The sequence below is a fragment of the Bos mutus genome, chromosome X, assembly GCF_027580195.1.
Source record: "Bos mutus isolate GX-2022 chromosome X, NWIPB_WYAK_1.1, whole genome shotgun sequence".
In the NCBI taxonomy this organism is placed as follows: Eukaryota; Metazoa; Chordata; class Mammalia; order Artiodactyla; family Bovidae; genus Bos; species Bos mutus.
Window position 1 is genome coordinate 105,931,215 of NC_091646.1, and position 72,089 is coordinate 106,003,303.

A 72,089-nucleotide genomic window follows, 5' to 3' on the forward strand; every position below is an offset into this window, starting at 1 on the left:
TGTACAGGAATTCATGAATCACTGGTCCCCCATCTGACATTTTCTGGGCTGGCAAAAAGATTTAATCATCTCTTCTCCCGATACCCCAGTTACAGCGGTACTCTTTTGGACAGTGGTGCCACAGGTTTTGTTACTGCCGACAGTTCTGTTCCTGTATCCACCATGAAGTGCCTGTTTTGGTCCCCATTTTCACTGGGGTTACCATGGGCCAGCCTGGGGACCTGATATCTCTGAGCCCCAGCAGCCCTATTTAATTTCCAAGTCAGCAAGCCCCATGCTCTTCGGGAGCTTCCTCTTCTTTCTTGCCTTAGGGCCTCCATTCTTCCAGTGGCCAAAGCTTGGCACTGGGCACACTGCCCATCTGGCTGTAATGGGGCCCAGGGCCTCGTTGGGACCAGTTGAAGGACCGTCCTGTCCCTGGGGCAGAGGGTTTTCAGGAGGGCCCAGATAGAGGAATTCCCAGAGCAGCAGCTAGCATTCAAATCTCTTGTCTGTTCTCTTTCATTCCCTCAGCTCTCTTCACAGTTTCTGCTTAATTCCAACGTCTCCCTCCCATTCTTGTCAGTACTGACCAGGAGAGACAGGTATAGCAGGCAGTTTGGCTGGAGCTGGATCCTGGAAGTGTTGGTCAGAGGCTTCTGTCACCCAGGATCTGGGCCTGCTGATCTCTGGTGGCAGCCCTACGACCCGGGAGAGCTGATGGAGAAGCAGCGGCTGCTGCAGGACTTCACCTGGCCTGGATTGGGCATTAAGGCGGCCTCCGGTCCTGGTGGAGCACTGGGAGGCAGGCTCATCATTATCCAGTATGGGGAGGGTCAGGTCGTTGGGACCCGTCCAAATCCTGTAGAATTTCCTTTTATCATCAGAGGTTTTTGTGCCATTAATATTTTCCCTCCCTTCTGGATACAGAACCTTGTCCAAGTAGGAGGGTCTTGAGCTAACCCTAGCCATGAGTCAATATATGGATATTGATCCAGGTGTCCTGGCTCTCCAGTGACTACTGAATAGACTGCTTCCACTATTTTTGAGTTCATGGAACTCAAGGGTGGCCATCCTGCTCCCCGTAGAGGGCCATTTGACCTCAGAGTATGTGGAGGAGGTTAGAGCTTCATCTTCACCCCATAGTCTCCTCATCTTTTCCCTTCTCAAAATTTTTAATAGTTGAACTCCAAACAGTTGCCTTAGATTCACTTCCCCCATCTTGCTTACCGAGGTGGACTTTCTTCTACTTTTCCTTTTTTGTTCTGAGGAGCAGCGGCTTCTGCAGGTACCCCTGGCCCTGGATCAGATATTTCCACTCAATCCTGGTGGAAACTGGGCCATTCTGCCTCGTTCCAGTATCGGGAAGGGGCAGGTCATCCTTGTCCAAATCCTGCCAGATCCCAGAGGGAGAAGGGGGATCGGCGTGTCTTCACCTGCCGGTCAGCAAGGCCGAACCAGAACACCACATGGTCCAAGGCTGTTTCTCCCTTAAAGTCCATTCTGCCTTGGTGGATTTGATCAGGTGCAGATGAAAACATAGATGGGTTAAATATCCCATGTCCCAGGCCGTCTCCGGAAAAGCCAGTTCATACTCACTTATGTATCCCCCTTCTTCTAGCCTGACAATTCTGAGGGGGTCAAGCATTTCACAGCAGACGGGACACCTCCTGGGGGAGGGCAGAATATGAACATACAAGAACCCATTTCCTATCCTAAAAATGCCCTGGCGATCGCTGGTAATAATTTTCCCTGAGACGGCGTGGACACACCTCCTTAAGGACCTTGGCAAATTCCCTTCCTAAGCCCTCACACGCTCGTTGACCTGTGTACCAAGGAATCGCCGCCTGCCTATTCCAGGTCCTGTGGGTCCCCGCTAGTCCCTCCCAGGGAGGTGATCAGGCCCCCTCTTCCACCTGGGTTCCTCCTCACCTGAGCGCTCAGTTTCCCTGCTACTGTCCACTACCTGCTAACATGAAAGGTCCAGGCGTTGAGATGCAGAATCCTTCCAGAAGGGCAAGGCATCTGCCCCCCTCTAGAAGATTCAAGCTGCAAAGCCTCGGAGTAGTCCCAAATGGGACTTGTCTCCTCAAAGTGAGGAGTTACCGGCCCCTGCACCAAATGTTGTAGCCCCGCATTCCGGGAAACAAACTCACTCAGAAGGACAGTGCAGATAGTGGAGTGCAGTTTATTACACCAGTGGGCCCAACGCAGAGTCTCCTCTTAGCCAAGGACCCTGACCAGTTTTTGTGAAAATCTTTTTATACCTCATGTGTACATGTCTGAACCCACCACTCCAAATTCCTTGAGACTTTACATAAACCAAGAAAATACAATCTCAATAACCACATCATTCACGTTCTGTGCTCATGTGCTCAAACAGTCAAACAGTTAGTTAATAATCAATAAACCCGAGGTTACACTCTGATAGATACAGAAAAACTTATGGCCTGTCTGGAGGAAGGGGTGATTAGTGTATGTTTCTCTGAGGCGATGAGTAACCTAGATATGATCTTCAAGGTTCCCTGGTCTGGAGGGGGTCTTATCCTTCTGTTGTTGTTTTCATAGGCACTAAACACAGAGTTCAGAGTCCATTGGAAAGGTGGCTGAGCATGATCAGCATGAACAGGCCTAAGACGGAGTCCAGGTACTATGAATTCCTTCTTCATTCCCCCCTCCTGATGCTCTTAACTCATATTATGAGCATCATTCGTAGGGATATATTGCACCCTGGCTCTCTGACCACCAATTTGGGAGAATGACATCAACCTTTGGGTTACAAAGTTCATAATACATTGTAAAATTCAGGGTCCACAGAGCAGAACTATCAAGGCAACTATAACAGTGGTAAATATAGTTTTCCACCAATCGCCCTTTACCCAAGATAGGACCAAAGTCCAGAAAGGAATGTTCATTTGACATTGTTTTTACCTGTTTTTTCATGTCATCTCAAGCAGTCGATACATTGCCAGATAAGTCAGGAATGTATACACAACATTCAACCTTAATTATAGCACAGGTCCCTCCTTGAGCAGCTGTGAGTATGTCCAAAGTCATTCTATTATGAATTACCCTTTTCTCATTTGGATTTGCTCTTCATTTTAACCTCTTTTTGTTCTATCTAGGAGGGCCTGTTTTGTGAAATTAGTCAAGGCCTCTACTTTAATCATGATATCTGTTGTCCCTATAGAGGATCTGAATAAGGCAGCAATATACACATATCATTGAAACATGGATCTTGTCCACCTAGCATGTAAATAAGGTAGATTTACCAGGGCTATAGGGTAGATTTACAAAAGTAGGTTAGGCTTTTTGTTACACTGGCATTTATATCAAATGTAACCACATGACCCGAGTCTATTGAATATAGGTCTTCCACCAAGACAGCAAGGAGAGGTTATGATTGACAAAGAGAGGAAAGTCATTTTGTCATTCCAGAAAGAGCAGAGTGGTTTAAAATCCTTGGCAGAGTGGTGACACTGACCAGGAAGTCCATCCATCACTGACAGAGGCATAGGGCACACCCAGCAGTTGGAAGTGTTATGAAGTCTGCATAGGAATGTCCCCATCTGAAAAATATTGTCCTGAGTTGAAACGGAAGTTAGATTCAAAATCACGTTGATGAGGCCAAGCAGCAGGAGTTGATTGTGTGGCTTCATCCTGAAGGGGGCTTGTCCAGGATCTTCTTTTCTTCTTTTAAGGATGGTCTTAGTCTCTCAGGGGTCAGCGGGTTTCCTCTGTGCAGTCCACTCAGCGTTTTTTGGGTCTGTGTGGTATGTTCTCTTCAGCCTCGTATGATGGATCCAAGGACAACACCTTCAACTTTAACTGCAGTAGGGTAGTTAGAATAACATAAGGGCCCTTTCACCAAGGGGCGAGAAAATCATGTTTCCAATCTTTGACCCATACTTGGTCCCCAGAACAAACTCATGAATCTGTTCCCCAAGGGGGAATGGCACCCTTTCTTGTACAAACTTAGTTACCTGATTTATTACCTTACCCAGTTTCATCTGCTGTGAAATCTCATCTCCCCTTATCTGAGGCAAATTTGTTGACACTGTTTTATTATGGGAGGGGCCTCCCACACACAATTTTGTATGCAGAATAGCCTTGGGACTGTGGGTCATCCTGAGTCTGAGCAGAGCCGTCAGAAGCAAGTCCACCCAGACAGTCAGTCTCTATGATCCACTTGAGAGAGTCTCTTTAACGTCTGGTTGGTTCTTTCCACCATCTCAGAACTCTGGGCCTATATGCAGTGTGCAGTTTCCATTTGATGTTTAAAGTTTTGATTATTTGTTGTACTAAATCAGCTACAAAAGCCGGGTCATTGTCCGAACCAATGCTGGTAGGAAGTCCAAATCTGGGAACTATTTCCAAGCAGGCACTGGGCTACTTCTGATGCTCTTTCAGTCCAGGTAGGAAAAGCTTCTACCCATCCCGAGAACGCATCTACACCGTGACCAGCAGGTAACAGTAGTGTCGGTGAGGTTTCATTTTAGTGAAGTCCACTCCCAGGTGTTCAAAGGGCAGCGTGCCTTTCAGCTAAATACCCGGAGGTTTTGTCTGAATGGGGAAGAGAGGCAGCATTAACTTAGCTGTGAGCAGGCAGCATGGCCTAGGTGGGTCGCTTGGTGTGTTTGGCTTACCAGATTGTGTGCCAGCTCCTCCAGTACCAATAATTTGCCACTTGGCAATTCCCACCATCCTTTTCAGTCTTGATGGCCCCTTCTACTTTGGCTAACCTGACAGCCATTGTATTTTGTTTTATCAGGCTAGTGTATCAGTATACAGGACCCAACTAGGGTCTGGAACCTTGTGTCCTTGTTTAAAACAAACCCCAGATACCTTACCTCCTCCTTGCAGATCTGGGCCTTCTTCTTCGACATCTGGGAACCTGCTGTTTCCATCAGCAGTTGGAGCAGTGCTTTTGTCTTAATTTCAGCATTTTTCCTTGGTCTCGCTTGCCAGCAGCTGGTCATCCTACAGAGCCCTGTAGTGAGCCAACATCCATACTCTTCGGATGGAATGAGTTCAGGTCAGAAGCCAAGGCTTCCCCAAAGATGGCTGGGGAGTTCTTAAACCCTTGTGGGGGAGTCCAGATGAGCTGTTGCTTGGTGCCCCCGACTGGATCTTCCCATTCAAAGGCAGAGATGGGCTGTGATGCTGGGGCGAGGCATATGCAGAAGAGGGCATCCTCGAGATCTAGGCAAGTATAAACTTTAGTCCTCAGCGGGAGGAGGCTAAGTAAGGTATAGGGGTTTGGATCAGTGGGGTATAAAGTCACAGTAGCCTGGTTGACTAGCTTGAGATCCTGTACAGGCCTATAGTCCTGTCCTTCCTTTTTGACTGGCAGGTTCTGTGTATTCCAAGCCGACTGGCACTCTACCAGAATGCCCACTTGTTTCAATCTATTGATGTGGGGCAGTATGCCAGCCTAGGCCTCTATCGGTAGTGGGTACTGGAGCTTTCTAACCGGGATGGTGTCTGGTTTGAGTTCTATTATCACTGGGGCTTAATGTTTAGCCAGCCTGGAGGGAGGGGGGTTGTCTTCTGCCCAGACCTCAGGGAATAATTGAGTTAGCTTGCTCTCATGCTCTTCCGGCCCACCCCGTTCTTCCTTCGGAGGCTCATGCAACCTCCACTCATCTTGGGATGGTATTGAGAGAGAAAGCAAATAAGTCATAGTGTCCATCCAGAAGGTGGGCCTCTCCTCAGGGGAGAAAGTCACTTGTGCTCCTAGTTTGGAGAGCAAGTCTCTTCCCAACAGGGGTACTGGGAACTCAGGAATGTAGAGGAATTCATGAATGACTTGGTGCCCCCCCATCTGACATTTTCTGGGCTGGCAAAAAGATTTAATCATCTCTTTTCCCGATACCCCAGTTACAGCGGTACTCTTTTTGGACAGTGGTGCCACAGGTTTTGTTACTGCCGACAGTTCTGCTCCTGTATCCACCACGAAGTCACTGTTTTGGTCCCCCACTTTTAAGGTTACCATGGGCTCTCGGGGACCTGATATCTCTGAGCCCCAGCAGCCCTATTTACTTTCCAAGTCAGCAAGCCCCACCACTGCGGGAGCTTCCTCTTCCTTCCTCACCTTAGGGCATTCATTCTTCCAGTGGCCAAAAGCTTGGCACTGGGCACACTGGTTTGGCTGTAATGGGGCTCGGGGCCTCCGTTGGGACCAGTTGAAGGACCGTCCTGTCCCCGGGGCAGAGGAGTTTTTCAGGAGGGCCCAAGATAGACTCCCAGAGCAGCAGCTAGCATTGCAAATCTCTTGTCTGTTCTCTTTCATTCCCTCCAGCTCTCTGGCAGAGCACAGTTTCTGCTTAATTCCAACGTCTCCCTCCCATTCTTGTCAGTACTGACCGGGAGAGGCGGGTATAGCTTGGGCAGTTTGGCTGGAGCTGGATCCTGGAAGTGTTGGTCAGAGGCTTCTGTCACCAGGATCTGAGCCTGCTGAGGTAGCGGCTCTACGACCCGGGGGAGAGCTGATGGAGGAGCAGCGGCTGCTGCAGGACTTCACCTGGCCCTGGATTGGGCATTAAGGCGGCCTCCCGTCCTGGTGGAGCACTGGGAGGCAGGCTCATCATTATCCAGTATGGGGGAGGGGTCAGGTCGTCCCCGTCCAAATCCTGTAGAGGTTCCTTTTTTATCATCAGTCATTTTTTGTGCCATTAATATTTTTCCCTTTCCCTTCTGGATACAGAACCTTGTCCAAGTAGGAGGGTCTTGAGCTAACCCTAGCCATGAGTCAATATATGGATATTGATCCAGGTGTCCTGGCTCTCCTGTGACTACTGTATAGACTGCTTCCACTATTTGTAAGTTCATGGTGTCCTCTGGTGGCCATCCTACTCCCATAGGGGGCCATTTGACCTCACAGAGTATGTGGAGGAGGTTAGGCTTCATCTTCACCCCATAGTCTCCTCCTAATCCCTTCTCAAAATTTTTAATCATGCACTCCAATACAGTTGCCTTAGATTCACTTCCCCCCATCTTGCTTACCTTCTCGGACTTTCTTCTACTTTTCCTTTTTGTTCTGTCTACGAAGTTCTCAGTACCCTATGCACTTCTGATATTTCCACTCAATGACACAAACTGCCATTCTGCCTCGTTCCTAATTGGGGTGAGAAGAGCCTTACCCGCCAGATCCCAGAGGGAGAAGGGGGATCGGCATGTCTTCACCTGCCTGCCAGCACAGCTGAACCAGAACACCATGTGGTCCAAGACTGTTTCTCCCTTAGAGTCCGTCCTGCCTTGGTGGGCTTGATCAGGTGCGGATGAAAACACAAATGGGTTAAATATACCACGTCCCAGGCCATCTCTGGAAAAGCCAATTCATACTCACTTATGTATCCCCTTCCTTCTAGCCTAACAATTCCGAGGGGGTCAAAAATTTCACAGCAGATGGGACACCTCCTGGGGGAGGGCAGAATTCGAGCATACAAGGACTAGTTTCCTATCCTCAAAATTCCCTGGCGATCGTTGGTAATAATTTTCCCTGAGATGGTGTGGACACACCTCCTAAATGACCTTCACAAATTTCCTTCCTAAACCGTAGCACGCTCGTCGACCTGTGTACCAAGCAGTCGCTGCTGCCTGCCTATTCCAGGCCCCTGTGGGTCCGTGCCCCTCCTAGTCCCTCCAAGGGGGGTGATCAGGCCCCCTCTTCCACCCTGCCGGGTGGGTTCCTCCTCAACTGAGCGCTCAGTTCCCTTGCTGCCCTTCACTACCTGCCAAAGCGAAGAAACCAGGTGTTGAAAGGCTGAATTCTTCCAGAGGGGCGAGGCGCCTTCCCCCTCTAGGAGATTCAAGCCACAAAGCCTCTGGGTGGCCTCAAATGAGACCTGTCTCCTCAAAGTGAGGACTTTCCCGGCCCATGCACCAAATATTGTAGCCATGTGTTCCAGGAAACAAACTCACTCAGAAGGACAATGCAGATAGCGGAGTGCAGTTTATTACACCGGCGGGCCCAAGGCAGAGTCTCCTCTTAGCCAAGGACCCCGACCAGCATTTGTGAAAATCTTTTATACCTCATGTGTACATGTCTGAACCCACCACTCCAAATTCCTTGAGACGTACACAAACCAAGGAAAATACAATCTCAATAACCACATCATTCATGTTCTGTGCTCATGTGCTCAAACAGTCAAATAATTAGCCAATAATCAATAAGCCCGAGGTTACACTCTGATAGATACAGAAAAATGTATGGCCTGTCTGGAGGAAGGGGTGATTAGTGTATGTTTCTCTGAGGCGATGAGTAACCTAGATACAATCTTCAAGGTTCCCTGGTCTGGAGGGGGTCTTATCCTTCTGTTGTTGTTTTCATAGGCACTAAACACAGAGTTCAGAGTCCATTGGAAAGGTGGCTGAGCATGATCAGCATGAACAGGCCTAAGATGGAGTCCAGGCACTATGAATTCCTTCTTCAGAGGGACACAAAAGTAAAGAAAGATTTAGTAAGACATACTGTATGCTCAAAATGATATCTTTCCACATATATAAATATAAACAACTCTTTTCAGCTTTTCATTCCTAAGGGTGAGTCATTAGCCAGAAAGAAAAGTACCTTCCAGGGCCAAAGCAATACTGGTTAGTGATCTCAATACTGTCATATGAAACAGGAAGGTTCACAAAGAATATGTTTGAAACACTGGTTAAAATTAAAGGGAGAAAGTTTTATGTGATTCCTTTCAAGTTTTTGATAATGAAGTTAAAACCTAGTTTATCATATTATGAAATATTTATTCCCTTTACATTTAATTTTTAAAGCACTTATTTCACAAGATGAAATAACATTAACAAAAAATAAAAAATAAAATGTTATCTGTCAGATAGTAAATAACAAGGATAATTTCTATTATATTCTATCTTACGAAGTAGTTTCTATAAAATCTTATTTTTTTAAAATTATAAAAACATATAATGCATGTAGATTGTTTTGACCAATTATATACTAACCATCATTGTAAGAAAAGTAGATCTATAAGACATATTTTAGCTTTAAAATCTTTGTGCCTGTAGGCATAAAGCACATGTTAAAATTTCAATTTTTGCAGCAATGGAGAAATAGACATAGAGAACAGACTTATGGGCATGGGGAGAGGGAAGGAGAGGGTGAGATGTATGGAAAGAGTAACCTGGAAACTTATATTACCATATGTAAAGTAGATAGCCAATGGGAATTTGCTGTATAGCTCAGGAAACTCAAACAGGGGCTCTGTATCAACCTAGAGGGGTGGGATAGAGAGGGAGATGGGAGGGAGGTTCAAAAGGGAGGGAATATATGTATACCTATGGCTGATTCATGTTGATATTTGACAGAAAACAACAAAATTCTGTAAAGAAATTATCCTTCAATTAAAAATAAATTAATTAAAAATAAAAAAATATTCCAATCTATATACAGCCAGTGTTTTTGTTTTCTTACTTAGGGTAAGATGTTATACAAAAATAACTTTCAAAAGTTACAGTTATAAAGTGAACACATGTCAAATATTTATTTGACTCAATAATGAGGGAAATAACGAGGAAAACAACATGTGGGAAAGGTGGTTCAAAGGAGATTTCAAACAGTGGTTATGCTGTCAGTTTAAGAGAAGCAAGCTGAAATACATTTGCTAAGTTTGAGTCAAAGGTATTTAATGTCTTACTGGAAAAATAAGTTATTATGACTAGAATTATTTTCTCTGAGAAAAATAATGCATCCACTCCAGTATTCTTGCCTGGGAAATCCCTTGGGCAGAGGAGCCTGGTTGGCCACAGTCTGTGGGTTGCAAATAGTTGGACACGACTTGGCGACTAAACAACAACAACAGAATAACATCAGTATAAGTTAACATATAACTTCATCAAGCCTAGACTCTGCTGCTACTGCTGCTAAGTCGCTTCAGTCGTGTCCGACTCTGTGCGGCCCCACAGATGGCAACCCACCAGGCTCCCCTGTCCCTGGGATTCTCCAGGCAAGGATACTGGAGTGGGTTGCCATTTCTTTCTCCAATGCATGCATGCATGCTAAGTCGCTTCAGCCATGTCCAACTCTGTGTGACCTTATGGACAGCAGCCCACCAGGCTCCCCTGTCCACGGGATTCTCCAGGCAAGAATACTGAAGTGGGTTGCCATTTCCTTCTCCTAGCCTAGACTCTAGTAGATAGTAAATAGTACACTAAACTGGAAAAGGAAATGGCAACCCATTCCGGTATTCTTGCCTGGAAAACCCCATGGTCAGAGGAGCCCAGAAGGCTCCAGTTCATGGGGTCTCAAAAAGTCGGACATGAGTTAGCGACTAAATAGCAGCAGCAGTACACTAAACAAAGATACAATTTCCCAAAGAATCAAATAATCCAAAGTGAACCTTTAGGTAATGCTTCAGTATGAAAAAGGGAAGCATGCTCTTGTTCCTAACTTCAACTTGAAGTCCTTTGCAGTGTCAAGTGTCCTATTTCTAAGCTTTTTGTAATTTTCCACTAACTGCTACTGCTGTTTAGTTGCTAAGTCGTGTCCGACTCTTTGTGAGTCCATGGATTGTAATCTGCCAGGGTCCTCTGTCCATGGGGTTTCCCAGGCAAGAATACCAGAGTGGGTTGCCATTTCCTTCTCCAGGAGCTCTTCCCAACCCAGGGATCAAATCATGTCCCCTGATTGGCAGGTAGGTTCTTTACCACTGAGTCACCTGGGAAGCTAATTTTTTTTTTATATTAACAGCAATCAACAAATTATGTTCAAACATGAAGTAGTTAAGGACAATTTTGGAAAATAAGAAAATCTAGAATCTTTAAATGTAAAAATCTAGTTCATAAATTTTTTTCAATGGGTAAAAATTCATAACTATAATTGTTTCATTGGTTACAGTTTTTACAAAAATGTCATGGGTTTTTTAAGTTACAATTTTTACAGTATATCAGAAATTCCACCTCTCATAATGATTTCAAATTAGGCTGAAAAATATAGGTGCCACTTAAAATATATGGAGGATGCATAATTTTTCAGAGTTCTTCTAGGGAGGATGTGCACAGATACGTTTGATGGTCTATCTTTAGGAAATATTTTTCTCTGCTGAAATTTCTCCATCATTATGACTCTACTACATTCAATATTCCTGCAGTACCTCAAATTATCTAACACACCCAGTTCTTTGTTCTTTAGCACTATAGCAAATAGCCACTGAGAAGAGAAGAGTGAGTGAAAAAAGCCTAGGCATCTATCCTCATCGAGATTGCATTCTAGGAAGGGAAACTGAGATTAACCAAATGATTCCTCACCTAAAGATAAATGTGTATCTGCAGCCTGTGTGGTGAAATATGACTATACAGAGCCTTGAGAATGAGAGATGAGGGAAATAAACCTGAAAGAGTGAGCTGAGATCAGAAGAAAGAGTTAACTAAGTGAGGACTAGAGATTCAGTCTTTGAGAGAGCGTTTTTTTTTTTGTCATTTCAAAAGCCTTTTGGATGAGAGGGAAGATATATATGCTTGATTTGACTCCATTTTACATTTTGTTTAGAATTTTATTGTATATTTTTGTCTGACACTTCTTCAACAACTTTAGAGTCACACTTCTGACCAATGTGGAATAACAGGGACTGGTTCGTCCTCTCACCTGCAACAGCCCCAAAGAGCCAAAAGATGAAAGATACCAAACATTAGCAATAAAGGACACTGATTTCTTTTTTGTTAATGGAAGTATAGTTGCTGTGGGCTTATAGTGGTACCCAGGTGGCAACAGTGGTAAAGAATCTGCCTGCCAATGCAGGAGACAAAAGAAACAGGGGTTCAATCCCTGAGTCAGGAAGATCCCCTGGAGAAGGGAATGGCTACCCATTCGAGTATTCTTACAAGGAGAATCTCATGGATAGAGGAACCTGGCAGGCTACAGTCGAGAGGGTCACAAAGAGTCGGACATGACTGAACAGACTTATCATGCACGCATAATTGCTGTATGATATTATGTAAGTTCCAGATGTATAAGAAGTTCCCTGGTGGTCCAGTGGTTAGGACTCAGTTCTCTCACTGCTGTGGCTGAGGTTCAATCAACCCCTGGTTGGGGAGCTAAGATCCCACAAGCCACACAGTGCACCACCTCCCACACAGAAAAGTTACAGGTGTATAATGTAGTGATTCACAACTTTAAAGGTTTATATTCCACTTATAATTATTATAAAATATTGGCAATATTTCCTATATTGTACAATATATTCCTGTAGCCTATTTTGTAATAAATAGTTTTCAAAGATGGGACATAAATGAAGTGAGGCCTAGAACTGCCTGAGCTTAGTCCTGAGAGAGAGTTTCTTGGCCTTAGAGTTTCCAGGCAGGGCCCTGGAGGGTCCCCGGGTTGGAGCTTACAGTCCAGAGAGACCAGGGTGGCTACTGGATGAGAAAGCCCTACAAAGAGAGTATCCTGGAGTTCTGTAGGGGGTGGCCCTAAAGTATTCAGCAGATTCCTGAGCAGCAGATTCACGTGCACACACACTACTCAAGGCTGGGGAAGGGACCACTAAGAAGGATTAGCAGGAACAGCTCTTAGTATTCAATCCATGTAAGGTTTGGATAAACTGCATTTTTATTGGCTAGCCTCTTAAAGCAGAAGCAGTAAAGACGGTGCTATGAAAACAGAGCAAGGGACAATCTTGTAGCAGCAAAAGGTAGAATCTGTTGCCTCTTTTCATCTTGTCATCAGCTTCATAGCAGCCAGCCTCCGTCATCATTGTTGTCTTCCTTATGGAAATCTTCAGAGACATGCATTTTCATAAAAGTTCATATGTGGGATCTTACTATTTATATTCTTCTACATGCATTTTTGTTACAGTACTTAAAATGTATCTTTGAGGTATTTTCTTGGATCTACATATTAAAATCAACTTTACTCTGTAATTGTTTTTAAGCCTTGTTGAATATGTTCAGGTTGATAGGATGCAAGCATTACCATGGAGGCATTGTCAATGAAAATTGTTGCCTGCCATAGCAGTAAAGAAAGGATGTTGCAGCCATCAAACCATCACATAACAGCTGCCCAGCAGTCAGCTGCGGCAGTCACCCCTGAGGGTGCACCCTAAAGAGACTCAGAATGAGAAAGCAGAGGATTCAGACTCCAGACAGCTGAGGCGCATATCAAAGGAAGGATTTTAATGAGCCCAGACTCTTGCATCTTCCCATCCACAGAAAAGTGCTAAATTCCTTAACTGGAGACGTCTGGTTTTCCTTAATTAATAGTAATCTTTTGATGATCTGACCACCTGATCTTTGTTGCAAAACTCCTGTATACCCTGCCCCACTCCCCACTTAATTCTTTGCAGCAGGTCTTCAGAGCTATTTGAGAAGCTGTGTCCTGGGCTGAAATCCTCAGTTTTGTCTCCCAAATAAAACGTAATTCTCAACTTCTAGGCTTTTCATTTCCTTTTTTCAGTTGACACTGCCCTACCTGCTTTATGGACTCTCTTGCCTGTCTCTTAGATAATAGTAATAACTTTTCCAATCACTTTCACATACTAATAGCAATAGTCCTCTGGTACATTTTAGATATGATTCCCATCTCATTTACATAATAAATTTGAATCTCTCAAGATGAACCTCCAAGTTTGTTTTAACTTGATTTGATTTCAGGGGGAATATCTGCAATGAGAACCAGTTATTTCTCTTTCTCTTACACCTCTTATTTTTCTAATGAACTATACAGCTTCTGGACACTGCAGGAAGGGAGTGGGGTTAAAGTACAGATGTATTCAGCCAGTAATCTCGGGGTTTGGCAGCTGTTTGAAGATAGTTTATTCAGTCATTGGATGATGTTAAGGATTTCTGAGAAATTCATCCACATGATGTGTGATGGCTCTTAAGTTCCTTGGTGTCTGGTAAGCTACTCCACAGACTCTCCAGACCGGAGCCCCTGATCTCTTTCAGGTAGCTATTTTGGGCCAAGTTCCTGCTAAGATGGCTTCAAGCTATTTTCTCTCTTTCTCTCTGATGGCATATCAATGTACCAGTTTGTGGAAACCACACTCACAGTCTTGTTCATTCTGTAGATGGAAGTTCAGTTTGTTCCTAAGATCATGCTTTTTCTTTCTGGATATTTCCACAGCCTATTTAGAATTCTCAAGTATGAATCAAACACCAGGACACTGTGTTCCTCAAATTCCAGTGGACACTTTTCAAAATCTTAGGCTGGTTTCCTTAAATAAAGCCCCTTCTACTAGACTAGCAATGAAAAACACCTTCGTCCTCTCCTTCCAAGAGTTAAGTGTAATGATGAAATAAGAGAAAGTACGAAAGCCCTATTGCAAACATCTCCAAAGAAATTCTCTCTTTATCTTACTTCAATTTAAAGTCTCAAGTGTGGGCTACAAGTCACAAAACCTTTTTCATATAACTTTTTTTTTTATGTGAACTGTATAAATGGACTAGTGCCTCACTTTCACAATTATTGTTTTGTTGTCCAATGTTAGAACCTCAGGTGAAACTCAGACAAAAGAATCTCATTTCATTTCTACTGTATAGCACCAGAAACTACATTCAATATCTTGCAGTAAACCATAATGGAAAAGAATATGAAAGAGAATATATGTATAACTAAATCACTTTGCTATGCCCCAGAAACTAACACAACATTGTAAGTCAACTGTATTTCAATGAAAGAAAAACCTTTCAGAAAAAAAAAATCTCATTTCAAATAGTATCATATACATGCATACTATGCTGTAATATGTAATTCTAGTTACTCGGTGATGGACACTTACACTGGCTACAGAATTTATTACTCTAAACAATGCTGCAGTAAGTATCAAGGTACATAAGTCTTTTCATGATTTTTGAATATGTTAGTAGGAAAAATTCCAAAAAGATAAACGAATCAAAGGTTTATTTATTTCTATGCATATTTTGAAATTGCAAGAGAATAGAATAAAAGTACCCCACTTTTCATCCATTACCATACTTCTCCAAGGTTTTAAATCTTTGCCCATAAGTGTAGAATAATCTCATTATTATTCTAATTTATATTTTTTTAACTATTAGAGCATGGATTAGTTTACCGTGTCTGCTGTAACAAATTACCACAAACTGGGTAGCTTAAAACAACAACAGAATGCGAATTTCCTGACAGTCTACTAGTTAGGACTCCATCCTTCTACTGCAAGGGGCCTGGATTCGATCCCTGGTCATGGAACTAAGATCCTATCCAGCATGCCATACAGTGAGACCAAAATAAATAAATGGAAAAAAGCAAAAAAAAAAAAAAAAACAAAAAAAAAACCTAAAAAATTCTCTCAGTTCTGGAGGACAAAATTTCAAAAATTAGCATTGTGAGGGTAAATCAATGTGCCAGCAGGGCTGCATACTCTGCAGAGGCTCTAGGAGACAATCTGTTTCTTGCTTCTCCCAGCTTCTGGTGACTGTTAGCATTCCTTGGCTTGTGGCCACAATATCCCAATTTTCAAGGCTAAGACTTCGAGTCTTTCTCTGCTCAGCCTTTGCTCTGTATGTGTATGTGTGTCAAATCTCCCTCTGCCCACTGTTTACAATAGCCAGGGCATGGAAACAACCTAGATGTCCATCGGCAGACGAATGGATAAGAAAGCTGTGGTACATATACACAATGGAGTATTACTCCATTAAAAAGAATACATTTGAGTCAGTTCTAATGAGGTGGATGAAATTGGAGCCTATTATACAGAGTGAATTAAGTCAGAAAGAAAAACACCAATACAGTATATTAATGCATATATATAGAATTTAGAAAGATGGCAACAATGACCCTATATACAAGACAGCAAAAGAGACACAGATGTAAAGAACAAACTTTTGGACTCTGTGGGAGAAGGCAAGAGTGAGATGATTTGAGAGAATAGCATTGAAACACATATATTATCATATGTGAAATAGACCGCCAGTCCAAGTTCAATGCATGAAACAGGGTGCTCAAGACTGGTGCACTGGGATGACCCTGAGGGATGGGATGGGGAGAGAGGTGGCAACAGGGTTCAGGATGGGAACACATGTACACCCATGGCTGATTCATGTGAATGTATGGCAAAAATCACCACAATATTGTAATTAGCTTCCAATTAAAATTTTTAAAAAAATCTCCCTCTGCCTTCCTCTTATAAGGATACATCTGATTGCATTTAAGGCCAACCTGTATTATCCAGGAAAATCTTTACATTCCCTAATTCTTAATCACATCTGTAAAGACTTATATACAGTAATATTCACAGGTTCCAGGGATTGAGATGCAAATATTTTGGGGTGGAATATTTTTTACAGCTTGCTACAGAGTACATGATTTCATGTTTACTGATCTTTGGTATTTCATTTCCTGTGAACTGCTAATTTATGTTTTTTCTACCAGCAAATTTAGTCATTTATGTTTTTCTGCTTTCATTGTAAAAATAAAATATAACCCATAGAAAAAAAAGATATATATTTCCCACCACTACAGAATATTTTTGTGTCATCATGAGTCTTTCCCTTTGTCACCACTTGAATTTCTTGTCATTATAAAAAAAGAAGAAAAAAACTTCACCATCTATGACTAGTAAAATCTTCATAAAATAGTCAGTTTGTGATTTATTTTCTTGAGATATTATATTTCTAAAAAGTTATTTTAATAAGAGAAGTAATGTGATGAAATTGCATTTATCTATGGTGATGGACAGGGAGGCCTGGCGTGCTGCGATTCATGGGGTTGCAAAGAGTTGGACATGACTGAGCGACTGATCTGATCTGATCTGATTAGTTTCTAGACTGCTGAACCAATACCATCTTTGCATAACTTAGCTTACCCTATATTTTGCAGGTAAGAAACCCCATAAATATAATCTCTAAATTTTATTCTTTCCACTGAAAGGTTTCCTTCTTGCTGCATGAATGCAGTAAGGTTTTTATTAAACTGGACTTACACATTTTGATATCTGGTAGAAGTCATCCTCTAACATTATTCTTTTTCATAAAAGTCCGTTACTCTCAACTAGTAATATTTCTAGAAAAATTTCAGAATAATATTATAGCAAAAACAAAATAAAAACCTTATAGTACTTTTCCTTGGATTGAATTACATTAGTGAATTTCTGTTTGGGAAATGGAATTCCTCACAATGCTAATTTCCTGTCCTAAATCAAAGTGTGTTATTATTAAAGGATTTTTATTAAAAATCTTATTAAAGGATTTAATGTGTCTTAAGAAACTTTAATGCTTTATTCATATAGGTCTTAAACATTTCTCGCCATATTTATTATAAGCATTTAATTTTAAGTAGTTACTGTGTTTGTTCTTGGATAAAGGAAAGTTACTGGCAGTCATTTACTAACTGCATAATCAACACCCTTACTGAATTCTTTTTGGTTTTCAGATTCTTTTGGGTCTTCAAAGTATACAATAATAAAATCTGGAAAAGATAACATGTCCTCCTTCTTCCCCAAATTTATAGCTCTATTTTCTTACTCTCTTATCTAATTAAATAGGTTAGGGGTGACAGTAAGATGTAAAATCAGTTCAGTCGCTCAGTCATGTCCGACTCTTTGCAACCCCATGAATTGCAGCACCCTAGGCCTCCCTGTCCATCACCAACACCTGGAGTTCACTCAAACTCACGTCCATTGAGTCTGTGATGCCATCTAGCCATCTCATCCTCTGTCATCCCCTTCTCCTCCTGCCCCCAATCCCTCCCAGCATCAGGGTCTTTTCCAATGAGTCAACTCTTCACATGAGGTGGCCAAAGTACTGGAGTTTCAGCTTTAGCATCATTCCCTTCCAAAGAACACCCAGGGCTGATCTCCTTTAGAATGGACTGGTTGGATCTCTTGCAGTCCGAGGGACTCTCAAGAGTCTTCTCCAACACCACAGTTCAAAACCATCAATTCTTCAGCACTCAGCTTTCTTCACAGTCCAACTCTCACATTCATACATGACCACTGGAAAAACCATAGCCTTGACTAGACGGGCCTTTGTTGGCAAAGTAATGTCTCTGCTTTTCAATATGCTATCTAGGTTGGTTATAACTTTCCTTCCAAGGAGTAAGCATCTTTTAATTTCATGGCTGTGAGCACCATCTGCAGTGATTTTGGAGCCCAAAAAAATAAAGTCTGACACTGTTTCCACTGTTTCCCCATCTATCTGCCATGAAGTGATGGGACTGGATGCCATGATCTTAGTTTTCTGAATGTTGAGCTTTAAGCCAACTTTTTCACTCTCCTCTTTCACTTTCATCAAAAGGCTTTTGAGTTCCTCTTCACTTTCTGCCATAAGGGTGGTGTCATCTGCACATCTGAGGTTATTATTTCTCCTGGCAATCTTGATTCCAGCTTGTGCTTCTTCCAGCCCAGCGTTTCTCATGATGTACTCTGCATAGACGTTAAATAAGCAGGGTGACAATATACAGCCTTGACGTACTCCTTTTCCTATTTGGAATCAGTCTGTTGTTCCATGTCCAGTTCTAACTGTTGCTTCCTGACCTGCATATAGGTTTCTCAAGAGGCATATCAGGTGGTCTGGTATTCCCATCTCTTTCAGAATTTTCCACAGTTTATTGTGATCCACACAGTCAAAGGCTTTGGCATAGTCAATAAAGCAGAAATAGATGTTTTTCAATAATGACTGGTAATTGGCTTTATCTTACTCTTGACTATAACAGATATCCCCTAAAGATTCACCATTAAATATGATTCTGATTTTAAATATACACATACAGAACATATTTTACATTAATACACACACATAGATACACACCAGTTAGTATAATGGAATGAAACCCAAAACATACTACAGCATCTACCCAACAGACTTTGACCTCTATCAGTGAGCACCGAGCAACCAGTCAAATTGTACACTACCTAGTATGCCTTACCAGCGTATGTGTGCTGGCTACATATGAGCTCTAGGGATACATGCTACACACGGTTAAGAAACAGTTAACTTTTTATCAGACATGGGTATATATTAAATTTTATAATTATTTTAGCATTCGACACAATGAATATTTTTCATGTATTCTTATATTATTTGCAATATTAATTACAAATGAGTATTTGTAATATTGAGTATTTGTTATATTAATATGAAAAACTCTACTCACTAGGAAAAATAATCATGATATACTGATAAGGTATAACTGGTGATATTGTCTTCAGCAATTTGCTTCAATATGAATTAAAATTTTCTTTGGGGACTCTCTTTGCTTTTCTCCTAGTAAAATTCCAATCCATTTTTTAAAAATAATTTCATTTATTAAATTTTGGGGGGGATATGTTGGGTCTTCTTTGCTGCATGGACCTCTCTCTGGCTGTGGCCAGTGAGGCATGTTCTCTAGTTGTGGTGCACAGGCTTCTCATTGCAGTGGATTCTCTTGTTGCAGAGCATGAGCTCTAGGAATGCAGGCTTTAGTAGTTGTGGCTCTGGGGCTCTAGAGAACAGGGTGAATAGTTGTGGCGCACAGGCTTAGCTGCTCCGGGGCATGTGGGATCTTCGTGGATCAGGGATCGAACTTGTGTCTTCTGCATTGGCAGGTGGATTATTTACCACTGAGCCACCACAGAGGCTACCAATCCAATTTTTGAAGTGTTAGGATGTTCTTTTTCTCTGTGGTGCCCTCAAATCATTAAAATAGCAAGGTAGTTAATTTTTATTTTTGACAATTAAATAGAGGTCACCTGTAATATTCTCAGAATATTTCAAATAATAGAAACCCCAGTGAAAATCAGCTTACATTACTAATACAAAGGAAACATTTTCTCTGGTTCTTCAATAATCCAAAGATAAAGCTCAGGGGCAGCTTGATCTAGAGCTTAGGCTGGTTTCCTCTGTAGTATATTTCTTCCCTTGTTTTCAAACTATGGCTTCCACCAGCTCCAAACGTGGCACATTGCTCATTTGTATCTCGCAGCAAAGAAATTCTTTTCAAGTAGATCTCATTAAAGAAGAGAATAGAATTCCTAGAATGTATGCATTTCATTTGCTTTGTCTCTTTTGTATATCTACTCAGTATCAGTGGCAAATACCAAGAAATACATAGCACCATCCGTGGGGCTGGTGATGGGGTAGGGGCAATCTCACTCAAAATGCCTGGCTAAGAATTGGCAGTTGAATTTCCTATAAAATAATTCTCAAGGAAATGGAGGAAGAATGGAAAAGACAAAGAGTAAATATCTATTAATGTTACATAGAAAGTATACATGTACATACACACATAACTATAATATGAATTTGTTATGAGTATATTGGGGCTTTCCTGGTGGCTTTGATGGTAAAGAATCTGCCTGTAATATAGTCATATAAAATCCACTGAACACCAAATTCATGTTCATCAAATTGATAAGGATGAGCTCCTGAGGAAACTGCAGGAACGATAGATCTTAGATTATTCAGGTACCTAATGTGTACAGCAAAAACAATGCAATATTATTCAGTAGCTTATCAGGCTCTTCAGCCCATTCATATGTCCTCTTTCCCTAAAGCGTTGCCCTAGTAACTCTCCAATCGAAGTAGTTTTCTGCAGAGTTCTCCAAATAGTACCTCCATAATTGTTTAGTCATTGCTGGGAGAGCAAGAAATAATCTATCTCAAATTTGGTTTGCTTCTGATTCTAACAGTTTGGAGATGAAAATCTTTCTAGTAAAAACAGCCAAAAGTGTCAAATACAGTATAACAGCAATCATGTGCAATACTATGGAGAGATGATACATATAAACCAATTTCCTTTAATTATCCCAGGGAAGGATAGATTGATTAAATCTAGTCTTTGTAAAATAAACTGTGCATGTTACAATTTAAAGGTAACTAATTACCAGATTAGAACTGAAAAAATACCTTGCAAAGCAATAAAAGAAAAACAAACACGAAAACAATCCAATAGAAAGATAGAAAGGAACATGGGTTTATGCAAGTCTAGTGGTTAGGAAACTTGGTTTACACTCTGAAATATGAAAGGTATTAAATTTCAAGTTGTATATGATTGGACATAATTTCTATTTCCAGCCTCTATTTTTCATTGGGGCTGAAATTTAATCTCAGTACATCAAGTGTGTCTGTATGTCCACCAGTTTTCTTAGATTAGCAACTAAATTCTAGAGTGGGTGAATGCATGAGGTGAAGAGGTGATATGGACCTCCACTGTTAATGTCAAAGTGTCCCACCACCCAAATCAAGAATTAAGTAGCCTGGAACTTAGCACACAGTGAAATTTAGCTATTGACTTCCGAGGCAAGAGGGAAAATTCCACTAGTCACCTCTTTAGCAACTCCTGTGGTGAGTGTGATGACAGTGGTTTGCACAGTGCTGTGTTTCGTGGAGGAGAATTCAAACAGTGTTAGCTTGACATGACCTTTTGAAGGGTGGGTAAAGCAAAAATAGGGGCATTGTTACTATTTATGTGCATAGATTGTTCAAAGACTTGAGACATTGATCTCAGATTTCTACTTTATTATTAATAAACATATTTTACATGGTGGGTGCATATAATGGTTTTAATGTTTAAAGTACTTTCACCATGTATTTCAAGATACATTATAATATGTAAAAGAATCAGTCTATGGAGTTAGATAATCATATCTGAATACCCTTGCACTAGTACTAATTATGCAACTCTGGGAACACACGTGTGTGTGCCTGTTCTCCCTGTAAAATAGAGTCAAAATACATACTATGTCAGTCCATTCCAAGAAGTCGTTAGCATCAAAGGCTTTAGTATGTAAGGATCTCTTTAGGGGACAAGTTAATGAGAGGCAATGGAGAGCAAGTTAGAGGATGTTAGGAGAGCTGTCAGATCATAACACAGAGCTGTCAGATCATAACACACTCTGACATCAAGAGAAGGAGAGACAGGATGATGGCAGCATCCTAGATCACCAAGCAGTTTAAAGAATGTTTAGGAAGGCCTTCAGAAAGTCTTCAAGTCAAAGTCTCTGATCAGAGGAGTTTCTCTTTTTCCAGGAGCAAGCCTGCTTAGTACTCGTCCTGTACCCACCACTGGCTGGCAGCAGTCCCTACCAAGCATAACCTAGGAGAAAAAGAGCCAATGGCTGCAGAGTGCAGTGGCTGGAGCCCTTTAGTTCACTCAGCCATTCTGCCTCTCTACAAAGTGGAGTCTCACAATATCACATCAACCCTGTAGGTTTACTGTAAAATTAGAAATAATCTAGGTAAATTGCCTAAGAAAATGTGCTTGACATATAATACATACTCAATAAAAAACAGCTATTGTCACATGTCATTTTCAAACTCTTTATTGTAACTGTGATGTTCGTAAGATATGCATTCTTTCATTTTCGCAAAACTTCTTTCTATTAGATATTTGTATTAGCTTGCTGAGGCTGCCATTATAAAGTACCACAGACTGAATGACTTAAACCACAGAAGTTTGTTTTCTCAGTTCTGAAAGCTCAAAGTCTTAGACCAAGTGACAGCAGAGTTGGTTTTTTCTGAGGCCTATCTCCTTGGCTTGTATTATGGATGGCCATCTTTTCCTGTGTCTTCACGTGGTTTTCCCTCTGTATGTATGCCTGTGTCCAGATTTCTTTCTTTTAAAGATACCAGTTATACTGGACTTGGGTTCACCCTAATGACCACATTTTAACTTAATAATCTCTAAGACCAAATCTCCAAATGCAGTCCCATATGGGATATCAGAAGTTAGAATTTCAACATATGAATTTGAGGGTGGGGGTGCACAATTCAGCCATAACAGGGTAGTTAGCCATAATTACAGATAAGAAAACCTGAGATTAGAGGTGTCAAATAAGATGCTGTGATTACACTTGTAATGAAAAGCAGAACTGGGATCTCTGTATTTCCAAGTAAAGTCCATTCTCTTTCTATGAAAGTGTGTTATGCACCTGACCCTTGTATGTACTGGCTTCCCTGGTGGCTCAGACGGTAAAGCGTCTGCCTGCAATGCAGGAGACCTGGGTTTGATTCCTGGGTTGGAAAGATCCCCTGGAGAAGGAAATGGCAATCCACTCCAGCACTCTTGCCTGGAAAATCCCATGGACGGAGGAGCTTAACAAGCTACAGTCCATGGGGTCGCAAAGAGTCAGACATGACTGAGCGACTTCACTTCACTTCACTTGTATGTACTGGGCTCTTCAGGGAGAGGGAAAAAGAGAAGGTGACTCACCCTACTGGATGTGGACTCAACATCCACAAAGAGAAGCCCTTGAATCAAGTTATACACATATTTGGGCTAGAGATTCACAGTCAAGGGTGATTTTGCCCCCCTGAGGAATATTTAGCTTCTTCTGGATAGTTTTTGCTTGCCACAGCTGAAGGTGTTCTGCTGGCCTCTAGTGTGTAGATGTCAGGAATACTGCTAAATATTGTGCCAGTGCAAGGGAAAGCCTCTTACAACCATGAATGATCTGGCCCCTAACATCAACAGTGTTGAGACTGAGAAGCCCTACTTCAGAGTAAGGCAATTTGGTCATTAAATCAGGACTAAAGGGATGGGGGATTATACAGGCCTCTTTTGAAACTGTAGGGTTCTGTCCTGACCATTCCCCAGCATGATACACATTTCTTTTCCCAGACCAGCCTGGCTGGTACAGCCATGGTGGCAGCCAGGCAAAAATGGGATCTACATGGTTCAAACTTAATTCTGGTTTTATACACATGTCCCATGCCTCTTACACCTGATCTTCCTAGATGAAAAGTTTGGGTGAGAGTAGGGAATGAGCAGAAAAAGGGGCAAGTCATCAGAAAGCGGCACTCAGGTATTGCAGAGGTGGAGGAAGAGTAACAACCCAGCACCCAAGATCGCACAGAGGGAGGGGCATTGATGAGCCCTGTAGTTAAAAAGTGCCTCTGGAGACTTCCTCCCCACAGAAAACATCCTGGTATAGTTCTCTCAAACTCTAGCAGGCACCTTCATTCTAATTGACTGCTGGGTCTGCCATCCCCAGCTAGGCAGCTCTGAGCACCTCCCCCTTAACCCTCCTGAGAGACCTGTCAGGAGATGCAGGGCATGATCATACATACCCCTCTGGACATCTTCCTGCTCCCAATCACAGTCATCCCATGCTGGTGGCATGGACAAACAAGAAAACTGGATTGACTGCACTCAGAAAACTTTCAAAAGCAAGGACTATGCTGTTTTTATAACATGAACTGGGAACTTTAAGGCTGATCTACTAGCATTCTCAACCTGTGTTCCCTGATCCGTGTTGTGTCGAAACCAGCTGGACAAGCAGGGTTTTCGAAAGCACTATACGGTGAGAGAATGAGAAACGAGATGCAAGAATTCAGAGAAAAGTGAGGATCAGGGGACCAACACACCTCCAGGCGAAGGTGCTGAAACTGAATCCAAGCCAGCTTTATTATACTTTCAGCCGTGAATGAAAGAATATGCAGGGAGTAAAACTATAACTCATGTGGCCTTCAGGGGCAAAGAACAAAATGATCATTAACCATTAAGTAATTAGGAAACAGTAATCAATAACAAATTAGTAACTAAGACTAATATTCTTATGTATAGATTTTCCACCAGATACGTAAAACATGTGACTCTGAGACGCCAGTTGAGAAACAGTCTGGGGTTGGTTTTCCGACCCCAGGATCATATCTTGTTTTCAAGATTACGAACTGTTCCCTCCGGTCTTGTTTCAAGAGTCTCATACTTTATAGCATCCAGTTTATCAATAATTATAAATTTCTTTTGTGGCCCTTGCTGGGGCCTGCTTTTCTTTTATTCTTCCTGTCTCTTATATCTCCCCCTTTTTGATTTTGTAAGTGATGAGAAATGGTGAGGAATGTTAGTTGTTGTTGGCTTTGTTGCCTCTTGATCATTTTTTTCTAGACTATATAGAAACACAGACGCATAATTAATAGTACTCCCATAACTAGAGCAATTTTGTATCTAAATGTCTTGATCTGTTTTAAAGGATTAAGAGAAGAAAGATTATCAGTAACAGTATCAAGAAAATCTGATTCAGAAATCACATCAAGATGTTTATTAAAAGCTTTTAATATATATTGTTGTAGATCTTGAATATCTACAGAAATATTACTTTAATAGGTGTTGATTAACTTTATCTCAATTAAATTGTGTCTTATTGTATTTGAAAGCCATTATACAAAAGGAAGTATAGTTCTAATCACATCTTAGTCTCACTTGTTTTTGTAAACTGACTAATTGATCTTTTACAGATTGTTGAAGGTCGGCCACTTGGGAGGCCAATTTTTCATCAATTTTTTGTTGAGTGGTTCAAAGGACATTGGCATCTTTATGCCATTTTTGTACAAAATGAACTGTTTGTTCAGATTTATGAAGAGCCATTTCAGCTACGACTGCCATAGTGGTAATTGCAATAATGTCTAAGATGGCAGCAATTAGTAATCTCAGAAAACGTTTAACACGTTTAAGATTTTTTAATATTTTTTTTACTAATATATAATGTAGGGCTTTCTTGTCAAGGCCATTGTAAATCAACTGGAACCCATATGTCAGTTTTGGTTTTAAGAATGTAAATATGGGGGGTGGGGGGAAGATAATTAGTCACAGCTTAGAAGAGTGCTGAATGCTTTCTCTAAGCCATGCCTGCTGCAGAAAAGAAACATCCCAGGGGCTGGGAGTGTGGAGAACCCAATCTCAATTCCTGGGCTAAATGCTGGTGGTTTGAATGTTTTGAAGCCAGGCCTTTTGCTTCTAGCCTAGGCATATTTTTCTACTTTGTGATTTAATCTTGGCTGAAGAGGAAATAAAAACAGAACAGGAGGTGGTAGAGGGCATGGATAATTCTACCTGCTCCAAAGATCCGGGCTTCACAGAGAGAACAGCCCAGAAAAGAAAGTTCCCCAGCCCTCCTCATTCCTCCAGTGGCCACTCGCCACAGGACACATCCACAAGTCTCATTAAAAAGAAAAAGAAACCCGGCTTACTGAAAAATAACAATAAGGAGCAGCCAGAACTAAGACATGGTCCATTTTACTATATGAAGCAGCCACTCACCACAGACCCTGTTGATGTTGTACCGCAGGACAGATGAAATGATTTCTACTGCTGGGTTTGTCACTGGGAAGGCCAAGTCCTTTGCTGTGAGCTCTGTCCCGGGGTTTATCACGCTAAGTGTCTGAGACTGACATCAGAACCAGAGGGGGACTGATTTTGTCCTGAATGTGAGAAGATCACAGTAGCAGAATGCATCGAGACTCAGAGTAAAGCCATGGCGATGCTCATCATCGAAGAGTTATCATACCTGCTCAAGTTCACCATTCAGAAAATGAAACAGCCAGGGACAGATGCATTTCAGAAGCCTGTCCCATTGGAGCAACATCCTGACTATGTAGAATATATCTTCCACCCCATGGACCTTTGTACATTGGAAAAGAATGCTAAAAAGAAAATGTATGGCTGCACAGAAGCCTTCCTGGCTGATGCAAAATGGATTTTGCACAACTGCATCATTTATAATGGGGGAAATCACAAAATGACACAAATTGCAAAAGTAGTCATCAAAATCTGTGAGCATGAGATGAATGAAATTGAAGTTTGTCCAGAGTGTTATCTAGCTGCCTGCCAAAAACGAGATAACTGGTTTTGTGAGCCTTGTAGCAATCCGCATCCTTTGGTTTGGGCAAAACTGAAGGGGTTTCCATTCTGGCCTGCAAAAGCTCTGAGGGATAAAGATGGGCAGGTGGATGCCCGTTTCTCTGGACAACACGTTAGAGCCTAGGTTCCAATAAATAATTGTTACCTCATGTCTAAAGAAATTCCTTTTTTTGTGAAAAAGACTAAAAGCATCTTCAACAGTGCAATGCAAGAGATGGAGATTTATGTGGAGAACATCTGCCAGAAGTTCGGGGTTTTTAATTACTCTCCATTCAGGACACCCTACACACCCAAGAGCCAGTACCGAATGCTGCTTGACCCCTCCTACCCCAGTGCAGGTGCCGCCAAGATGGACAAACAGGAGAAGGTCAAGCTCAGGTTTGACATGACAGCGTCGCCCAAGATCCTGATGAGCAAGTTGACGCTGAGTGGGGGCGCAGGCCACAGGATCTCCTTGTCCGACATGCCACACTCCCCCATGAGTACAAACTCCTCCATGCAGACGGGCTCCGATGTGGAGCAGGACGCGAAGGCCACGTCCAGCCACTTCAGTGCCAGTGAACTTCCTGGACAAGAGCACAGCTTCACCAGCCTCCACCAAGACAGGACAAGCAGGGAGTTTATCCGGCAGCCCCAAACCATTCTCTGGCCAAGTATCGCCAGTCACCACGAAAAAGGACAAGACATCCACCACGGGAAGCATCCTGAATCTTAACCTGGATCGAAGCAAGGCCGAGATGGACCTGAAGGAACTGAGTGAGTCTGTCCAGCAGCAGTCTGCTCCTGTTCCTCTCATCTCCCCCAAGCGACAGATTCGCGGCAGATTCCACCTAAATCTCGACGAGACAATACAGAGTTGCAAAGCACAATTAGGCATAAATGAAATCTCAGAAGATGTTTATAGGCTGTAGAGCACAGCGATTAGGAGGATTCTGAGAAGTCAGATAGTAGCAGTAGTGACTTTATCAGTGATGAGGAACAGAGGTCCAAGAACGAGCCAGAAGATGCCAAAGACAAAGAGGGGGCTTGGATGGACAAAGAGCCATCTGCTGTAAAAAAAAAAAAAAAGCTCAAATTGCCGAACCCAGTGGAAACGAAAGAGGAGCTCAAAGTCAGCACATCACCAGCCAGCGAGAAAGCGGACCCAAGCTCAGTCAAGGAGAAGACTAGCCCCAGCCTGAGAAGGACTTTTCAGACAAAGCAAAACCCTCGCCTCATCCCACAAAGGATAAGCTGAAGGGAAAAGATGAGACGGGTTCCCCAACGGTGCATTTGGGCCTGGACTCCGATTCAGAGAGCGAACTTGTCATAGATTTAGGAGAAGACCATTCTGGGCGGGAGGATCAAAAAAATAAGAGGGAACCCAAAGAACCATCTCCCAAGCAGGGAGATCCATGACAGCGGGCAGCCAGTCTCCCCGCAAAACGCTGGTCCTCACCTGCTCATCCTTCCAAACTCCCACGGCTGGGGTCATGGCCACCACCAGCACCACGTCCACGGTCACGGCCCCCGCCGCCACCACCATGGGAAGCCTGGTGAAAAAGCAGAGGCCGCTTTTACCGAAGGAGACTGCTCCGGCCATGCAGCAGGTCGTGTGGAACTCATCAACTGTCTAGCAGAAAGAGATCACGCAGAGCCCATCCACCTCCACCATCACCCTGGTGACCAGCACCCAGTCATCGCCTCTGGTCACCAGCTCAGGGACCACAAGCACCCTAGCATCTTTGGTCAGCACAGACCTGCCCATCACTACCACTTCAGCTGATGTCGCTGCAGACATCGCCAAGTACACTAGCAAAATGATGGATGCAATAAAAGGCACGATGATGGAAATATATAACGACCTCTCTGAGAACACTACTGGAAGCACAATAGCTGAGATCCGCAGGCTGAGGACTGAGATAGAGAAATCCCAGTGGCTGCACCAGCAGGAGCTCTCGAAAATGAAACACTACTTGGAACTGAACATGGCAGAGATGTGGCAGAGCCTAGAGCAGGAGCGGGACCGGCTCATTGCCGAGGTGAAGAAGCAACTGGAACTGGAGAAGCAGCAGGTGGTGGATGAGACCGAGAAGAAGCAGTGGTGTGCCAACTGCAAGAAGGAGGCCATCTTCTACTGCTGCTGGAACACCAGCTACTGTGACTACCCCTGCCAGCAGGCCCACTGGCTCGAGCACATGAAATCTTGCACTCAGCCAGCTACCGCCCCTCAGCAGGAAGCAGACCCTGAGGTGAACACAGAAACACTAAGTAATCCCAGGGTGCCTCCTCCAGTACTCAGGCAGCTCCCCTGGAAAGCAGCGCCTTGAAAGAGAAGGAGACGCCAGCTGAGAAAAGCAAGGACAGTGGCTCGACCTTCGACCTCTCTGGCTCCAGGGAGACCCCCTCCTCCATTCTCTTAGGCTCCAACCAAGGCTCTGTTAGCAACAGGTGCAACAAACAATCTGCCTCTGCCCCAACCACCACAGACCACCAGCCGGACCCCAACTACCCAGCCCAGAAGTACCATTCCTGAAGCAGTAAATTCAGTTGCTGGAGCGGCAGTGAGGAGAAGCGAGGGTCGGCCTGCTCTGAGCACAGCGCCGGTACCAGTTCGAAGAGCCTCATCCCGAAAGAGTCCCGCCTAGATATACCTTCTGGGACTAGGGACATGCTGGGACACAGGCCGCCCGCCCCATGGAGAAAAACAACCCAGACACCAGGGAAACCGGAAACCTCTAAGAAACGTGAGACTGGAAGACCGCCACCCTCAGCCTGGAGAATGCCAGCCATTCAGACTCGGCCTCTGCACCCGGCACGGAGGGCCGCCCACACTACGTCACTTCCCAAAATAGCCTTGACTGAGGACTGTTCTACCCACGTGAAACCTTTGCTTTAGATGTAAATAGTGTACAATTTGTGGATGTCATCGAGCCTAGAGTACTTCCCCTTTTTATATTTGTATTAACTTTAACTTATAAAAAAAGAGAGAGAGGAAAAAAAAACAAAAATAATAAAAAACAGAAAACACACCCAACAACAAAAAGAATGTTTGGATGCTGGAGAAAGGATGGTCATCCAGCCCATCTTTTACAGGGGTGTGGAGAGGGCAGGGGCCTCGCTTTGGGGCGCACAGCTTCTCCTCCTCTGATGCCCCATGAGCTGTTTCCATTTGTATGTCTGTACACAGCATATTGGGATCAGGAATTTCCCCAGAATTCGGTGCTCCTGTGGACACATCACATGCACCCATTGGCCCCTTTCAAATACTACGTCATCATATTACAAAAGGCAAGCTCTCTGGAGCAGAAGGACACACGGAGGAGCTCATTAATTTTATGTGATTTCCATGATGACTGTACTCCTATAAAAGGGAAAAAAGAAGAGGAAAAAAACAAACAAACAAAAACACATCCTTGTTTACAGATTAACTAGAAATAAGCCCCGCTCAGCTCAGTTTGCAGAAGAGAGGACCATAGAAAGCGTTGGAGTCAGAAGCTCTGAAACAGAGAGTTTTTCTTTGCTTTGTGGTTCCTTTAAAGACACTCACACCTGCTTGGTAAGAGATGGCCATGCTTCACGAAGTGAGAAGTCAAAGGCGAGATGCACGCGGAGAGGACATTTGAGTCTGAGATGAAGCATGTATGTAACATTTATATGATGAAATTTTACATTTTTATGCCAGCATGAAACAAAGACAGTTTGAAGGGAAGCAGGACACTGCTGTGCTGTTACACTACGTTGTGTAAAACAAGAAGCACTGAACAAAGCAAAAAGGTGATGTATGTATATGAGAAAAATTAATTGTATGATATCATTCCAGTACATTCTGTTGTACATTTTAGTCTCATTTCTTTTCTCTTCATTGTTGATAAGAGGATGCGAACTGTACAGTTTCCAGCCAGTTACCCATATTAGAAAAGAAATAAAAAAGAGAGTCCTAGAAGCAAACAGGAAAGAACATTTGTAGATTGCAGTTTAAAAAAAAAACAAAAAACTAGCCTAGCTGGCCTTATTTGTGAAGCATAATTGCTTTCAGCATATGGAAGTATTTTTTCACATTTTCTTTGTATAAAATTTGTATTAAACTTAAATATCTTTTTAGGTGATGATGTTTCTTTGTGACTGAGCCAGTCGTGGTATGCTGTTCCCCCACCCCTTAATTTTTTCAGATTCTTCACCTTTTTTTAATTAAACTGTTTTGGAAAAATGAAAAAAAATGTAAATATTCTGTCAACTTTTATCAAAAGGAATGATATTATTTATACATGTATAAAATGAACAGTTAATACATTTTACTAATCCCAAATTGGGATCATATTTTGCTAGTCTGATCATAAAAACAAAAGGAATTTTTATGTAAGTCTGAATAGTGTGGGTAGAGGTTTTTTTGTAAAAGTAAAGGTAGTTTTTGGGTCATTTAAAATATATTCAGTATATCGTCCTTTTTAAGAAATTAGTTTTTTTTAATGTCATGAGTATTTTCTATAATTTATCATGAATAGGATAATGATCTCGACGAGGCAAAGGGGGAGCTAATCCTACCCCCATGTCATATGAGGGGTTGACTACCATAAGTACTAATTGTCTTTTCATTATATACCCATGGGGAAGACACTTTAAATTCTTTAAGTTTAGGGGTTCTGCAGGGTCCCCGATCAATAAGAGTCTTTTGTAACATTTAATAATAAGTGACCTTCTGATCCTTTATATAATTTTCATCTTAACCAGTTTTTAATACCATGGCTAATTTCAGCAACACAATCAGGAAGGTCAGGTGGATTCATCATGTTGGAAGTTTTTTCTTTTTTTTTTTAAAAAGTAAGGGCAGTTAACAGAAAGAGGGAAGTCTTATCTTCATTTGACTTTTTGACAACTGACAGCCACTTTTTATATCTTGTTTTAAGACATATACTTTCAAAACCAATACAAATAGGAGTGGCATCAGAGCCAATAGTATAATTTATCAACTACTTTTTTTTTTACAGTCTATTTTAATGTCTTAATTTTTTACATTGGTGACATCTCATATCTGTCTTTTTATTAGCCTTAGACAATGTTTGAGCCAGAAGTTGTATTTTATATGGTTCTGACCCAATATCTTGGCAAACTTTAAGATAGTCTTTTAGAGGGGCACCCTGTGTTTTGAGAGGCTGAATCGCCTTTTTACATTTTGAGTTAGCATTGTCATAAGCAAGAACTAGACTGATTCATTTAAATTTTCATGTAGCCTGGCAATAAAATCTACATAAGGTTTTCCATTTGATTGCATAATTTGAGTAAATGAAATTCTCAGGCTTTTAAACATATTATCTTCACTTGAGTGAGTAATTGATCATCAAATTGTAACTGAGCTTGAATGTCAAAATGTGCCCCACTACCCATTAATTGATCAAGTGTTATATCAACTGGCCGGTTGGCTGTCGCATTTTTGTGAGCTTGTTGATTTGTTTTATCTTGCTACCAGGTCCTAAATTATAAAAATTTTGAGGTGGATAGGCATGTTCTGGCTATCATTTCCCAATGATAAGGAATTAACCGTTCAGCTTGTGAAAGTCTCTGAATTAGTCTCATGGTATAAGGAGAATTAGTTTCGTATTGGGTACATGTCTGTTTTATCTCCTTTATGGTTTTAAATGGTATGGCATTATAATCACAATGTAGTCCTCCTTGTGGAAATTGAGGATCTGGTGGGATTTGAGTTACAGCCACAGGGAGAACTAAAGCGTCTTTGTCCCCCTGCAATTGTGCCCTATGAACTCCCTTTTATAAAGGCGTCATTTTATTAGGCACAGTTATCTGTGGTTTAAAAGCAAATCCATCATCCCAAGGGGTTTCAGGATTGAAAGGAGGGGGCTCGACCAAAGGTGCAGTTGGTTGAGAGAGAAAGATCTGTTCTTGACTTCTATCATTCTTTTGACTCTTATTTTTCATTTTTATTGATTTTTTTTCTCATCACCTATGTTATCATACAAATTCATTTTCTCCATTTGTTTTTGTATTTGTTCTACAGAATCTCCTGAATCCAAGGTTTTGGATTATAGCGGTCCTAAAGCTGTGTTAGTAAGATTTCCTACTGACCATATAGACAAAGGAATCTTTTAGCCGCGTTGGTAGGCACGGCACAGGCAACGCATAACTTTTTGCCATTTTTCATGTCTCAAAGTCCCTTTATCTGAATCTAGCCAGTAGCAATATTTTTCAATGGCAGAAAACAATTTTTAAAAGAGGAGTGAGAAATCTCAACCCCGAACTTTTTAACAAAGTTTTTAACACTTGCATATAGTCTCTATGTTTATAAGGATTTTGTCCATTGTTACCCTGATTGACAAATCTGCAGGGGTGTACTTACCAAGTACTTTTCTCATCCGCAGAGCTGGCCGGATTTCTCTGCGTTCTCTGCCACTAGGAGCTAGCCTCGGAGCCCGGATTCACTTTTGGGTCTCTGTTCCGGAGCCACTTGTTGAAACCAGATAGACAAGCAGGGTTTCCGAAAGCCCCATACGGCGAGAGAATGAGAAACGAGACGCAAGAATTCAGAGAAAAGCGAAGATCAGAGGACCAACATCGCTCCAAGGTGAAGGTGCTGAAACTGAATCCAAGCCAGCTTTATTATACTTTCAGCCATGAATGAAAAAATATGCAGGGAGTTAAACTATAACTCATGTGGCTTTCAGGGGCAAAGAACAAAATGATCATTAACCATTAAGTAATTAGCAAACAGTAATCAATAACAAATTAGTAACTAAGACTGATATTTTTATCTATAGATTTTCCACCAGATACGTAAAACATGTGACTCTGAGACGCCAGTTGAGAAACAGTCTGGGGTTGGTTTTCCGACCCCAAGATCATATTTTGTTTTCAAGATTATGAACTGTTCCCTCTGGACTTGTTCCAAGAGTCTCATGCCTTATAGCATCCAGTTTATCAATAATTATACATTTCTTTTGTGGCCCTTGCCGGGCCCTGCTTTTCTTTTATTCTTCCTGTCTCCTACAGTGTTGGGACTACCTGATAGGTCTGCCAGTTGTAAAGACTTTCTTTCCAGGGGTTCCATTTGTGCTCTTGAAATTATACTTACTAGGTGGGAACCAGGCACTAACATGCCCCTCTCCTGCACCTTCGGGTGGTAAGCTTTCAGCATCCTGGATCCTCCAACACATCAAAGAGGCAAACACATCCATAAAAGGCCCCCAGCTTTGCCTGTTATCTCAACTGCTTTAGGGCAAGGACATCTGGGTTCTTATCTAGGGACCCATTCTAGTTACCACAGTGTTTCCTGGGATGGGACAAAGGGGGACAGGGTCAGTGACTCACCACAAATCTTCAGTGCCCTCCCACCTTCCCTCCTTTTCTAATTGAAGTCCCACCCTTCATTCCTGACATCTCCCACTCCTTTGTTAACACCTCGGACATCATTCCACTAGAGTGTCTTCATTGCTTATTTCAGTTGTGTCTTAGTAAGGCAGGATACATATACATAGACTTGTCTGCTAACCAGAAATGAACTCATTAGATTTTAATGCATCATAGAATATAGATTATTGATTTATGGGCATAACTTCTGATGTAACTACTTATACCTGGCTTTATCCTCCCCCTTCTTAGAAATGATTATACTGCTCCTGATGATGATAACGAGTTTTGAAAGTTATTTATTGAGTACTAAATATTTTCTGGGTAATTTATGTATAGTTTCTAATTTTTAAGGCAAATTGGAGAAATTGTGGTTGAAAGAAAAAACAAGTAAATTGTCTAAGGTCCCAGAACTAGTAAGCATCAGAATCTGCGTTGTCCTCAAGGGCTGTTTAAATATAAAGCTTTTGCTTTATCTGTTATATCACCCCACTTTGTTGGTGAGTTTAGAAAGTCACTATGCCATAAAAATGACTGGAAGTCATATATCTAAAGTCAAAACCTTGACAAATTCAGGGCACCTCTTCAAAAATGCTCACCTGAATTTCGTTTTAAGTACAAGGCCATTCCACACTGTTTCTTCTTTTTATAAACAATCTACTTCAGGGGCCTATTAAAATTGCTTCTAAAAAACTTAAAGATGAAAGTAAACATTTTTGACATGGTACCTCTCACACAAACTATCTATAGAGACTGAACATTTTGGTCAATTTTTCACTCAGTGTGCAGACAGTAAGGATTGCTCTTCTGTGTTTTGTTGCCCTCTTAAATGTTCCCTTAATAGTAGGTTTTACCATCTGATGGGCAATTTGCCTTTGCACCATTTTTCTTGTCATGTTGTTTCCCTAACATTAAGTTGCTGAGACTAGAAAAGGGTTCACAGAGGTTACACAGAGAGAATGCCTGTCTTTTTTTCTTTTCTTCTTTTCCCCTTGTTTTTATTTTTACTTTTTATTAACCTCCCATTATGGCCAGCTGAAGGGAAGAGAATAAGCAGAGAAAGCAGCAAAGAATTGTTATTCTCTGTCTGGTTGTAAATATCTGTTCTGCTAAGGAAATGGAACTTCTCCCACCAAAATAGAGTTAAGGATATTTTTTCAAACAAAAGCTTGTGCATGCATGCAAATGTGTGTACTATGGAGAACATTCCCATGACAGTCTAGTGGGAAGGAAAACACGAAATGCTCTTCAAACAAACTTCCTTTTTTGACATGCACTCACAATCTGAATCATCCCATTACAACATTTAAATAGCTTGGCTTGAGAGATGTGAAAATGAAGTTTCCCTATTGTGTCACATCCTCAGTCATGTCAGATTATATCTTCTGATGTCATGTCCATACTTCAGCAGCTTTTATATATGATGATTAAATCAGTATTTGTTATTTTAGGAATACCCTCTTTTTGTAACTAACAACAATCTCTCAGTTTTGAATAAGATGCATCCCCTGTTGGCACTTTAAAATGGTCTCTTTTGTTTTTGGAATTACAGGGTCACTTTTTAATTCCTGAATTGTATAGTTCAGCATAAATATCAGCAAATGGTATAAAACAAGTACAGTGGTATTTTTAATACAAGATAAATATCTGTCTTCTGGAAAACTATACTTCATATCTACAAAGACAGATCATCTTGTACAAACAATGGTCATAATAAAAATTAACTCTAAAATCTTGAAATAGGAGAAATGGCTTCAAGCAATTCCAGGGAAATTGGACCCAGTTTACACCCCACTCTAAAAAAAAAAAACAAAAACCTCTTTGTTACATCTTACTGTTAGAAATTCACTTGCAATCACTTCTTTAATAAAGCACCTTTCATGTTACACCCATTCATTTACAGAAAAAACTTCAAGTATCGTGTGTGTAATCTAACACTTAAGTAACTTTTTCTTAAAAAACTGTGCAAAATGGTTTCTAGATATTAAGTGCCACATCATTCAGCACTATTTTTTGGTATGTTAGTCTTTGTAAGTTACACTTTAAAAGTTACCAGTGGTTGGGAGTCCGCCTTGCAATGCACGGGACACCAGTTCGATCCTGGTGGTCCAGGGGTTGGGAGTCTGCCTTGCAATGCACAGACACCGGTTTGATCCCTCATCCAGGAAGATTCCACATACCTCAGAGCAGCTAAGCCCATGAGCCACAACTACAGAGCCTGCAGGCCCCAGAGCCCGTGCTCTGTAACAAGAGGCCACCGCAGTGAGAAGCCTGTGCACTGCAGCCTCTGCTTACTTCAACAAGAGAAAGCAAGTGCAGTGACAACGACCCAGAGCAGTCAACAAATATAAATAAATACTCTTTTTAAAAAAGTTACTTACTGCTCTGAAGACAGACACAAGTTTATTCATGAATCAGGAAATGACCTACCAAGTATCTTTCACAATTTAGGCAGCTGAAAGCATTTGTTTTTTCTAACCAATCCCAAGGTCTTTTAGAATACTACTGGACCAATTCTTTGCATCCCATCTAACCAGACAAAAAATTATAGTAACAACTGAACATTTTGAATCCATCTTCCTTTATTTTCATGAAAATACACACCAAAAGTCACTTTCTTCCAGTTACTTATAAGACTGAATTTTTGTCAAATCTTCACAGAAAAGTGAATAGCTTTACTTTTTATTACAGTTGACTCTATTTTCCACATAAACATACACTTTTATTTCAAAGAAGGAACTGAAAAAAGAAAACCATAGCCAGAACCATTGGGCAAATGATGTTACAAGCTTTGCAACTGCACTGTTATTAGCTATGTCTGGTATACACTCTTGAAACAGAACTACATTAATATTAGATTATCAACCCTGAAATCCTTTTTGTTTTACAAAACTAAATTCTGTTAGATGATAATAACAATGAACATCTTTGCTATTTATTAAATACATGTATTCAAATATGGAAGCTTTGGATTCAGACTCTTCAGCTAATGTTACACAATTTTACCAGAATTTAGTAATGTCATGGGTTTTCCATAAAGACTTTATGGGCTAAGATGTGGTCTTTTGCTGGGAGGTGTTTCATCTTCCTCTTCTTCTTCATCATCTGAATAATCCACTAAGCAAATCACGCTTGTGCGGTTTGGGTTACTTGTTTCATCAGCAGCATCAGCAGAATGACATGAAGTAAATTTAAAGTCACCACAAGATGTTTTGGAGGGAAGATCTACCTTGTCTTCATTTTCTTTTGTTTTCTGAATCTCAATATCACTTTCCGGTGGTGACTTAACTGCTTCTTCCTTTATATTTTCATTAATACTCGTTTCCTCCTCCTCCTCCTCCTCCTCCAAGACACTGGAACCTCTGCAAAATACTTGACTATACAGGACAGAACATAAATTCTTCGTTAATTGATTTTTCAGCTCTTTCTCTTGCTCATATTTCACCTTCAATCCTTTGAATGTCTGAACATATTCAATTGACTTAAGCGTTGCATAAAACTTTTCAACTATATGGGCAACAAGAGATTTGATATTTTCCATTCTTATGTAGTCAAACAGCTCAACAATAGCTGAATTCAACATATTGTACCGAGTTCCATTCTCTAGAAGAGCATTTACAACTGGCTCAAAAAAATTTCCCTTGATGATATAACGATTTAAAAGTTCATCTCTAAGGCCAATCATCCTTCTCATAAAACGAATAGCACACAAGATTAGAAAAGTGTGCTTGGAATTTATCAAGATCAAGACTTTTCTTAGCAAGTCTTTGTTCAAAATATATTTTTTCATGTAATATGTATGATGTTGCACACAAAATGAAAGCAGATCTAAAATTAAGGCAAGCAGCTGTGCTGTGCGGTAATTATTGAGACAGTTTTTGTTGTTTTCGTCAGATCCAACTATATTATCCTTGTCACGTATATATGCTGAAGTAGTTGACAAAAGTGGTGCAATGAAGTTATTCATAGAATGCTTACAGAAGAAACGTAGAAATTCACTTCTTTCACAGTGACTAGATGCTGTCACCATGTTGTTTGGATCAAGCAGGGCACGAAGAACTCCCATTAAATGAACAGCACTTCCTAGCTCAGGGTCAGTATCACAGAATATTTGTTCAATTACTAAATTAATGAAAAGGATGCTGCCTTCACTTTCCTGGTCTTCTATTATAAATTCTCGAATCCTGGATGGACTATACTCTACTAGATAAGTAAATATATCAGTAGCAGCTGACTTTATTTGCAAGTCATTTATACCCATTGCAATTTTAAGAGCAGGAAGAATTCCCAGTTGTGTCAGTGTTTTGAATAGTGCATTCCTGTTTGCAGAGTGTAATGTCTGAGAAAATGCACAGAATTCCTTGAAAAAAAATAACAGCTCACGTCGTGTATCATCATCTGTGGTCTTATCCCTTAACTGTGCAAAAACGGTAGACAAAAACTCATCATCTTCCTGCAGCATATTGACTATATCACTCTTGTTTAATAAAATAAAATTTGTAAGAGTAGAAAGAAAATTCTCTTCAAATATAGATGGGATAGGAAAAAGGATGTCCTGAATGTACTGTACTCTGTATGTCTGATGTATTTTTTGCAGAAGTGCCTGGTCTATTATTGGTATAACTTCCTTGAATTTCACTTTTTGGGTTAAGAATTCTCTATGCCTTTTTGGCTGAGCCAAGGCAGGGTCATATTCAAGGCATCCCACCACATCCATGATATACTTATCAGAAACGAGGATCTCAAGCAGAGATGCCTGGTTGAGAAATAACATCCCTTTAACAATGTCATGCAGATTCTGTAAGCCTTCAGTATCCTCTAGGTCCTCACACGTGTGGAACAACTGCAGTAATTGTTTAATAAAGTCCTCATTTCCCACTAACAGAGCCAACTTTTCCTTATGCAGAGGTGACGTGAGAACTGAGGTAACTAAGTGAGCAATCTGGTCAAGCTTACCGAGTTCGCAGTTAGGCAGCTCAAGCACGTCATCTGTTACGTCATCCAATGTCTCGTCTTCGGATTCAACTAAGGGGTCATGTGTGATATCAGTAGATGGGTCTTTACCTTGAACCTGGCAGATGTCTTTCCATATCTCGTAACAACTTGCTGCGTCCGGGAAACTCATCGCCATACCGTGGTTCTCAGCTTCAGACCAAACAATTAATGTCCCTTGTCGTCTCTGATAGGGCGTGTCTGGATCTATCTTTGACTCTAAGATCTGTATGCCGTTAGGTTCAGATCGAACTAGCAGACAGATGCCCTGATGGCGTTCCACATAAACAGCAGAGACATGTCCCTTGCCTAGAATTTCCCATTGTTGGTCATCATTCAGGAAGTAGACTTTCACTATGCTCTGCTCGTCCGCCATGGCACCCTCCTCTCTCTTCACCCTGGCCCTGGTCTCGGCAGGTGATTGTGTCTCGCGCGAGCTCAGGGTTAACGGCAGCTGGCGTTGGGGCCCCAACAACGGTGGCCGCTGAGGTAGCTGGTTGGAAAAATTGCGAGAAAACATGGCAGATTAAGTTGAGGCCACAGGAATTCTGGTCCCCCCCTCAAATCAATAGGGCTTCCCCATAGTTCCACTACTCACTACCATGCCTTGCTCCCCTCCTTCCACTCTGTCCCTGCCCCCATAACACTTTCTTAACGTGAAATGAAGTGAGCCTCTGAGCCTGCTCGTGGCCGTCTATGACAGCCTTGATAATTATGACTCCCCCAGGATTCTACTCCAAAGGAATGTTCTATGCTTGTTAATGCCGCCAAGCCTACCTATGGAGGATTAGGAAGGCGAGAAAAGGGCACTGTTCTTTCCATAAAAGGTTCTGTCCTCCATTAACATTTTCACTCATCATGTGTGTGGGGACAAAAGAAAGCTTAATTACTTGTATCCCAACCAAGTCAATACCTAACACGCAGTGTCAAGAAAACACACGTCCCCCCCACCCCCATAGGTGGTATGCCCCCTCCTGGTGGTACTCCCCCTCTCTTCACAAGTGGTACACCCCCTCCCCTCATAGGTGATATGTCCCCTCTCCTCCAAGGTGGTACGCCCTCTATGCCCCCTCCCCTCAAAGATGGTATGCCCCCTCTCCTCACAGGTGGTACACCCCCTCCCCTCATAGGTGGTATGTCCCCTATCCTCCAAGGTGGTACGCCCTCTATGCCCCCTCCCCTCAAAGGTGGTATGCCCCCTCTCCTCATAGGTGGTTTGGTGCTCAGTCACTCAGTTGTGTCAGAGTCTTTGCAACCCTATGGACTGTAGCCCACCAAGCTCCTCTGTCCATGGGATTCTCCAGGCAAGAATACTGGAGTGGGTTGCCATACCCTTGTCCAGGGAATCTTTCCAACCCAGGGATCGAATCCCTGTCTCTTACACCTCCTGCATTGTCAGGTGGGCTCTTGACCACTAGAGCCACCTAGGAAGTCCAGCCAATGTCAGTATCACTCACTTACCCATCCTTGAAAGAGAAAGTAAAGTCGCTTAGTCGTGTCAGACTCTTGGCAACCCCATGGACTGTAACCTACCAGGTTCCTCCGTCCATGGGATTTTTCTAGCCAAGAATTCTAGAGTAGGTTGCCATTTCCTTCTCCAGGAGATCTTCCCAACCCAGGGATTGAACCCCAGTCTCCCGCATTGTAGGCAGAAGCTTTACCATCTGAGCCACCAGGGAAGTCCTACCAATCCTTGGGAGAGGCTATTGTTCCAAGAGGGAGTTGGCAACTAATTCCTTTACCCGGTTCAGTTCAGCCTAAAACTCTATCTTTTAGCACAACAAGGAAAAAATTTCCTCAAATTTTCCCAATCTATAACCACACTACTTATTCTTAGGGAAAGAGTGGGCCAGTGGGAAACTGAGTTGAAGTTAGCCAGAAGGAGTAGCAAACACCACAAATCAATTGTTCTTATTTTCTTAATAATTATGGTAATAATAACAACCACAATAACTAAATAACAATACTTGATGCTTATTATTATTATAAAGAAAGGTAATAACAACTGATCAAGTACTTTAGTGATTATTATATTCAAATACTGTTACAAGAACATTTATGTATTTCTTATTTAATTTTAATAATAACCCAGTTAAATAGGAGTAGTAAGTGTCCTTTTGAGACCAGGAAACAAACTTAGAGAAGTTAACTTGCCAAAGATCGTATGGCTAATAAGTTGAGGAGGTCTAAACACATCTTTCTGGTTGAAATATTGGTTTTCTCAGCCATTGAACTATGCTATGCCCTGCTTTTCTTGGCCTTCATTACACTTTATTTTACACTCCTTCCATCTATATAATTTGTAATCAACATAAAATTATCAAGAGAAGATGAAAGGCACGCACTTCCTCCTTTAGATTCACATCTGTGTATAGCCAATGGAAAATAGAAGCTTGTATATGGCAACTGTGAAATATAATTTTAATAGTAACCAAGTTGATTTTTGATGTAGCAGCAACTTCTGCAGTTTTCTTTAAAAAAGAAATTTTCCCCCAAAACATTAACCCTGTTATTGCAAAGGAGAAACTGAGAATTGGACTATATCAAGCATATTTGTAACTGAAGAGTCCTATTTGTAACAATCCCTTCATTTTACATATTAATAGCATTGGAGATGTGTGACAATTCTCAAGTAGAGCACAGAAATACTCTTCCACCTCTCTTGCAATGTAGCCTCCAGGAGATTACTGTACAAGAATATTCCCTGGAAGAGTACAGCTGGGGCTCTTGGGGGACTGAATACAAATGACAATCATTTCATGAGAAAATTCAAATCACTGCCAGGATACTGCTGCTTTAGAAACATTTATAAATTATGAATAATACTTAAATATAAGAATTCAAAAATGACTAATACAAAATTGACATGTGTACTAGTTAAAAATTCCTCCTGCCTCATTTCAATAAAAGAGAACATGCAAATATATAACAATAACAGTGATGCTGGACCATACTAATGGTCCAGTTTATTTTCACTGTTGTGGTTATATTAAAGTGGTTATATTAAAGTTCCTCTCAGAATCAATTATAATACTGGCAACTGTCTGAATATGCCCTCAGGTTCCATTCTCTGAGAGATATTCAGCACAAATCTATGTGTTCTCACAATTTTACTACAGGAAGTTTCCCTTAGGCCAATTAAGGTCCCTTTATCTTCCCTGGTAGCTCAGACAGTAAAGTGTCTGCCTATAATGTGGGAGACCCAGGTTCAATCCCTGGGTCAGGAAGATCCTCTAGAGAAGGAAATGGCAATCCACTCTAGTACTCTTGCCTGGAAGATCCCATGGATGGAGGAGTATGGTAGGCTACATTCCATGGGGTCGCAAAGAGTGGGACAAGACTGAGCGATGTCACTTTCACTTTCTATCTTAATTAGCTTAACTAGAATCTCTTTACAATCTAAAAGAGCATGAAGTTTAAATGTCTTACTGCTGTTTCGGCAGTTGATTCTTTCAGTTCCTGTCTTATTTGGTTTGGGAAGTAGAATAATGACCTTGAATGACAATCCACTCTAGTATTTTTGCCTGGAGAATTCCATGGACAGAGAAGCCTGGTGGTCTTCAGTCCATGGGATTGAAAAGAGTCAGACATGACTGAGCAACTGACACTCACTTGCTTCAGTAGTTCTAGCTATTTAAGGTTGTTATTATTTTTCTGTGTGTGTTTTGTTCTTTTACAGAGAGAAAGGTAATGTGAATAAACAAATGTCAGATTCTAGAAGCTGTGTAAGTTCCTTTTATAGTTATTATTTATCTTTTATTTAATCCTCATACAATAATGGCCTGAAGAAGGTTAGGGAGAGAAAAAAACTTGAAACTACAAAACTGAATCAAAGATTTGGTTCAAACCTCTACAATAAATGATGATGCTAGGATTTGAAAGTATAGTTCTGACCCTCCACTTTACTATTCCCAATATGCAATGCTTTCTCTTAGGCTATGCCTAAATTGTCATAGCAGATGTTTATAATGTAGAGGAAGAATGTCACCTGCCCTATCACTAACCAAAGGATGTTGTGACCTTTATGCCAGCAGCCTCCACAGTCACTCCTAACTGTGCACCCTGAGGGGATTCAGTATGAAGAAAAATAGGAAACTGGCTGCATATGCCTGAGGTGCATATCAAAGGGATGATTTCAATGAGCCCAGACTTTTGCATCTTCCCCTACACAGAAAAGTGCTAAATTCCTTAATTGGAGATGTCTGGTTTTCTTTAATTAACAGTAATCTTTTGATGTTCTGACTCCCTGGTTTTTGTTGCAAAATTGTATATCCTGGCTCCTCCCTTATCTGCAAACAGGTTTCTTAGGAGACAGGTAACATTCGTTCTCTGGTATTTCCATCTTTTTAAGAATTTTACACTTTGTTGTGATCCACACAGTCAAAGGCTTTAGCATAGTCAATGAAGCAGCAGTTGATGTTTTTCTGGAATTCTCTTGCTTTTTTGATAATCCAACGGATGTTGGCAATTTATCTTTGGTTCCTCTGTCTTTTCTAAATCCAGCTTGTGAAGTTCTCGGTTCATGTACTATTGAAGCCTAGCTTGAAGGATTTTGAGCATCACCTTGCTAACATGTGAAGTGAGTTCAACTGTGTGGTAGTTTGAACAATCTTTGGCATTGCCTTTCTTTGGGATCGAAATGAAAACTGACTTTTTCAGTCCTGTAGCCACTGCTGAGTTTTCCAAATTTGCTGGCATATTGAGTGCAGCACTTTAACAGCATCATCTTTTAGGATCTGAAATAGCTCAGCTGGAATTCTATCACCTCCACTAGCTTTGTTCATAGTGAGGCTTCCTAAGGCCCACTTGACTTCACACTCAAGGATGCCTGGCTCTAGGTGAGTGACAACATCATTGTGGTTATCTGAGTCATTAAGACCTTATTTGTATACTTTGTGTATTCTTGCCACCTTTTCTTAATCTCTTCTGCTTCTGTTAGGTCCTTGCTGTTTCTGGCCTTTATTGTGCCATCTTTGCATGAAATATTCCATTGGTATCTCCAATTTTCTTGACTAGATCTCTAGTCTTTCCCATTCTGTTGTTTTCCTGTATTTCTTTCTACTGTTCCTTTAAGAAGGCTTTCTTATCTCCCCTTGCCATTCTCTGGAACTCTGCATTCAGATGGGTATTATCTTTCCCTTTCTCCTTTGCCCTTCACTTCTTTCCTCAGCTATTTGTAAGGTCTTCTCAGACAACCACTTTGCCTCCTTGAATTTCTTTTTCTTGAGGATGGTTTTGGTCACTGCCTCTTGTATAATGTTACAAACCTCCATCCATAGTTCTTCAGGCACTCTGTCTACCTGATCTAATCCCTTGAATCTATTTGTCACCTCCACTGTATAATCATAAGGAATCTGATTTAGATCACACCTGAATGGTCTAGTGGTTTTCCCTACTTTCTTCAATTTAAGCCTGAATTTTGCAATAAGGAGTTCATGATATGAGACACAGTCAGATCCTGGTCTTGTTTTTTCTGACTGTATAGAGCTTCTCCATCTTTGGCTGCACAGAACATAATCTGATTTTGGTACTGACCATCTTGGTGATGTCCACGTGTAGACTCATCTCTTGTGTTGTTAGAACAGGATGTTTGCTATGACCAGGGCATTCTCTTGGCAAAGTTAGTCATACATTTCTGAATTTTAGTTATTGGTGATTCAAACCACATGTATACATATAGAACACTTAGATATCTAAATATTCTATCTATAAGAGGAGAGAATATTTCATAGTGGGAAGAGCAGGGTTTTTTTTCTTTAATTTTATGAAATAGCATTCAAATACAAGTATTCAAAGTATGCCCAAGTCCACTCTAAAATTTTCAACTTCAAAACATTAGTGAAGAACACATGCATGTTCTCTACAACTTCTCCAGGTAACTTATTTAGTGGAATGTTGCCCTTTTGGCCACCATCATTTCTGATTTGGAAATCTGTAACAATTTTCTCCCCTAGCTTCTGTTTTTTCTCCCAACTATTAATAGTATGTTCTCCACACAATAGCCAGAGTGGATCCATTTAAAACACCTCATAACCTCACACACTTCTATACCAAATCAACCTGTTTCCACCTCACTCAGAATAAAAACCAAAGTTCTAATTATGGTTTATAAGGCCTTACAAGACCTGACCCCCTTGACATGTGTGAGCTCTTCATTTTGTAGTCTCTGTCTCCCTTATTCTGCTCCAGCCACAGTAGCCACCTTTCTATATCTGAAGCACACCAGGCAAACTCATGCCTCAGGGCCTCTGTACCTGCCCTTTCTTCCTTCTATCTGGAACACAATTTCTCAATATCTACATGGCTTATACCTTCGCCTCATTCAAAAATTTATTCAAATGCTTGTTTGTTGTTGTTGTTGTTGTTTATAAAGTGAAAGTTTACTTATTTTTTATGTGTCAGTTGGAGTTCCAGGTTATTGGACCTCTTGACTCCACACAATCTTTTGTTGTTCTTTTTAGTTCCCCAACCAGAGATTGAATCTGGGCCCTGGCACTGCGAGTGTCGAGTCCTAACCACTGGACCACCAGGGAATTCCCCAATGCTCTTTTTTTCTAGTGAAATTTTCCCTAACCATCTCTTTAAAATTGCAGAGACCTTCCATCCCAAGTTTTATCCATCCATTTTCTCCATAGCACTTAGCATCATCTATTTTATACTTTATTTATTGTTTTTTCTTTCTTTTTTTCTTTTGCATTCAGACTATCAGTTGTATGAGGGCTGTGACTTATCTGTTTATTTTTTTCACTTCTGTGTGCCTAGGACCTGCCATAGGGCACAATACATAGTAGTTTCTCAACAATAATTTATTGAATAAATACATAAATGAATACACATCATTTCAAAGATGACTTCCAATAATTCATGTATTTATTCCTCACATTCTTATATAACAAACCTCTATGTACAGGCCCTATATCAAGCACTGAGGATAAAACACTGAATTTGAAATTTATTTCCAGTCATCTCATGGAATAGATAGGTAGTTACAACAGGAGATATTTCAAATTTACAAGACACATCTGGCATTTCCTCTGCTACCTTAATTCCATTTTTGGGGATAGTTTTCTTTTTATTGATGGTGACCAAACGTAATATTCTCCTGTTTAGGCTTTTAATTGCATGAAAAACTTATTGAATAAGCCCTGATGTTTTCCTTCATGTTCTGCCAAACATTCTTCCCCAAACTCTGGGTTAAATCTCAGGTAGAATACAGCTTTGCAATCAATAATTAGGTATTGAAAAAATTCTAATTTTCTAATATTAAAATCTCAAGCCCATTTCAAGCTTCTTTTTGGGTCATGTCTTATCCAAAGCAAATCCATAGCCAAGCCTAGAGTTAGGGTGATGGGAAAGTATGCCCCAGCTAAGGCGGGTATCATAGCAAAATTGCAAAGCAAAGGGTGTGGGTAAAAGGAAGGATGAAGAATTGGGGACATTTAATGCAATCTTCCACAATCTTGGATAAGACAGCTGTAACTCAGAACTTTGACGGGGAAAGAGGGATATGCATGAATACTATAATTATAGACTGTATGGATATTTACAAATTTTTATTCTCAGCTGAAAACAGCATCCTGTTGTGTGCACTGCTGGAGTAGCAGCTATTATCTTCCCAATGCTCAGAGGTAAGAACCAGTTTAAATATTTACTTGGATCCACAAGCAGTTTCTATTAGCAGTAATACATTCTTCACTATGTGCCTGGCTTCCTTGGAAACTCTAACATCTTTTGCTTATACAGCATGGATTTAAAAGAGAGAGAAAGAAAAAGGGAAATGGGTTCTTTGACTGTAAGTTGCATGCTCTTCTCCTTTTCTATTTCAATGTGTATGTGTGTGCTCAGTTGCTCAGTCGTACCAGACTCTTTTGTGACCCCCTGGACTGTAGACTGCCAGGCTCCTCCATGGAATTTTCCAGGCAAGAGTACGGGAGTGGGTTGCCATTTCCTCCTCCAGGAAATCTTCCCAACCCAGGAATCAAACTCACATCTCTTGGTTTCCTGCATTGGCAGGCAGATTCTTTAGTGCTGAGCCACCAAGGAAGCCCTCTGTTTAAACAGTTACTTGTAGACTCTTTTTGGGTTTTGTTTCAAATTCCATAATTCATGGATCCTCTTCTTGTCTAGATAGAACATATTATTTCTTGTTTCTATCTAGATCTACAGGAATAACATTAACTGTCAAGTTACTAATTATCTTATAATCATGTTATAAAAGTAATGGCAATAAGCATAATTTGGAGTTAAAAGCTGATCAGTTTTTGCTTACAGATAGTAATCATCTTCATTTCTTCGGTATTGCATTATATATACTTATATAATAAAACATACATTTTCACTTTGTAGGCAGCAATTAATTTCAACTTAACATTTTGGCCTTAATCCCATTAACATCTAAAGGCATGCCTTGAATATATTTGATTTTTATGAGATAACTGGATTGAGTTGGAAACAGAAAAAAGTGTTTTCATGATAAGAAAGGGAAAAACTTTAACACTTTGAATAATACTGATTTTGGACTCACTACTACTTGAAGTGTGAAGATCTGGTTCATTCCTCCTGAAAAATAACCTTTTGTATTTTGTTACTCCTAAGTGGTCTGCTATCACTTCCTTAGGCAGGAGAACTGGCATGGTGGTATAAGAATGTATTTTTGAATGACATGATAACATCATTCAGAAAAATACCAAGTTTTTCTTTACAGTTACTTGTAAGAAAGGCACACCTCTCTTTTCTCATGCTATCATTGCCTTATTTTAGTTTCTCAGCAGCACTTTCATAGTCTAGAGTTACTACTGTTGTAGCCATGCGTTCCAGGAAACAAACTCACTCAAAAGGACAATGCAGATAGTGGAGTGCAGTTTATTACACCGGCAGGCCCAAGGCAGAAACTCCTCTTAGCCAAGGATCCCGACCAGTTTTTGTGAAAACCTTATATACCCTAAGTGTACATGCTCAAACCCACCTCCCCAAATTCTCTGAAACTAGTCTGAACAAAGGAAAAGAAAGATACAATCAATCAAAGTTAATCCATGATTCGTAAGCCTTAAGCCTAAGTAGTTAACAGTGGGTAATAATAGGCCTGTGGTCATACCCCAATAAGCATAATAGAATTTATGATTCTATTTGGTTACACAGATAATTGGGGTATTCTTTTAGTAGGTACGAGCCCTGGGGTGCTTCCAACCAGGGGGTCTGGTTTTCCAGTTGGTATGCTGTTTCCATAGATACTGGGCATATAGCTCAAAGTCCACAGTCCAGCCCAAGATGGAGTCCTGCTTTCAAGATGGAGCCTCTTCTGTCTGTTTCCTCCTTCACTACATCATTTGTTTATTTTTATTGTCTTATTCTATATCCACTCTACTCCCCCAACCCATCAAAGGCCAATATGGGTCTCAGCCAGTCTTATTCTCCTCTGTATTGCATTGCCTAGAAGATTGATAAGCACTTAGCGCATGTTTGATGAATGGGCACATTAAAGAATGTGTAATGATCACTCTTTCTATGTGCCACAGAGACATGGATAACATTTGAAAGAAAACTTCTCATTAAGTGCATCCTCATTGAGATGTCACTGCCTGTCAGTGGGTTTGTGTTTTAGCCCTCCTAGAAGTTTACAGTCAACTCTCCTTTTCTACATTTGATAGTTTAATTATCAACACTTTCTTCTCAGCTCTTCCATTCTACTCCAGTTATCTTTCAGCAAAGATTTCATCTAATCCTTCACCAAGAGATTAGACACCAACCCAAGGTTCACGTTCCATTTTAAAACAACTTTATATTATGTCTAGCAATTTCTGTCCGTTCTCCTTCCATTGGGGAGTGAACCTTCAGGTGGTGGTGGTGGTTTAGTTGCTAAGTTGTGTCTGACTCTTGCAACCCCATGGACTGTAGCCTGCCAGGCTCCTTTGTCCATGGGATTCTCCAGGCAAGAATACTGGAGTGGGTTGCCATTTCCTTCTCTAGGGTGTCTTCCCAACCCAGGAATTGAACCCAGATCTCCTGCATTGCAGGTAGATTCTTTACCAACTGAGCTAACCTGTTAATCTGCACTTTACATATCATGCCCTTTTCTGGCTTTCTGAAACCTTATGCCACAAATTATTCTGTGATTTCAATCTTTAAACTCTGCCTTGGAATAATTTCTTTTCCTCCTTCAATTAAATGCGTTCAAGTGTTTTCCATCTTAAAACAGTCAAACAGACTCTAAAAACAAGAATCACATTCATAAGTTTAGCCCTAACACTGATCACCCTAAAACAAGGGCAAAAATGTTTGTGATGTTCACCTCTTTGTTCCCAAGATCTAGAAAAGGGCCTGGTACATAGCAAACACACAATATAAAGATTCATTCATTAAACCAGCTCTTAACAACTGCTAATGTTTGCTTTGTAGCAATTATCATTCCAAGTACTCCATAGGGGTACTCACTTACTCTTCATAAGTTAGATACAATTATTAGTTTCACTTTACTGATCCAGAAACTGGGATACATCAAAAGTAAGTAATTTTTTCAAGGTCACAGATACCTTGCACTCAATCTCTAGACTTGCTGTCTCTCAATTATAAATAGATAGTAGTACCTGCAGCAAGAACTTCCCTGGTGGCTCAGACAGTAAAGCGTCTATCTACAATGAGGGAGATCCGGGTTCGATCCCTGGGTCGGGAAGATACCCTGGAGAAGGAAATGGCAACCCACTCAAATCCCGTGGACGGAGGAGCCTGATAGACTGTAGTCCATGGGGTGGCAAAGAGTCGGACACGAGTGAGCGACTTCACTCACTTCACTCACTCACCTGCAGCAAGAGATGGATGGATGGATAGAAGGAGACATCTCTATCTTTCTCTCTCTATTATATTAAACAGTGTTCAATCCTAGGTGGAAATAGTTCATTATAAAAATAATTAAGCCCCTCCTTATTTTATTAACCTCTGTTGCTTTAGTACCTGATTTCATTAAACAGACATTTTCAAGTTCTCTCCTAAACTTCTTTCTGCATGAGGACAACAATGTTAATAACTTTGCCTGAGTTTTCATACTGAATAATTTAGACTTGAACCTCAGTAGTTAGACTCAAGAATCTGTGCACTCTAAGCTCTTTGCCACACTGCAGGTCACCATTCTTTTTTCCTTTTCTTTAAATGGATGCTGAAGCTATGCTATATATTGATGGTATACAATCATCATTAGAATCCTAATCATTTTTGAGACAAGCAAATATATGTCTATATCCCCCTTCCTATCCCTCACACTCCCCTCTTTTTCTCTTTAATGGAAGGCACTAAGAACAATTAGATATCTAGTGCTTTTACTTGGTCATGTCTCTCCCTTAAAGTATTTGCCTCCCAAATAGAAACATTCAAAGTATACTTTTCATTCTTTTTTCTCATACCTCTGATTGCATTAAGCTCCAACTGAAATACTTTCCCCTTCAGCCATATCTTGTCCCTTTTGCTTTTTGCCCTTTTTTCCTCTCCATATGTCTTTTTTTTTTCTTTCTGTATTTCTTTCTACTTCAAACTCTTACAAAATCTTTGTAAACGTAGGTTTTAGAGCCATTTTTAAAATTATTATTCAGTAGGATCATTTTTTGTACTAATTATATTATGGAGCCTGCCATTAATTTTTCCAGTTACATCCCTTTTAATGCAGTTGTATATGAAGAACCCCTTTTACAGTTTTCTATTTGAGAGTATCTGATACCTTTCTCTTCTCTTCTATGCAAACACAGGCGATTGACAGCTAGCACTGGATTACTTAATTGGCTGTATTAGCCTGAGCAGCTATTTCTTTTGCTTTAATTTTAAAGACCTCCAGGTAAAGAGATAATTTTCATATAAATATTTTCTAATATCATTCAGCATGTACCAACAGGACACTTTCTTGCCTTTTCTCTCAAATAAGCCTTACTATTTTAATTTCTTACTATTCTCCATTCAATGGCAGAGGTAAAAATGAGGGTTCACATATACTGAATTGCTTTCTTTCATCTAAAGGTAAGTGCCAGTCTTCTTCAGGCCACACATCCCAATCTCACCATGACATTTATGATCTGTTTTGTAACAGACTGTTAATTTGGCCTTTGGGGGGTTGCATTTTGTCTCTTCACAACAACTAACTCTAGTTGTATCTCTCAAAGAGAAATATCATTGAATATATAGCAATTCCAAATATCTTTAAAGAAATCCTCCATTATTCTAAAATTATACATGCCTAATTATCCAGTCTCCATGTCATGTGTACTCATGTTGCCTTCAGCAATATAAGTCTGTGTTTCACTTTAATTCGACAATGGAATAACGAAAAGGAAGAATATGTGCCCCCTCCTTTTTTGCAATATTCTTGAAAAAATTGCTCTGGGCATATACAGGAGTCTTTGCCATTTATTAAGAATAATCAGCAAAGGAAAGCAAAGAAAAATGATAAGACATATCCATTCCCTAGGGCTTTAATGTTCAGGCTCAATTGGAGTCCCAGGGGTATTTTAACACCTAAGTCCTCTGACTACAAATCTGTCCCTCAGGTCTTTTCAGTTATTTCAGGGAAGTGTCAGTTGCTTATGGTACAAGAAGCAATTATTCCCACGCAGAAAATAGGTCAAAGAAAGAAAGGAAGAAACCTAGTTAGTGAAACAAGGTGCTGAAAGAAGAAAACTCAAAGAGAAAATAAAGAAGCACATTGAAAAAAGTACAATGATGTATATTTACTCTTTTATATTCAAAAGATAAGTATAAATACAGTGACATATAGCTATATTCATCTACATCTATATCTGCATCCATATTTATATTTCACCCATATATGCCCATATATTCAGTCTGTAAGTGGGAAGAAACAGACCTGGTGATTAAGAATTCAAACACAAAAACAGATACTCAGTTGACACTGAGGCTCTGGCAGGTCATGTGACATAGACAAGACACCTATTATGTCTGGGCTTCAATTTATGCATCTTTAAAGTGGAACCTTTACCTCATTTGGTTGTTATGGGATCAAAAAAGTAACAGATATAAAATACTTAATCCAGTGCAGGATGAAGTTATTATTTAAACACGTTGTTTCATTTACAAATCTTATATGTGAACAACAACAGTGACAAAAGTGTTCTGTAACACACTTCACTGCCTTTTAGGTGAATGGGCCCAAGAAACTGAAGGCTCTTTGTTGCGGTTAGCTGAGTGCCTAGGTGTTAAATGTAAATTTATTAAGGCTTGGATGTGGGCCCGATGTAACAAAAGACTGAGCTGTTTAGAGACCTCAGAAAACTGCTTTAAACACAGCAAGTCCCTCTGTTCATGTCCCTGGCCTGGGCACTATTTGAGATGAAGGCAGCAAAGGAAAAGCTCAGAGAAAGAAAGAGACCTGAGGATTGGCTCCCTGCCCAGGTGGCTATTGAGGAGAGGCTAGTCTAAGGAGCATTTGGACTGAGATGGTGAGTGCTGTGTAAGAGTCCTCCTTCCAGGAGCCCACGGAGCTCCAGGTAATCTTGCCCTTTCTCAGTACCCTTGCTGTTAATTAATTTGCTTATGAAAATAGGTCAAGTCACTTGGTTTCACTTACAGCTTGAGTCCAGAGCAGAGTCAATCTGTGCAGTCTGAACCTTTTCATGGGTTATTACTTAGACAAAAGGACTTTAAATTGCTGAGAATGCTAGGATCAGGATAGCTGCTTCCCTCAGGTAAGTATGCTACCCTGAGGTGTAAAATTTCCTACAATGGTATTTTCATTACCAAAGTCATTTCCTAACTCCTGTATATTTTCTTTAGTTACCTATTCACTGTTCAAAATTTCTAAATTTTCCTAGATGTCTAGATGTTTCCAGTGTAGAGCCATTTTATATTTGAAGATATTTACTTGTCTCTTATAAATAAAAATAACATTCATCTTCAAGGGTGTAACACTTTTGCAAAATAAATTTCCCCCCAAGAATGTTAAAGAGCACACTCAGGAGCTAAGCAATCATATTGGACTCAGGAATATTCTGAGAATTAGACCCAGATTTATTGGGTAGGTCACATAACTCCTCTTTTTGCCTCAGATTCCTTTGTGATGTGATTGGAATAATAATGAGACTTCTCTTTTGAGACTGGACCTGGGAAATAAAATTTTAAAAATGTGAGCCCCTAAGTTTTGGCATATAAGAGCTGAAAATACCAGAGAATGAATTTCATGCTCAACAAAATTAATTGCAGTAGTGTTTAAATGCAAAGCAACACACTGTCATGATTAGACATTTAAAATTGGAACTGATATTTATGAATGAAAAATGAAGTTATTTCAAGTATCCAGTGAATACTGACTGCCTAATATGAGCCAGGGCATATGCTAGTAACTCAAAGGTAAATGCTAAGAAGAGGGCTTACTCTTCATCTCTCTTGAATTTTCAGCCTTGAAAGGGAGACAGTTAAACCCTTTTACTATAAGTACCTTATAAGGCACACAAGATAACCTAGACATATCAGGAAATCATTCCATATAATGGTTAAATTATAGCTTGAAGTCTACTTGGAATTATGGATGTGTCTGTGGGAAGGTGGCAAGGGGGGAAGAGGAAAAGTAAGTACTAGGTCATGAAAATCATAAACGAAGTAAACCTGAAAGGATGACCATGGCAGTACCTTATCTGTATTAGAATTGTGTGGAGAATGGAGACGGAAAACAAGCCAGGCATCTTAATAAAGAATGTTGCAGAAATCTTAGTGAGAGATGGCTGTGATCTGAGCTACAGTTTTAGTAGTGAGGGTAAAGACAAATTGATAAATTCAAGAGACACTTAATGGTTTTAATTAACAGAATTTTCTGTTAATTGATTGATTAGAATGAGGGTGATCGGGGCAAGTGGAGACACAATAAAAAAATAATTACCAACTTGGTGGTTGGTGATGTCTTTCAATTAAAAACAAGAGCAAGTTTAGGAGGGAAATGTTAGGTTAGTTTAGTTTGGAGAAATTAAACGTATAAGACAGAATATCACAATAATAAGTCTGTGGTACGATTAAATTCTTATTTATTTATGTGGATCTTATTCTATTTATTATTCTATTTATGTGGATGTGACACAGTAATGCTCTGCAGAGAGTATTTGGAGGTACTTTAGAAATGATGAACTGAATATTTTCATAGCTATTCCATCAGAAAAGCTCAAGGTACCTCTCAAGGCTAGAGAAAGAGATGTAAACGCATAGTAAAAGAAACTACTGCAAAATTGGCAAATGAGGCGAATTTTGCCTCCTGTGCTTCTATTTCCTCTTGCAACATTGCTTTTCTTAATTATTTAGACTTGCTCCTGTTTAATTCTTGCCAAAGTTCATCACCGTATCAACAGATAAATGTGTTTCACAGGTTGTGAAGGGCGAGATTAAGAATTGTAGCCCTTCTCTTTCTTCCTCTGCCAACAGTTACTACCTAGAACAAATGGAAAGCAGGCAACTCATAGGAAGAAGGATGACACAGCCTGTGTTCTTTTCTCATCCTTAAATCCCTGGAAGTAACAGTGAATAGGAACTAGATTTGTTTCCCCGGATCTTTTACCTTTCCTTTCCTGAAAAGTTGCAAGAACGATATATAGGACATAACCTTCCTGCTTTCTTTGAGTAGATTTAAAAAATAGCATGGTGATTGATCTGGGGAGGTCTCAGTTAAGTTCAGTTCAGTCGCTCAGTCATGTCCGACTCTTCACAACCCCATGGACTGCAGCACGCCAGGCCTCCCTGTCCATCAACAACTCCCGGAGTTCACTCAAACTCGTGTTTGTTGAGTCAGTGATACCATCCAACCATCTCATCCTCTGTTGTCCCCTTCTCCTCCCACCTTCAATCTTTCCCAGCATCAGGGTCTTTTCCAATGAGTCAGTTCTTCACATCAGGTGGCCAAAGGGACCTTCAGCTTCAGCATCAGCCCTTCCAATGACTATTCAGGACTTATTTCCTTTAGGATGGACTGGTTGGATCTCCTTGCAGTCCAAGGGACTCTCAAGAGTCTTCTCCAACAACACAGTTCAAAAGCATCAATTCTTCAGCACTCAGTTTTCTTTATAGTCCAACTCTCACATCCATACATTACCACTGGAAAAACCATAGGTGCAGCACTTTCCACAGCATCATCTTTCAGGATCTGGAATAGCTCAACTGGAATTCTATCACTGCTGGGAGCCAGTGAGGAACTCCGCCCATGACAAAGGTCATGAGGAAGGAGGCTCGGCATACGCAAAGGCGGGATCGAGCTTCAGGAGTCCCCCTGGAAATTCTCGAGCATATACCCCACCCCAGAAACCACCAGAGTCTGCCTACTTTCTGCTTGTGCTTTCACCTAAACCTCTGACTTTACGGGGGGCTCTCCCCCACTACCTCTCTCTGAAAAAAAGAGTTAGCTTACAGTTCCAGTTAATAATTCCTGGGTGTGACAGTGTTTAACCTACAAACTCCTTTGAAAATCCTCTAGCCTGCCTGAATAGGTTTTTCCGGCCACATGTGACTGTTCAGAGCCTCCCAACTGTGAGAGGCAGGAGATGTTCTAAACTGTCTAAACACAGATTCTTTTGAGTAGTTAAAAGATTGATTAGAAATTGTATTGGTGAATGGTTTTTCACTTAAGCCTGGCTTGCTGCCTGACTCTACCCCTTCCCCATTATCCTCTATGCATAACTTAAGGTATAAAAACTACTTTGGAAAATAAAGTGCGGGCCTTGTTCACCGAAACTTGGTCTCACCATGTCGTTCTTTCTTTTACCTTCTGGCTGAATTATTCAGCCTCTTTTCTCCACTGAATTTCCTCACTGAGCTATCCTCATTCTATTACTCTTTATATCCTTAATTAACATTTAATTAAGCAATTGTTTCCTGATCTTCGCCTACGCCGTCTCTCCTTCGAATACCCTGGATCAGCCGGGGCTGGACCCCGGCACATTTTGCCATCAAAACCTACAAACACTGTATTTCAAGGTATACAGTGTATGGAGAAGGGGGCTCAATGCACTTTTAGTGATAAGCAATGTCAAATTAGCCTATATAACACCATTTGAAGACAACTAACAAGTCTAAAAAATGCCCCACATTTTAAACTGCAAGTAAGCCTTCTATTATAAATCTTTCAGTTATTTTTAGGATGAAAATGCCTAGAATGTGGACTGTTAGCTCACCAAGTAGAGATGTATGGTCTGGTTGCAATGGCCCCATTGATTTGAGTTCACTCCCAACTATGATTCTCGATAACTCTTTAGTCTCATGTATCCAATTCTGCTTTGTCATTCTCTTATTTTGGGGATGGATATTTTTAGACTTGATATCCAGCAGGTCAATTTCTTTCTCAGTTATATACAGAGCTTTAAATATTGTTAATCCTATACCTCCAGGAATGACAGACAATTTGAACTAAAATAAAATATTAGCACTCACTCCTTCTTTCCACAGTAGCACTTTTAATTATGGAGGAGGTACACAATTTAAGATCATTTTGAAAATATAAATTCCCTCCTCTTGTTATTAAAGTATATACAAGTTGGAGAGTGGATTCATGCATTAATAAGTGCTTTTTTTAATTTGCTTATTGAGAAGAGGAAGTTGATTTTTGCTAGAGCCATTTAATTGTTTAAGAGTAATGAAATATCTGAAGGCATCTATACTTAGTTTTAAGAGAAATAAATACAGGGTGTCTCACCCATAAAGAGTTAGGATTATATTTCCTTTCTTTGCATGAAAGATGCATAATTCATAAGCTAATGAGTTGTAAAGGTCTTCTCACAAGTAAAATTGTATTATCCCTCCCAAGAGTAAGATAGTCAAACTATTCTGTAATAACTAATTGAAGTTTATCTTAACATTTAAAATGTAATCTGTTCTTTTTAAATGCACCATTAAAACAATACTCAGATACAGAGAAGGTGAGAGTTACTAGAATGAGAATGGAGAGAAATCTTAAGATAGTATGTATGTATTTGTCTTTTGATGAAGACGAAATTCAACTGTTTAAAAAAAACAACTAGATATATAAGCATAGACCGTTTAGCAGCTCAAATATAACTTAAATGTTTTCAAGAAGCTGATTTCCTTTGGCCTTTATGGCTTCATCCCTGTGGTACAGAGTTTTCTGTGACGACTACCAAAGATTTTTATGCCTTTGTGAACCCCCCTCATTTGCATATGGGCTCAACCTACTGACTTACTCCTAACAAATAGAATATGGCAAAAGTGGGGGGACATCAACTGTAAGATGAAACTATAAAAGACTGTGACTTCTGTTTTGCTTACTCTCTGTCCCTCATTTTAGCACTCTCTCTGCCTTTTCTCTTTCTTGTTTGTTCTGATGAAACAAGATGCCATATGGAGAGGCTTATGTGGCAAGGAATTGAAGGTAGCCTCTGACCAACAGCCAGCAAGAAATGGAAGTCCTCTGTCCAACAGCCCTCGAGGAACTGCACTGGGATAACAACCACATAAGTAAACTTGAAAGCAGATTCTTCCCTGACAGAGCTTTCACATGAGATCATAGCCCTGTACAACACTTTGATTATAGCCTCATAGTTCCTGAGCACCTGGATTCTGGCCTACAGATCCTGTGAGCTAATAGATGTGTGCTGTTTTGAAGCACTAAGTTTGGGAATAATCTGCTATGGAGAATTAAGTAATTAATGAAACCCAAATAAATATTCACTACTATACTGCATTTTATATATTTACATTTCTATTGTTTGTAAATTTATCAAAGTTCAGTGACAGCTGTTATGTAAATTAAACGTTTATAAATATGAAACATGTTCGTAGTCCCAGAAGCCATTTTTAAACCAGGCTATTTTCATGGTGAATTTCTTTGTCACTAAAGGAGGAGGAAACATTATTTGGGATCTGATGGACAAGTAATTTTCCTCTCCACTATAATGTTAATCTGAGGTCCTGAGATTCACGACAGGTTATTACAGACATTTTGAGTGAGAATTTTTTTCTCTGTAAGAAGTTTCTAATACCTCTTCCTCTCACTAAATGACAGCAGTGGGTCCCAGATATTGGGACAACAAAAATGCACCAAGCAATTCAACATCCACCTGGAGAGGATCATATTGTTTCTAGATTAGAAGTACAAGAAATTTCTAGATGAGCTTCAGCTTTTCTATGGGCCTTCTCTCCAAAAAAATCAATGTCAACTGTTGACTGTTTCTATGCGTCTTTCTAGTGAAAGGATTCATGACTTTCGTATTACTAAAAAAGGCTCCTGGTTCCCAAATTTGTCAGGGACTGCTAGGAAAGTCCCTAAATATGTGTGTTTTTTAAATGTGTGTTTAAAGTTTTAACATATAGAGAGTAAATTAGAAGGGAGTATAAGTAGATGCTGGTGCAACAGATAAAAGGTTATTATAGTAAAAAGTGGCTCAAGTTTGGGCAGTGTTGGATAAAATCCTAAAGCTATTCAAAGTACTTGTGATGTTTTTGATAAAAGGGTAAATCAGATATGTGTGTGCTCAGTCGCTTCATTCATGTCCAACTCTTTGTGATCCTATGGACTGTAGCCCACCAGGCTCCTCCATGGGATTCTCCAGGCAAGAATACTGGAGTGGGTTGCCATGCCCTCCTCCAGGGGATCTTCCTGACCCAGGGATAGAACCTGTGTCTCCTGCACATCCTGCATTGCAGGTGAGTTCTTTACCACTGAGCCACCAGGGAAGCCCAAATCAGATGAGGTAAGGGAAGTGACATAATTGACTCTCCTTGGCAAAAATGTGAATTATGATGCCATTTAGTGGGTTAGAAAAATTAGACAAAGAATAGATTTGAGAAGGAAGATAATACAAGTTCATTGTGGATCTGTTAATCTGAGTGTTTTTGGAAACATAAAAGTCTTATTTGTTAGGATGGCAGCATTGGATTCACCATTAAAAATCCCCTTAACTGGATTTATTTACTTTTGCCTTGTTGGCTGATCAGCTAGACAAGAGTTGATCTGGACATATTACAGGTTAGATGGACATTTTAATTGCTATCTTGGTAAGATAAGCATTTCCATTCTGAAATCTTTTAAATAATTTAACTGGAAAACTTAGTTTACTCTAAGCACATAATATTCATTTTAGTGTGTCTATTTCCTCCATCCCTTGACATATACTAGAGACTTAATAAAGTTTTGGAAATTAGAAATATGTTTTTCTAAATGACACCCACTACTTTTCCCTCCCAGACTAACATTGTTCATCATTTAGCAAATTGAATGAATTTTAGAAATGCAATAACTATTTTAGTTTGTGGTGATAAATGTGGTCCTATCTGAAGATTGGGTATGAGGGAAAAAATAGAATGTCAAATATTTTCTACATTTCAGAGGTAAGTCAATAGATAAAATGCTAATTTCAAATTTCAGAGTTCAGAAAATATGAATTCCTTTAGGTTCCCTGAAAAAGAGCTAATTATTTTTACTCATTTAAAGTTCTTGACATAGCTTCCTCTTATCTTTAGTCTTTCTTCAAAACTCACCTTTAAATATGCTTACTGCAATATTTTCAAAGTATATGGAATGAAAATGTGGACATCTATTTGGGTCATCACTAAAAACACTGGACAAATTTAACAATACCAGGAGGAAAAATTGATTTTTTAATATATATACTTGGTACTTTGAGAACACTATCTTAAAAAAATCTGAGGATATTTTAAATGAACTCTCTTAAGGTTTTGTAGAGTATTAGTGGGAAGAACTTGTAGAGAAAATGTGGTGGACAACTTCTCTTGAATATAAGTTATTAGAGTATCACCTCATTAACATTCTAAGCCCTTTTCTTTGTGTCAAGAAAGACATCTCTCAAGATCACATACTCTGTTATTTTGAGACTACCACTCTACATTTATAATAGCATCTAATTTATCTTTCAAGCAAGTCTACTGTACTCAGAAGAATTTCAAATTGGCTTATTTTTCTCTGTATGTGTGTGTTTTGGTGTCTTCATTCTAGGTGTGGTTTTATTAAATCAGTGATAATATAAACCTTCAAGTAACTATCATCAGTAATCTAGCAGCTGCTTTTTTGAGAGAATTTAAGACAATTTTTAAACGTTTTATATGTTTCAGAGAGAATTTAAAACAATATTTAAACATTTTATATCAGTTTATCATATCAATTTTGGTAAAAACTTCTGTGAGTAATGCAAAATCACATCAGTAAAAGAGTGTTCTACTTCAAATAGAAGAGCACAAACTGTTCAACCATCTCTATGCATAGTGTAAGACAATATACACTCATTTTCACAAACGGTATGCAGGATGGACTTTGAATATTCATAATTTATTAATACAAGACATGATGAAAAGGTGATTTTTGAAGTGCTAAAGGTTTTTGAAGTGCATAAATGTTATATAACTTTTTGTAAAATACTGTGTAATTGGTGATGGGGAAGAAAACCAGATAAATTGGCTTAATTTGCATAAGATAATAATAAAACCATTTTAGACATACTTTGGTATTGTTATAGCATATCTAATTGTGTCATTTGATATAAAAATCAAATCCTTTACCTAGATTTGAATAGACTCATTTCCACTTTTGTCTCCTTGGGCTTACTTAGGTTTAAAGCATGAAGGAGAATATTATTGTGCACAACCATGGTTTGGGTTTTGAAGTGAAGATGTGACAAGCTGCAAGTGATAACTGGCTCCCTTCCTTTTCCGTTTTCCACTCCCATTTGTATGTCATTTTTAAAAGTTTTGAGGTGCCATCTGTTCAGACAACCTTCATCAAAAAGTGATTCTCTGCTTCAAACAAACTGACCTAAGTTGAGCAAGAAAATGTACAGGGGTTGTAGAGGAAAGAATATGTGACTTCCATGGATTTAGATGCTCTGTTGTATAGTATTCTAGCATGAAGAAAACTAATGTGAGTAAGTTAAAATTTAAATCAACATATAAGCTGGAATCAAGATTGCCGGGAGAAATATCAATAACCTCAGATATGCAGATGACACCACCCTTATGGCAGAAAGTGAAGAGGAACTAAAAAGCCTCTTGATGAAAGTGAAAGTGGAGAGTGAAAAAGGTGGCTTAAAGCTTAACATTCAGAAAACTAAGATCATGGCATCTGGTCCCATCACTTCATGGGAAATAGATGGAGAAACAGTGGAAACAGTGTCAGACTTTATTTTTCTGGGCTCCAAAATCACTACAGATGGTGACTCCAGCCATGAAATTAAAAGACGCTTACTCCTTGGAAGGAAAGTTATGACCAACCTAGATAGCATATTGAAAAGCAGAGACATTACTTTGCCAACAAAGGTTCATCTAGTCAAGGCTATGGTTTTTCCTGTGGTCATGTATGGATGTGAGAGTTGGACTGTGAAGAAGGCTGAGTGCCAAAGAATTGATGCTTTTGAACTGTGGCATTGGAGAAGACTCTTGAGAGTCCCTTGGACGGCAAGGAGATCCAACCAGTTCATTCTGAAGGAGATCAGCCCTGGGATTTCTTTGGAAGGAATGATGCTAAAGCTGAAACTCCAGTACTTTGGCCACCTCATGCGAAGAGTTGACTCATTTGAAAAGACTCTGATGCTGGGAGGGATTGGGGGCAAGAGGAGAAGGGGACGACAGAGGATGAGATGGCTGGATGGCATCACTGACTCGATGGACGTGAGTCTCAGTGAACTCTGGGAGTTGGTGATGGACAGGGAGGCCTGGTGTGCTGTGATTCATGGGGTCGCAAAGAGTCGGACACGACTGAGTGACTGATCTGATCTGATATGAAGAGAAACTCAAGTGGTGCAGTGGTTAAGAATCCGCCTGCCAATGGAGGAGATGCAAGAGATGCAGGTTTGATCCCTGGATCGGGAAGATCCCCTGGAGAAGGAATGGCAACCCATTCCAGTATTCTTGCCTGGAAAATGATCAGAGGAGCCTGGCAGGCTACAGTCCATGTGGTTGCAAAGAGTCGGACATGACTGAGTATGCACGCACCCACACACACAAGAAACTCAAATAGATAGTTCTGGTGTTTGCCATTTCTAATCAATGTCATTTCAAGAGTAAAGATATATTGTTTGCCTTTAGGTAAATTCTTTTAAGTATTGTTTTTTGATAATGGTATCAAAGGATTTGATTATCTGAGCACTGCAGATTAACAAGTATTAACAATTTCAAATAGAATTGGAGAATTATTAAACACCATTCATCTGTTCAGGGACAGCAAAACAAACAAAACAAGCTGCTAGAGATAAGAAAGTGTTTGTATAGTGTTTACACATCTCTTGACAATGTCTTAACTAGTAATCAGTGAAAATTCAAATCTTTCAAAATTATTTTTGGTCTCAGTGATTTTCAGGTTAAATTCAAATCCTTCTCTAGAGCTTCACAAATCCTCTTCTATTAAAACTTGTAAAATCTTTATTGTACTAACTTAAAAAGATCAGAAAACATGATCCCAGAACTGCAGGAATTCCCCATCCGGCAGTGATGTCAAATGACTACTACACAAGATTACAATAATAATAACTGCAATAACAAAAACAAAACAACTTGTGGTTTTATGTTTATGCTAAATAAAATATATCCTGTATACTTTATAGGTATTGAGTTAGAATCAGATCAGTCGTGCTTGGAAACAATTAGTACATAATCGAAGTTACACTTTGTTTAAAACATTTCCAATTACTTGTATGTCTCAAGTCCCTTCTCTTTTGTGCAAAAATACTGTTATGTTAGATCCACGGACTACTGAATGTTCATTTGTATATAAAAGTTCTAAAAATTCTTACGTTTGTTGAACTGTGTATTGAAAGGAGAAAAAGAAGCAGAGACTCAACAAGGCACCAAGGCGGAAAATATGAACAAATGCATAAATGCAGAAGCAATGAAAAAAAAATCCACTGTTAAAAGGAAATCAGAAGGCATTTGAGTTATCTCTTTATAAAGAGAATAGAAATACAAATATAACCTGATTTTGAGAAAAAGGAGTTTACTTCAAGATTTTAAGCCATAAACACTAAGGATTTTCACAATTTGAGAAATAGTTAAAATGACTATGCAGAACCTGCAGTGGAAATGATCAGACAGTATACAATTTCTTACAAACTGAGTCTGTTGGTAATACAGTATATTGTGTGTGTGTGTGTGTGTGTGTGTTCATGAGATTAAAAAGACACAGCAATTCTCAGTCCTGGAGTCAGAACTGGAAAGGTAAAGTCATGTAAAAAGCTTTACTAAATAAAAGTTTTGAGCTAATATGTGAATGTATTGAATCACTGGCATGCATGTTGTAATCAAAAGTTTTACATATTCTAATAAAATCAGTTTTAAGGCTCATAGCTATTAGTAAACTGCCATGGAGGAAGGATGGTTGTTGGGGGCCAGCGTGAGGCACTCTGCCCGTGGCAAAGGTCATGAGGAAGGAGGCTCGACATATGCAAAGGTGGGATTGAGCCTCAGGAGTCCCCCTGGAAATCCTCGAGCATCTACCCCCATAACCAGAGCCTGCCTACTTTACTACTTTGTGCTCTCACCTACATCTCTGACTTTACGGGGGGCTGTCCCCCACCACCTCTTTCGGAGAAGGAGTTAACTTAGAGCTCCAGTTAATAAAAACTCCTGGGCGTGACAAGAGTGTTTTAACCTACAAACTCCTCTGAAGGTTCTCTAGCCTGCCTGACAGGCTTGTCCGGCCACATGTGATTGCTCACAGCCTCCCAACCGTGAGAGGCACGAGATGCTTTAAACCTTCTAAAAACAGGTTCCTTAGAAAAGTTAGAAAACCATTAGTATAAGAATAGTGGGCTGATTAGAAATTGTGTTGGTGAAGGGTTTTCCATTTGTTGAGCCAATGTTTGTTGCTGAGTCTCCACATCCCTTACCCTTATACACATTAATGAATATATAGAAGAAATAAGTATTAACCTTTGATATTAATCACATTAGACCTTAGGCTAAGTAAATTCTTTCCTTAACTAAAACCCACTACACCCTCACCCTATAGGAATGTAACTTTATTTGGGTGGCGTCTGTTTTAAGAATAATCACCCCTGGAGAAATAAGTGTCCTGGTTGACTGAACGCTGTCACAAGGAGAGGGTCATAAATTGTCAGCAGGCCCCCTGGCCAGACGATGATGTAACACCCCTAAGACCTCTGTATACATTTGTATGAAGCACCTGACTTTGATAAAAGTCAGGACTGCTGACCCTGCGTGACTTTTGCATAACATCTCAGTGTATAAAAGTAGACCATGGAAAATAAAAAATTGGGATCAGTTCCTCGAAAGACTGGTCTCCCCATGTCTCTCTCTCTCTCAAACTCTGGCTGAGTCTCCATCTGGAGCACGGAAACCACCAAGCTTACTAATTTTGCCTGGGCTTCTAAGATCCGACTGGGGAGGCCTCAGTGTCTCCTCTCCTTCGGGAGAACGGAAGGACGCCTGTGGCCTACGTAAGTGGTGCAAACTTCTTGTGTTGAAGTTTTATTGGTCTCCAGCGTAAACCAAGCTACTCAGCCTCTTTTCTCCACTGAATTTTCCTACTGAGCTATCCTCATTCTATTACTCTTTATATCTCTAATTAATATCTAATTGAAGCTATTGTATCTTGATCCTCGCCAATGCCATCCCCGCTTCGAGCTCCCTGGATCAGCCAGGGCTGGACCTCGGCAGATGGTGAAGAAAAAGCACAACCACAGAAAGGGCATGCTATGGGCCAGAAGTTTTTAGCTTAATTTTTTCATTCTTAGGTGGGTTTTGATATAAAAGTTGATTAGAGTTGAAGTTCAGTATCCTTTTGTATTAGAGCTACCTGTAGAGATTTTATCATTATCTGGGATCCAAAGAATAAAGTAAAAATAACTCAAAATATTTCTTATTCTATAGTATGATTAATCATACAAAGTAATAGTTGATAAAACAAACTGAATCAATAAAGGTAAATCTTTGAATTATCCTAAACTTATATAACTTAATAACATGTATAATTCTGGGCAATGTTAAATGCTAATTTTGTGATACCAAAAGATCCTGAATCAAATGTTACTGGTAATCAGAAATACATGTACTAAGCACTATCTCACATCCTAATATTTGAAGTCACTATAGGGTATGTGCCTGGTTACAAAACCTGTATCAGTTTAAAATCATATACATCTCATTAAAATGAAAGTGTTGACACATATAAAACCTCCATTTTCTTTATTCAATGTCATAGGAATTCAGTTTTAATAAAATCTAGGCCATAGTAAAATATTTCATTGTGTTCCACTCTAACTTTTTTTTTTTAATAGCAACAGATGACTGAAGCAGACATAGAGTGAGAATCTTTCAAATAGACAAAGAGGCAGAATTGTCAAATAGACATAGAGTCAAATAGACATAGAATCAGAATGAAGCAGACATAGAGTCAGAATTTCCAATATTGGAAATGAAAGTAGCAAATATGTATGAGCTTCATAACAAAAATTTCTAACTCTAAATTTCAGGATTTTCTCAATTTCTTTTTCAGGTTGCTAGTGAACAGAAAGGCAATTATTTTACAATTTTATTGAGGTATTATTTATATGCCATAAATTCTCCAATTTTAAGTGTACAGTTTAATGACTTTTCATAAATATACTAAGTTGTAAAAATCTTACTAAAACCTAATCTTTTTAAAGTATCCATCACCTCATTTTGTGCTTTTTGTCCATTCATATGTCTTCTTGGATGAAATTTCTATTCATATCTTTTGCCCACATTTAGATGAGTTATTTGTGTTCTTTTAGAGTTGAAAGATTACTTTATGTATTCTGGATACAGTTCTCTTATCCTATACAAGATTACCACTTATTTTCCTCAGGCTGTGACTTATTTGTGACTTTGAATTCTGTTCTATCAATCTGCATGTCTATCCTAAGGTTGGTACTACTACACTATAACTGGATTTGCAGTAAGTTTTGTAAACAGAGTAAATTCTTTAAATCATCCAAATTTTCAAGATATTTTGGCTATGCTGTGTCCTTTAAATTGGCATATGAAGTTTACCCTTCATTTGCCAATTTATGCAAGAAAGTTTAGTGATATTTTGGCAACAACGTAGTTGAAACTTCAGATCTACTAGGCTTGTTGTTGTTCAGTTGCTAAGTTGTGTCTGACTCTTTGCAACCCCAACGACTGCAGCATGCCAGGCTGCCCCGTCCTTCACTATCTCCTGGAGTTTGCCCAAACTTATGTCCATTGAGTTGGTGATGCCATCCAACCATCTCATCCTCTGCTGTCCCCTTCTCCTCCTGCCCTCAATCTTTCTCAGCATCAGGGTCTTTTCTAATGAGTCAGTTGTTCGTATCAGGTGGCCACAGTATTGGAACTTCAGCTTCAGCATCAGTCCTTCCAATGACTATTCAGGACTTATTTCCTTTACGATTGATCTCCTTGCTGTCAAAGGGACTCTCAAGAGTCTTCTCCAGTACCAGAGTTTGAAAGCATCAATTATTTGGCCCTCAGTCTTCTTTAGGATCCAACTCTCACATCTGTAGACGACTACAGGAAAAACCACAGCTTTGACTATAGGGACCTTTGTCAGCAAAGTGCTGTCTCTGCTTTTTCATATGCTGTCTAGGTTTGTCATAGTTTTCCTTCTGAGGAGCAAGTGTCTTTTAATTTTGTGGCTGCAGTCACCATCCACAGTGATTCTGGAGCCCAAGAAAATAAAATCTGTCACTGTTTCCACTTTTTCCCCATTTATTTGCCATGAAGTGATGGAACCGGATGTCATGATTTCAGTTTTTTGAATGTTGAGTTTTAAGCCAGTTTTTTCATTAGGCTTATTGACATCTAACCATAGAGACTCTTTGAATCCATTAACATAAAATCTTTCCCCAATTATTTGAATCTTTATGTTCTACCAGTAATGTTTTGTAGTTTTCAGTGTACAAATTTCACTATACTTATTTATTTTATATCAGTTATTCTCTTCTGATCCATGCTATTGATATTGATAATTTCTTCTCAATTTCTATTTCTGATTTTGTTATACATTGCTGGCAGAAAGAAATGGAATTTATATTTTAGAAATTTTATTGAGATATAATTTATATAACCCAAAATTCACTACTGTTAAGTGTAAAATTCAATGAATTTTAATAAATATAGAAGCTGTATACATTACCAAAATCTAATTTTTAATGATGCTACCATATCAAAGAGAAGCGTTAGACCTATTCCCAGTCACTTCTCACTTCTACTCACAGCTTTGAGCAAACACTAATTCACAGTATGTTTTCCTTCTTTAGACATTTTAAATACTTGCTATTTTTGAGTAGCTTCTTTCACTTAATGATTTTCAGTTTCTTTCATGCTACTTTACATATCCATTGATTTTCCTTTTGTGGATATTTGGCTATTATGAATGGAGATACTATAAAACTTCTGGTGAAAGTCTTTAACTTGGATAGAAATTAATTTTTTAAATGCAGAACCCTACATTAAACATTTGTTTAACATTTCATTATCAGGCAAAGTTCTCCAAAGTGATTGTGACATTTTATATTTTTACTAGCAATATGTGAGGGTTCCAGTTTTTCTACATCCTCAACAACATGTTGTTTTATTGTATTATTAACATTATAGTGGGTATGAATTGGTATCTACTTGGCATTTTAACTTGCACTTTCCAAAAAAACTAATGATGTTGATGAGCATTTTTGCATGTTCTTCTTTCCTATTTGTATATCTTCTTGAGGGAAATGTCTATTAATGTCCATATTTAATTGAGTTATTTGTATTCTGAGTAATTATTTTTATTTTTTACAAAAATAGATATTATTCAATTTTGTGGGAAAATAGAGACTTAGAAATATTAAGTTATTTCCCTGATTTCCTTAGTAAGTGGTAGATCTCATTTTGGAATCCTGGGTGTGAGGCTTCAGCATCTAAGTTCTTTCCTTTCACATCACTGTGCCTCACACTAGTTACAGTGATCTTTCAATCTGTAGACCTGATTCTACTGGCATTTTAATAATACTGAATCATCTAATCCGTGAACATGGTTTTCTATTCCATGGATATATATTCCACTGTTTGGCTGTAACTTTTTAATATATATTTTCTAGTTGAATGACATTTTTTCCTTTTCATTTATTTGGTGCTATGAATAATGCTGCTATGACTTTGTGTCCATGTTGTTAGGTGAATATAAGTTTTCATTTCTTTTGTGTAGTTTAGTAATCTTGCTATTGCTGGATAATTTTCCTATCAAAAATAAGTATTAGAAACTGCCATACTGTTTTTCAAAGTAGCAACAAAATTTTACATTCCTATCATCAATATACAAGGGTCCTTGTGACTCACATTTGAGTATGCTTGCTATTTCTTGTATTTCTTGTTTTTTTTTTTTTTTTTTTTTGTATTATGGCAACTCTTCAGGACAAAAGTGTTATACTTTTTCATTTTAATTTGCATTTCATGTTAACAAACAGTTTAGAGCATTATTTCATGTGCTTCTTGATCATTCATATTTCTGCCTTTGTGAAATAACTCTTTAAAATTTGACCCACTTAAAAAATTTGATTATCTGTGTTCCACTTACTTCTTCAGATGAAAATAATCTTTATATATTCTGAACTCATTTTCATTACCTGTTATGTGATTTGCAAATATTTTTCCAGTGCGTTTCTTGTCTTTACCTTTCCTTAACAAAGCGTTCTGTAGTGCAAAGGTTTTTAACTTACTGAAGTGTAGATTAATTTTTATTTTTATTTTAAAAGTTTTGCCTATCCCAGAATCACAGGTGTTTACTCAGTGATTTTGTTTAAGATTTTAGAGATTGTTTTCCTTCTACTCATGTCTATAATGTATTTTGAGTTAAGTTATTGTCAGTGAGCTGTCTATATTCATCTTTCTCAATGTGGTTATTCAAATGCAACATCTTTTGGAAAAAAGATGCCATATTCCTCATTAAAATATTTAATAGGAAAAAAAAGTTTAATAGAATTTATTTTTAGAGCAGACTAAATTAACACAAAAATGGAGCAGAAGGGACAGAGAGTTCCCATACATCCCCTCTCTCCTTTTCCCCATCCACAGTTTTCCATTATTAACATCTTGCATTGGTGTGGTACAGTGGCTACAACCAATGAAACAATATTTTAAAAAATTTAACTGAAGTCCATAGTCTATATTAGGGTTCATTCTTGTGCTGTACAAATCCATGGATTTTGACAAACAAATGCATAATGTTATTCAACCACCACTGCAGTATCAAAATAATTTCACAGCCATAAAAATCCCCTACCTAATCATCCCTTCTCCTCACTCTAAAACCCCTGGCAAATACTAATCTTTTTATTGTCTCTGTATTTTTGCCTTTTCATTTTTTTTTATTGTGGTAAGAACACAACATGAAGTCTATTCTTTTAACAAATGATTAAGTGCACAGTATTAATGATAGGCACTATATTGCACAGCAGGTGTTGGACACTTCAGCCAGTTATTCACTTAACTAATTACATTTAACACATCTTATGAAGTTTACCTATGACTTACAAGACATTTGCTTACTTATTGATCCTTAACAAATCCTATGAGCTTCACCTATATTTCATAAGCTAATCTTCTCCTTCTTTACAAAAGTCCATGCTTGACATTTTCTTTCGTGGAGTGTCTATCCAAGCCTTTGCCCATTTCCTAATTGGATTGTTCATTTTCTTATTGTTGCATCTAGAGTGTGCTTTATATATTATTTTTACTTTTATAGATATATAATTGATATAAAATTGATGTTAAAATTGAAGCTCCAATACTTGGCCATCTGATGTGAAGAGCCAACTCACGGGAAAAGGCCCTGATACTAGGAAGGATTGAGGGCCAGAGGAGGGGACGACAGAGGACGGGATGGTTGGATGGCATTACCGACTCAACGGACATGAGTTTGAGCAAACCAGGGAGATAGTGAAGGACAGGGAAGCCTAGAGTGCTGCAGTTCATGGGGTCGCAAAGAGTCAGACATATCTTAGCGACTGAACAACAAGTGATAAAAAACGCTGTGTTAAGTTTGAGGTGTACAAGGTGTTGATCTTATATATTTAAATACTTGATGAGTCTTTTGCAAGATATGTGATTTTTTTCAAATATTCTTCCCAGTGTGTGGCTGTGGCTTGTCTTTTAGTCCTCTTAACAGGGTATTTTGCAAAGCAAAAAGAAAAAAAAATTAACTTGGTCATGTCTATCCAAATTTTTTTTTTTTAATGGATTGTGATTTTTTTTTTTTTTGGTCATGTTTAAGAACTCTTTGCCTAAACCTAGCTCACGATTGTTTTCCTGTGTTCTCTTCTAAAATTTTGCCAGTTTTACATTTATACAATTACCAGTACATTTGGTAATTTTTGTATAAGATGTGAGGTTTAGGTAAAGATTCTGTTTTTGTTTGGGGTTTTATTTTTGGGTTTTTGCCTAGGGATGTCTATTCATACATTGTTTGTTGAAAAGACTATCCTTCTTCCATTGACTTGTTTTTACACTTTGGGGAAAAATCAATTGGAAATATTTGTGTGGGTGTATCTTTTGGCTGTCTTCTGTCTCACTGATCTAGGTGATTCTGTCAGTGTCACCCAGTAGTTACATAGCAATTCTTAAAATTGAGTAGTATAGGGCTTCCCTGGTAGCTCAGCTGGTAAAGAATCCACTTGCAAGGCAGGAGACCCTGGTTCGATTCCTGGGTCGGGAAGATCCCCTGGAGAAGGGATAGGCTAACTCACTCCAGTATTCTTGGGCTTCTCTGGTGGCACAGATGGTAAAGAATCCGCCTGTAATGCAGGAGACCTGGGTTTGATCCCTGGATTGGGAAGATCCCCTGGAGAAGGGCATGGTAACCCACTCCAGTATTCTTTCCTAGAGAATCCCATGGACAGAGGAGCCTGGTGGGCTACATTCCATTGGGTCACAAAGAGTTGGACATGACTAAGAGATTAAGCACATGATTCTTCCAATGTTCTTCTTTTTTACAAAATCATTTTACCTATTCTAGTTCACTTTATTTAGTCCCAACAAATATGTTTGTGCTTTATTTATACTGCCAGCACATAGCATTACGTACATGTATAGACTACTCATTCCTGGCTTTACCTAAAAGAGCATTTTGTTGTTCAGTCACTAAGTTGTGTCTGACTCTTTGTGACCCCATGCACTGCAGCATGCCAAGCCTCCCTGTTCCTCACTAAACATATTAAAAAGCAGATTGAAAAATATTTTCTTTAGAGTTTTAGAATCAGATAATTTTATTATTTATTTTCCTGCTCATCATGCTACATGTAAAGAAACAGACCTAATGATTATGCTTATGAACCTGAATTTTCTGGCTTCACCAGATAAGCTGCAATAATTAATGTGCAACATCCATTACACTGTGTTGCAATATTGTGTTTTGTGAAAATACTTTTTTCAACATGGAAAAACAAATAAAATGAAAATGAACACAAAGTAATTTAAAAGGTTCATTAATTTAAATGATTTGATTCTATCTTGGATCAAACTAATCTGACACTAATTCTAGCATTTTACTGACAGTGAGGACTATAGTGGAAATTCATTTACTTTGCCTTCAGAAGACCTGTGTCTAAACTGAGTATGTGCCATTTACATAGCTCTGTGATTTTAGGCATACCTTTTAAAATTCAGATTTCTCTTCTATACAAATGATATAGCAACTCAAAGTCAGAAATAATATATAGGGTCTGTGCGTGTGTGTGTTGTTCATGAAAATGTTTGGCAAAGAGTAAGACATATATGTACTTATTCTTTTGAACAGTCTTATGTTCACGGGCCAATAAGTCCATGCAAAAACAAACAAAGGGCATATATGAGGGGAAAATGGGTTGATATCCTTCTCTGGTACTGTCTCATCACCCAGAATGTTTACAGCATCATCTAATATCACCTAATCAGTTCCACTGATTATTAGTGAAAGAAATTCAATGTGGATACAAGGAAGATGAAGAACTGGACTGACTCATGGAGACAACCACGGGCTTCCCAGATGGCACTAGTGGTAAAGAATCCACCTGCCAATGCAGGGGGCATAAGAGACGTGGGTTTGATCCCTGGATTGAGAAGATCCCCTGGAGGAGGGCATGGCAACCCACTTCAGTATTCTTGCATGGTGAATCCCATGGACAGAGTAGCCTGGTGGGCTACAGTCCATAGGGTGGCAAAGAGTTGGACACGACTCAAGCAACTTAGCATACACACATGCATAAAGGAAACCAATATACCACAGACTTCAAGCTGAATCTTCAGCAAGGAATAGGTCAAAAATTGTCATACACATGTGAGTATCAGTAAAACCAGTCTA

At 39.6% G+C, this 72,089-nt stretch overlaps 2 protein-coding genes and 1 pseudogene across 2 annotated transcripts; 1 reads left to right on the forward strand and 2 right to left on the reverse strand.

Moving 5' to 3' along the window:
- Positions 1-2,666: 2,666 nt before the first annotated feature.
- LOC102278571 (endogenous retrovirus group PABLB member 1 Env polyprotein) lies at positions 2,667-4,958 on the reverse strand. The gene is given in 5 exon segments (XM_070366611.1): positions 2,667-2,892; positions 2,894-3,053; positions 3,056-3,256; positions 3,848-3,914; positions 4,830-4,958. Coding segments are annotated over 5 exon segments (783 nt in total).
- Positions 4,959-25,643: 20,685 nt separating this feature from the next.
- On the forward strand, positions 25,644-29,149 carry LOC102285084 (MYND-type zinc finger-containing chromatin reader ZMYND8 pseudogene; annotated as a pseudogene).
- A 7,735-nt stretch (positions 29,150-36,884) lies between these two features.
- Positions 36,885-39,209, reverse strand: LOC102284806 (serine/threonine-protein phosphatase 4 regulatory subunit 3-B-like). The gene is made up of 2 exons (XM_070366612.1): positions 37,709-39,209; positions 36,885-37,549 (listed from the first exon to the last, which is right to left on the reverse strand). Exons 1-2 carry the CDS (start codon positions 39,207-39,209, stop codon positions 36,885-36,887), a joined length of 2,166 nt encoding a protein of 721 aa, XP_070222713.1.
- Between the last annotated feature and the right edge of the window lie 32,880 nt (positions 39,210-72,089).

What these genes read in the sequence shown, in the direction of transcription:
- LOC102284806 (XM_070366612.1), bottom strand. Translation starts at nt 39,209, where the DNA reads ATGGCGGACGAGCAGAGCATAGTGAAAGTCTACTTCCTGAATGATGAC. An exon ending in AAACAACAAAAACTGTCTCA is followed by an intron (nt 37,550 to 37,708) that starts ATAATTACCGCA and finishes TTCTAATCTTGT; the next exon opens with GTGCTATTCGTTTTATGAGA.